Source organism: Ptychodera flava, chromosome 11 (assembly GCF_041260155.1).
Source record: "Ptychodera flava strain L36383 chromosome 11, AS_Pfla_20210202, whole genome shotgun sequence".
Taxonomy (NCBI): domain Eukaryota; kingdom Metazoa; phylum Hemichordata; class Enteropneusta; family Ptychoderidae; genus Ptychodera; species Ptychodera flava.
In genome coordinates this window covers 3,261,135-3,333,223 of record NC_091938.1, presented here as the reverse complement: position 1 = coordinate 3,333,223, position 72,089 = coordinate 3,261,135, and the positions used below count along the sequence as shown (strand labels likewise).

Below are 72,089 nucleotides of genomic sequence, written 5' to 3'. Positions count from 1 at the left end.
TTTTAAAAGAGTAATTATAACGACAATTACGGAAAAATTAGGCTTTTTAGAGATGAGAAACATCTTTATTTTCTCATATATGACGAAAAACGATCTCGATTTAACATAAGATTTTCGTGTCGTCATACAGTAACTAGTTTCTTTACATAGTTCAGATACACTTTAGGAAGATAAGAGAGTACATAGTCACAGTCATACCCTTCCATAATCTGATAACACTAGATCACATTTCGTAACACGTCGCCCATTGTTATAAACATAGACAGTTTTTACACATATATACTTTAGACATAGATATGTTTATGCCAAAAAGAGTGTATTTTCGTTCTGTAAATATACTTTCCTTAACTCTGATTGTAATTGTTAAAGAAAATTACTCTAGCATATTTTAAGTATAGCCCACATTTCCGATATCGTGATGGCTTTCCAATATATAAAATTTCAGCTACAGTACTGTAATGAGAGAGCGTAAATTGCTCTTACCTTTATAATTTTCAAAGAAAACCAGAGCAGAATTTCTTTCGCAGTCAACTTTCACTTTGACCACTTCATCGCACCCGCTCCTCTTGCTTTCAAAGTATAATTGTAGGGTATCTTCATTTACACCGACGGACAGGCCTTTGACTAGTATACAGTTTGATATTTCAACTGAAGATGCCTTCAAGTCAGTGCGCTTGAACTTCTTCTGATTAATGTTCTTTAAACACTTTGTCCATGTCTGAAAGATCATTTATATGAGGATGGTGTCATATGCTATGGTTGTAACGTTTATTGATTATTAGGTAAGAAGACGTCTGAGTGACATTTTCTAAAGATAAAGCGAGACTGTTTCGATATTTGCATTATAATTGCACAAGTGAATAATTTAGCCATTAAAATTGTTTGAATAGAAGTAACAGATGAAATGTTGCTTATTAATAACAGCATTCTATGCTATCTGAGAGCTATTGGTTCGTGTACGAGCGATATTTGCGGGTGTGGTGCGGTGTACGTCCTACTACTTGCCCTACTTTTGAGGGGCCGTAAAACACACATTAGCACTCATGCAAATTAAGCTGGTACAGCGCGCTTGAACTCCAATATCATGGTTTTTCTGTCAAATTACATCTAACCTCTCACCAGTTGCATTTGTTTACGTGTTTTTAGTAAATGTTAATCAAGCTTTTTAGAAGTTTATTCGCTCGACCACTACAGTCAATTCGTGGCAAATTTCGGCCAACCAATAAACCAATTTGCATCTCAAAAAAGAAAATCGAAATGGAGCTAGTTTTCAATTTTCGAATGGTTTTATCATCTTGATTATTAACTTTAGGCCTACTTTTAAATTTAAAATCCTTCGTCTGAGATTCACCACTACCTATTGCGACCACTACCTATCTGACTTATAGAATGATATATGGCGGGTGCCACATGTGGGGCAGGACGCGCTTACTATTTTCGAAACACCTGACATCACTTCTTGGTCTTCTGCCAGAGGTCCAATATCTTTCTTTCATATTATGACTTTGTTTGTGTACCGTCTATTTACTGTCTGTTCTGTGCTGTTTTTGTCTATGTTTACAACTATTGTCTTGCGAATTCTGACCTACTGTCATTGGATTATGGATTGGTATGATTGCGATTATTGAAATATAAGAAATAGGTAATTACTGCTGTGAGGATGGCACTTTGCGACCATTCAAATTTCCCTCTAACAAACTGTACTTCCAACAATGCATATTTCTATTTTCCCAATTTCCAATTTACCAAAGATCTCATTTTCCTATTTTATTTATGGCGTGGCAGCTGGTAGTATCTATCTTGGCCTAGGAATGCATCAAATTGTGACAGTTATTTGCCCGGGCAACTTGTTTCAATGCATCGAGTAACGAAAACAAAAAGTATCAGGATTTGTCATGCTTTTCATATGAACTGCAGATTTCATAATGATTAGTACACTTTGCATAACAGGTTTTCAATTTTCAAACATCAAGATATCTCTGACATATATCTCTGATATATTAAAGTACAGCATGCAAAGGGCGCGCTGACAAATATTAAAATCCAGATATCTCTTATGTATGTCTAATATATGAAAGTCATGCAGCCAAAGGGCGTGCTAAAATATGTCTGACATTTTAAAGTAACGCGGCCGAAGAACATGCCAAAAATATTAACCATACATACATATATATTAAAGTCATGTGAGAAAATATATCTGATCATTAAAGTTATGGCCCGAAGGGTACGCCAAAAAATGAAACTGAATGATGAAATTCGTGGTTGCATACTGCATTTGATGCATTTTAGGCAAGTATGAGCCTGTGTCGAAATTCAAAAACACACTGAACCCCCCCCCCCCCAATTTTCAAAAAAATGGTGACCCCTCCCCAATCATCAACTCAAAAACAGGGTGACCCACCATGTATCCATCGCCCCAATGCAGAAGAAACTGATCAGTCCTTTATTCCCGCTAATGTTTAAAATTATATTGTGCAATTATCATTAACGAGGCCCCCAAGTACATTTTTTACACCTTAATTCCAATATTTGATACATTTATTTCCGCCATAGTATCCAAAGATTCAAAAGATACTGCGCAACGCCCAAAATGGGAAAATTGAATATTTAGTATATTGGAAATTAAAAAAAAACGGAAATGTGCATTGTGGGATATAGAATTTGTCACACGCAACTTTGAATGGCCACAAAGTGCCATCCTCATGCAGTATACACCTGTTTCCTATATTTCAATTTCAGATCAAAGATTTTAAAGATTTTATTTTTTGAAGGTGCAAATACGATTGAACATATCTTTACTAAATCTCCAATATTCACAAGAAAATTCAGGTCTTCCAAGACTTGTGTTATAGCTTGAATCGGACCTGGGAGTGTTGTGGATAACGATCAAAGGTACAACTGACAGAGGTTCAACAAAAATTTGACTAGGGCTTGCAAGACATCCCGGCAAAAGGTACTGAGTCCAAGCAAAAGGGATCATTGATCATTAGTCATCACGATTTTACGGTAACGCCTGCTGTCTTTGGTTTTCGAATTCAGTACAAAATCGATTGGATTCGAACTGACAACGTACGGCATCCAGTCACCTAGTATGGTCACCTAGATATAGTGAGAAAACAATGGCACATAATTATGTGATGATGCAATGCATTTCATACCTTTCAATTCTTCTGGGTACCGAACGAGCACTCTTCCGAGTGTCTCACCAAAAAGGAACTCGGGTGGATCATCAATGTCGGTAAAATTTTTCCATGTACATTTCCAATTCTTCCTTGCTTACTTCATCGGGCAGTCCTGTCAAGAGAATGCTTCTTCTATCCATTGGAAGGATTTGCTTCTCTTTTACTGTTAGAGCGACGCCATCTAACGGTGTGCTTTTCTTTGTTTAGAACTCTCTGAGTAACTAAGGACACCAAAAATGCACTTCAAAAAGGAGATAACGAATGCCAGTCTTGCCGTAATTTTCAGGAAGGTTACGCGAGCAATAAAACACACAAGCTTAAACAAATCTACTAAGCCTAGAGATAGTTACATGGGTTCTATTTACAAAGTGATTGGTTCTGCAATCAAACTGCCATCGCAAATGAATCAATTGACATGGCTATTCTATACAAACTTATGAAAATTTTGTACAATACCTTCAGGATCTTCAAATATGACGAATAGCTTGCCATCTTTATGTTCAAAGTTACGAATAGTGCCTCCGCCAGATCGCTTACTTTCAAAGTACAATTCTAGGGTATCTGTACTTGTATCCCCAAAGCCAGACACTTCGATACATGTCTCCCTGGTATCTTCTAGAATAAAAATCCATTTTCGTTATTACTGTACCTTGATGAGATGTTTTCATACATACATACATACATACATACATACATACATACATACACACACACATACATACATACATACATATACATACATACATACATACATACATACATACATACATACATACATACATACATACATTACATTACATTACATTACATTACATTACATTACATTACATACATTACATTACATTACATTATATCACATACACGAGTGCGGGTATTATTTCACACCTAGCATGTACATACATGCGTTGGCCATCCTTTCACGAAAAATACGTTTATCAACCCATACATACTTTCCTTCCCACCTTTTTCTGCTCGATATACTATACATAATATATTCGTTAAAAGGTACGACGACTATATTAGATTTTGGATGACTAGGATACATACTTTGTTCAAAATTTGCAAAGACTTTATATTTGACATAATTTGAGTTAGGAATCATTACCTTTCGCTCTCTCTACGACATCTCCACTGCTCCGTCCGTGTTCCTTTTTGCCCTCTTCAAGTGCTCTTTCTTGTGTGTTTCTTCCTTTGGAAGGAGCTTGACTTCGTAAGGGTATATCTTTCTCGATTTTAGGTTTATACTCCTTTGTATAAGCTGGCTTTTCTTTTGCCATCTGCATCATACCTGGAGGACCTGACAATATTTTCTCTGATGCCGATAAGGGATGATTTTGGTGAGGATGTATACTGGGGGCTACCTTGGTCGGGTCAAAAGCGTGTGGATAGGGAGGCAAACTATGGTATGGATCATGCTGTTGAATCGTTTCCGGCTGCTGAGGAGCATATGATGGGTAAGGTGGATATGGAGCAAGGTTTGAATGAGGCACATACCACTGCTGATATCGAAAATAATGCGATTGAGCTTGATCTCTATGATAAGAAAATGATGGTTGTTGAGGAGGTCCTTGATAATATGGCCCTGCAAAGTTACCTTGACCATCTTGTGGATAGGGCGGTCTAGGTCCTGTAAAGTTCCCTTGACCATCTTGTGGATAAGGCGGTCTGGGTCCTGTAAAGTTCCCTTGACCATCTTGTCGATAGGGCTGTCTGGGTCCTACAAAGTTCCCTTGACCAGCTTGTGGATAGGGCGGTCGGGGTCTTGCCATTCGGTATAAGGTGGTTGATGTTGCTGTTGGTAAGAGATTGTTGTTGTTGATGCTGCTGTCGTTGTTGTTGATATATTGCTGAGGATGCTGCTGCTGCTGTTGTTGATGTTGCTGCTCCCATCCTTGGCTTTGATACTGATTAGCATGATCTTCTTTGAACTGGGGAGGTTGACCATAAGGCTGTTGTGGATGACGTTGGCGGTCCCAACGCTGCTCTTTTTGTGGTGGTGGTGGATGTTGATGTGATTGTGGTGGATGTTGTTGTTGTTGTTGTTTATTGTAGTGATGCACCTGACCAGGAATAGCTTGATGTTGCAATGAAGACTGCATTACAGGAGGTTCCTTCCTCAGGGAGATTTGAATCTGCTCTCCTGCCCCACGATCTTCTTCTGAGCGAACATTGTCCTGTGTGTAACCTTGAGGCAATGGCTTTGGTTTCACTTGCTCCACTGTTATAGGTAAACTTTCTCGACAATATCTTCCCTCAGTTCTTATCCTTCTTGTGTGTGCACTGTCTGTCCCACTCTCTCCTGTGGTTTTGACTGCATGAACACTCTCGTCAATTATCTAGTATTAAAATGTTAGAGTATTTCATTTTTTTAATCTCATTTCGGACCTGTTAGATGTCACTTAGGCAGACACAGTGTCAATAAAAGTTTTTTATCACATCATAAAGATTAACAATAGTTTTGTCAAAATACATGCAGTTCCACTTTACCAACATCCTCACCTTGTTAAATTGTGAAAAGGTGGGCATGGCTGTAGTGTGCTTATTCTGTAAGTAATACTGAAAGGAATTACTGTTATATCATTGGTCCATATAGTCAGTATGTAATCACTTCATGTAAATAGTTGACATCCTATAAGCGTAACCAGATCTACATCACGAGCAAATATGATAAGTCTACGATTTCAATAAAAAAAACCTAGAAATATTTATAGGCAAGCCAACGTTGGTTGTAACTGCTCTTTATCTTAAATTTGCAAATTATTCATGCTCAGATAAGTTTCCTTCATATCGCAAAATGACACTATGTCCCTCTCACTATCATAGACGCCACATGATTTTTACCCTTCTTTCTGCATGATGTCTCTCTCCTCTATACCATTTTAACTTGAAACAAAGGTGTGCTCTGAGTATCTGTCACATTTTGCATGTGTCAAATATATGATAAGCTCAGTTACTGAACCTTCTGACCTGACACAATGACATCCGTATCATGTACTGGCAAAGTACGGTGGAACCCAAAGGCAAAAGAAAACACAAATTTAACAAAAGAAAGGGTGAGAAGATTACGTAAACTCTTAATATTTATCAAGATCATGTTCAGCAATACAAAAGAACTGTGACCGCATTATTATAGCATGCACTAATCGTGAACCTGTTGATATAAGATTTACTATTAAGGTAATACGCGCCGTTGAAATTTGAAGAATGAAACTTTTGTTCACCTTTCCTGAACGAAACTTTCAAACACTCTGCAAACAAATCATGAATATGAATCAGGGGTTACCTTGAAAATTTTGATGCTAGTGAAAGAAATTACTTTACAACTGTATATTTCTAAGTCAAAATGGCACCCATCTCTGTGTTACTTCTTTTGGAAAAGTTTTAATTTTCATAAAACTAGGCCGATGAATAATTCAACTTCTCTAAGAGCTTCAAAACGGATCCCACATGCGGTAACCAGTAAAGGTTTGTAATAATTTGAGAGGCCAAATAACTTTCTGCGAGGCGCAATTCTACCTATTTCCCAAACAGAACATTGCTGACATTGCCTTGTTCTGCGAGTGGTTGCATGGTAAACTAAATTATACACAAATAAGTTCATCTGCGTAGATGGCCGAAATGTCTTCGGAACTTTCGAGCACAGAGCTTCATTGTCGTATAGCTCGGTCAAAAGCAAACTGAGCACCTTAACTTGTCCTGTATATGTCCTTGTATATTGTCTTTAGAGATGTGAAGTGTGGAAAATAGTCCAGATACAAACGTGACCGCTATGATTTCATAGTAAAATGATGGGAAGATTTTATTATTTATTTATTTATTTTTGTTTTTGTTTGTTTGTTTATTTGTTTATTTATTTCGTAAACCAAAGGGTCAGGGGCCTATCTAATGGCACAAAAATGGTTAACCTTCCGCACAGATTTGGGCCATAAGTAGTTCTCTCTCGTTAAAGTTTATTTTTACGAGACCATTCTTAATAGCCAACATTAAGCTATTTTCCGCTTATTTTATATGTTCAAAACCATTGCTCAAGTATGTCTGTGCAAATTTCACTAAAGCTTAGTACTACGAGATTATATTGTGACTAAATATATGACTCAGTTCGTTTTGTGATGACATCACACATTGGCATGAGACATTATCCTTTGCTGGAATGTTACACTTTTGTTGTCATTAACTAGTTTTGTGCCCAATTAGTATCAAACTTTGTACATGAACAATATGCCTTAAAACCTATCTTATTTTCATTTTAGTAGTAGTACTATGCATACATGAATAAGGCAATACTCAGATTGTGTGGACTGATTTTGTTCAAAGTTTGCTCAGAACATCTTCAAATATGAATTGGGATTTGCTTGTTTCAACTTATTCGTTGTTATCCGTAATATCTAGGCCACATTAGGTCGCTCGATTTTAACATCCATTATCTGATTGCTACGCCCACGAAGTAAAGTTCAAAAAGTTTGGACTTCGGACCTAACTTCCGTCACGATTCGACGATAAAATAAGATTGTCGTAAAAATTGTCTCTGTAAACTTCCTTTGTAACATTTGCCGTTTACGACTTTGCTATTCGTTGAATTTCGTGAGATTGCTACGACATTGTGACAGAATATGTACTAGTTCGTGGAGAGTATAGGAAATCCATTTCTCTTCAAATTATTGCGTAGTGTTGAGGCTATGACGAGTTATGTTTAAGGTAGAACGCCCCTCGGGACAGATATCAGGAATCGAACTTTTTCTTCCGATCTACACATGTGAGACTCATTTTAAAGCTCCAAAGGGCCTTGGGGGAATTATCACAGTCTTGGTATTTGGAAAATCGAAATTGTAATTTCCCCTTAACAAAGGGCTGGTGGCTATTTTGACTTCCAAATATCGGTAAATATTATGTAATTCTTTTCTAGTACCAAACTTTGAACAAAGACCCCTTTATTTCTATTCTTGATTTGGTAAGAGTGTGGTTGAAAGTTACATTGAGCAAAATTTGCGCAAAAGTTTAAATCTTTCACTTTCGAGGCGCGTACTAAGGTAGTACATGCCTCAAAAGTGAAAGACTTGAACGTTTGTCCAAATTTCCGTAAGAAAACATTGAACCATTCGGTTTCAAAATCAGAAAGAAAAAATGAGGGTCAATGTGAAATATTTAGTACTAGAGAAACAATTCCTCCATATTAACCGACACTTGAATTCAAAATGGCCGCCATCCCTGTGTGTCAACTCAATACTATAGGGAAAAATTACATTGTCGATATCACAAAAATAATCCGGTGATAACTTTATTCACTACATGAGCCGCAGAATGAGATCTCCATCATAAATGGTAGACCAAAATGCATACTAAAAAGTTTTATTCCAAATATCTGTCCCCGAGCGCATTGTATCTTAAATGGCTCATAAAGTTAAATACACACCATTGTTATAGTTTATGCGTGGGCGACGCTCTTGAATTGTAACAACTAACATGTGATCCAGGGTACATAACTATTGGTTCAGTGGCAGAAAGGTTAAAGTTTATCAGGTCCGAATGTTACTATGGCCTTCTACAATCTGACGTTTGTTCAAATTTCATAATTGCATCTGAATGAAATCTAACGATGACTGAAATCAAACACAACTATTAGCTAAATATTACGCACATTTTCACATTAAATCGGTCAACGCTTGCAGAGAATGGGTGCCACTCTGGTATAACTTTACGAGTAGGTCCACGTCTCTTGATATATTAACTTTTTACACGCTGCTGAACCATACTCTCGAGAAAGGCTGCGGCGAACAACTTGAAGGCATGTATCAGACCTGAGATTGTTTTACCAGGAAATTTACTTACTAGATTAAAGTTTCGATGGAAAACCAAAGGCTATGACATCTTTATAATCCTCTTATAGACTAGAACAAACTTGATCCCTGGGATCGAGTCCTCAACCTTTAACTACATAAAATGACATCGGGAATTAGGGTCATGACACATCACATATAGTAATCTGCCATGTCTACCGTTCGGTTTATACATAAGCCATCCATCAACATGTCAATATATTAGGAACATATTGGCTGATAAACAGGCAAATAGTACATTCAAATAGAGTATCATAACGCATTTTCCTGAGGAAGAAAGATAGTACTTATCTATTTCGCAAGTCCTTAGCAACAATAATAGACTGGAAATAGCAACGCCAGTGTGTTGAGTGTACACTTTCGCTCCTCGTTCTGTCTTTCAAGCTTAGCTGAACAAAAACATGTATGCTCCGTGATGTATTGAAAACAGTGTCGTCTAGCTGAAATTCATGAGTAGGTCTGATGGTCTGCAGTGACAATAATACTCGATTTTTCCGTCGGCCTCAACTTTCCAAACTCTTCAAAGTTCAACCGATCCTATATAGTACAATCTCCATGTTTTCAAAGTTCAGGAGTTCACTGTGTTCGTAATTCATACTTATAGTTATTACCAACACAATGAGATCGAAAGTCGCGTCTTATGAGTCATCGTTGATGGCAAATTTATGCTGACCGACTTCGTCGTAAACCGTTTACTTTGCATTAATTGGCTGGGGCTGCCAATCTGAACTGTTGACATAGTCAAATAAATACTTTAGCTCCAAGCCTATTTAATAGTAACGATAAATAAATCATTATAGGAGAGCTATACATGATATACAATGGAATATCAAGAGTTGCATTTTTTCTCTAGTCACAGAGAAAATAAGGTCACGCACCTGATTGCTAACGATGGCTTCAGGATCATATTCATACTTTGTTCTTCCTCTTTTCTCTTTTGTCTTCGCCTTTATTGTATTCTCCTTCTCCTTCACCGCTGTCACAAATGATCTGCCTCACTCCCCAGTCGACCCAAGTTCCCGCTCTGTTTAGATCTAGATCCATCGTCCTCTAACTCAATTTGTTCGTCAAGTTCGCCTTTTTTCTCTTGCTTCTCCTTGCTGCGCATCGTCCGGACCAAAACCAAGAGGCAACAGAAAAAGAAGCAATGGTGAGAAGATGACGTAACTTATGTTCATTAAGATCAGATTCAGAAACACAAAGATCTATAACCGCTTATTATATAGCATGCGCTAATTTTGAACCTGTTGTTGATGTAAAATAAGATTTGCTATTAAGGTAGTACGCGCCTTGACATATGAAGACTAAACTTTTGTTCTGCCATTCTTTAACGGAACTTTCAGGCATTCTCGAAACAAAATCAAGAATATGAACCAGTGATTACCGTTCAAATTTTGGTACAAGATAAACTAATCACCTTACACCAATATATTTTAAGTCAAATTGGCGGACATCCCTGCATTAACTCTTTGGAAAAAAATTACAGATTTGATCTCCACAAAACTAAGCCTGTGAAAATTTACTTACTCCAAGAGCTTCAAAACGGTCCCCACATACAAAAAAACCAGCAAAGGTTTTTGTAACAATTTTAGACGCCTGATATCGGTCTCCGGGGCGCAATTCTACCTTAATAATTTCCCAAACAAGAAGGGTCCGAACGTTCTACAGCAGAACAGTGCTGAGATTGCTTGCTCTACGATTAGTCGCGTGTAATTATACGCAAATTAAGTTCATCTGCATAGATGGCCGAAGTGTCCTCAGAACTTTCGAGCATTGACCTTCATTGTCGTATAGCTTAGTCACCAGCTCACTGAGCACCTTAAATTGTCCTGCATATTCCTGGTATTTTGTCCAAAGAGATGTGAACTAATAAAAATAGTCCAGATACTAATGTGACCTCTGTGATCTCATAGTAAAATGATTAGGAGTATTTATTCATTTTTATAACACGCCACATGCTCATTCCGTGTCGCGATTGGCCAGAATACGTCCGTGACGATAAAATAGATACGTCTAGTCCCCACCGGATCGACAAAAGTGACGTCAGAGGGTATTTTTTTCCCTAGGGAAATAGTTCTAACCAAATAGTTCTAACCAGCTTTGTAACAATGGCGGGTGACTGGAACGTGATGTGCGTCCAGGATAGGCGACGACACATTCTCTAGAACAGATTTTCCAACATTTTCCAACATTTCAAGAGCGTAGGAACTTGAACAGCTCATCGACGGAAAAGATTAAAAGTGCACTAAGGATGTGGCTAGGTATGCTTAGAATAGTTTTGGAAAGAAAGTGGTACCACGTACCAACTGAAACGGCTGTGGAAGCATCGCCCAGTAAACTTGTCACAATGGATTGTTGCGGTGCAAAATATCAAACACATTAAAAACTATATAACATAATACAACATGAGCGTGAGGTGTGTTATAAAACACCTATAGCTTGGTCTTTATACGGGCTTTAGCGCCCGTCTATTACCCCTCGTGGCCGTGTGTTACCATAAACACATCGCTATACCCGTCGGCCTCATGACCAGGCAATTGGCGTTTAATATCATGCTAGCCGTGGTAAAACGGGCCCCAATTCGCGACATATAGCACGAGCCGCTATATGTCGCGCATTGTACCGAAATCTCGTGTATACCCGACTGCGGCGTGGGTTATTGCTTAAATTTATTTATTTATTTATTTATTTATTTATTTATTTATTTATTTATTTATTTATTTATTTATTTTGGTAAACCAACGGACAGGGCCATATACAGGCTACGTAAAATAAAAAATTATAAAAAAAAAAGATAAAAGCGAGCAAACTACAAAGGACAAAGTAAAACAAAACAAGAACAAAATAAGCAACGATATTCAAAAAAACAGCCAAATAACAAAAATGAAGAAAAAGTATGTTATACCCCATCAACATCGCTTAGAGCTCTTAACCCACGTTTTTCTGTGCATTTCTGTGTGTGTGATAAGACTGAAATAAAATAAAAGCCAACTTCCACACATAATTGGGCCATCAGTATAGTTATCCCTCGTTCATATTTATTTCTACGATACCATCTTTAAGAGCCAACATATGGCTATTTTCCTCTTCTTTTATATGTTCAAAGCCATTGCTCAAGTATGTCTGTGCAAATTGCACTTAAAGTTAGTACTACGAGATTATAGTATGATAAAAGAAGCGACTCAATTCGCTTTGTGATGAAATTACACATCGCTGTCATTACATAGTTTTATATCTAATTCGTATCAAACTTTGCACAAGAAGCAATGCCTTAAAACCCATCTCATTTTCATTTTAGTAGTAGTACTATGCATTCATGAATGAGGCAATACTCAGATTGTGTGGCATTGATTTTGTTCAAGTATGTTCAGAACATCTTGAAATATGAAATTCGGATTTGCTCGTTTCAACTTATTCGTTTTTATCCGTAATATCTAGGCCACATTAGATCGTTCGATTTTAACATCCATTATCTGATTGCTACGCCCTCGAAGTAAAGGTCATTAAGTTTGGACTTCGGACCTAACTTTCATCACATCACCCCATTTCGACGAAGAAAATTTAAATCGATCGTAAAATTTGTTAAATTGCCTCTGTAAATTTTGCCGTTTAACGAATCGCTATTCGTTGACTTTCGTGTTATTGCTGCGACATTGTGACAGTACGTGTACTGGTTCGTGAATATCATAGAGAATCCGTTCTTTTCAAATTATCGCGTAGTGTTGAGGCTATGACGAGGTTTGTTTTAGGTAGAACGCGCCTCGGGGACAGATATTAGGACTCGAATTTTTGCTTCCGATCTATCACATGGGAGGCTCTTTTTAAAGCTCCTTGGGGGATTTTCATCGTCTTGGTATTTTGAAAATCGAAATTTCAATTTTCCTTTATAGAAATAGCATAGGGGTGGTAGCAATTTTGACTTCAAAATATCGGTAAATGTTAGGTAATTTGTTTTTCTAGTAGCAAACTTTGCTCAGTGACCCCTATATTTCTATTCTTGTTTTTGTAAGGGTGTGGTTGAAAGTTACATTGAGCAAAATTTGCGCAAAAGTTTAAATCTTTCACTTTCGAGGCGCGTACTAAGGTAGTACATGCCTCAAAAGTGAAAGACTTGAACATTTGTCCAAATTTTCCGTAAGCAAATATTGAACCATTCGGTTTCAAAATCAGAAAGAAAAAATGAGGGTCAATAGAGAAACATTTCTCCATATTAACGGACACTGGAATTCAAAAATCGCCGCCATCCCTGTGTCAACTCTATACTATAGGGAAAAATTAAATTGTCGATTATCACAAAAATAATCCGGTGATAACTTTATCTACTACATGAGCCTCAGAATGAGGCCTCCATCCATAAATGGTAGGCCAAAATGCATAATAAAATTTTTTAGTCCAAATATCTGTCCCCGAGGCGCATTCTACCTTAAATGACTCATAAAGTAAACACACACTATTGTTATAGTTCACGCGTTGGCGACGCGCTTGAATTGTAACTAACATGTGATCCGGGGGGTACATAACATTGGTTCAGTGGCAGAAAGGTTAACGTCTATCAAGTCCAAATGTTAGAATTGCCTTCTACAATCTGACGTTTGATCAAATTTCATAATTGCATCTAAATGAAATCTAACGATGACTGAAATCAAACACAACTAATAGCTAAATGTTACGCACATTTTCACATTCACTCTGCACGATCGCGGAAAGGGTCAACGCTTGCGGAGAATGAGTGCCACTCTGCTGTAACTTTACGAGTCAGGCCACGTGTCTTGATACATCAACTTTTTACACGCTGCTGAACAATAGACCCTCGACAAAGGCTGCGGCTGAAAAATTTTGAAGGCATGTATCAGGCCTCAGATTGTTTTACCAGGAAATTTACTTACTAGATTACAGTTTTAATGGAAAACCAAAGGCTATGACACCTTTATAATCCTTTTATAGACTAGAACAAACTTGATCCCTGGGGTCGAGTCCTCAACCTTTAATTACATGAAAATAACATCGGGGAATTAGGGTCATGACACATCACATATAGTAATCTGTCATGTCTACCGTTCGGTTTATACATAAGCCATCGATCAACATGTCAATATATTAGGAACATATTGGCTGATAAACAGGCCAAATAGGTACATTCAAATAGAGGTATCATAGGCATTTTTTCTGAGGAAGAAAGATAGTTTAGCAAGTCCTTAGCAACAATATTAAGACTGGGAATGACAACGCCAGTGTGCTGAGTTTACACTTTCGTTTCCTCGTTCTGTCTTTCATGCTTAGCTGAACAAAAACATGTATACTCCGTGATGCATTTTGAATTGTGAAAAGCAGTGTCGTCTGCTGGAAATTCAGTAAGTAGGTCTGATGTCTGCAGTGACAATAATACTCGATTTTTCCGTCGGCCTCAACTTTCCAAACTCTTCAAAGTCAATTGATCCCATATGTAGTACAATCTCCATGTTTTCAAAGGTTAAGAGTTCACTGTGTTCGCAATTCATACTTTATCATCAACACAATGAGATCGAAAGTCGCGTCTGGTGAGTCATCGTTGATGGCAAATTTATGCTGACTGACTCCTTTGTAAAATTTTCGTGCTCTTAGAGGGATAGCTCTTGCCAAATCCAAGGACAATCTATAAAAATCGACCTTCGAACTTGCAGAATAGTTATGTGGCTGCTGTATGTCCTACACACGTACCAAAATCAGGACCTAGAGTACGAGATCTGAATTGTCTGGCATCGGATTTTTTGTGACGCTTAACGTGAAACGTCACAGATTGCTGTTCAAAAAGAGAGGTTATTGAAACTTGTGTATAAAATCTTACTTTCGTTTTCGTTTTGAAATTCTAAGACGATATTTCCTTTGCATATATGAAACAGTTGAAGGGGCCAACTGTCATCCCCAGCTTGTGTACAAAGACGTATCATAAACGTTCAGGAGAGTCTTTTAGAAATAGCCAATTGTCGTGTTCTTGAACTTGTCATCCAAAAATGTTTTATATTCATTCTGTAGTTCTACTATATTAGGTATGACATCCATATTCGATACGGTAACGACAAAAAACGAAGGTGCGTTTTTTCTTCTTAGAGACAGTCGTTGCATACATGATGTCCCTAATATCCACAAGGACTCCCTAACATGTGTGAACTGTAAATGTAATCAAAACTAGGACAGAGATTGACTTATTATCAAACAGAACTGATTGTGTTTTGATTAGCTTGGTAACATACATTATAGGAAACGCAATGAAAACTGAAGAATTCTTCATGTTCTCAACATTCAGGAACAAGCCAATGGGCAAAATTGCAATATTGTATACCTTTGTGTCTGTTTGAATTTAATACCGCAACAAATAAAGGCACCCCTCAAATATCTCCGTACAGATGTCGCTAGTCACAACTTATCAAAAGAAGAGTTTCAAATGACCAGTAAAGTAACTCCTACAGTTTAAAGTTACAATCTGACGCGTCTATAATAGCATTTTGAGACAAAACACACCAAACGTCTTTCCATTATGTTTGCCAAAATAGACAAAATAACCCAAACATATAAGACTTAGAAGTGTTACTGGACCGGGATATATTGCTCAATCATGTCAGAAACACAGAAACAGGTGTACCATGTAATTTGCAATCATTAGCCGGGACAACCAGTCTGGACTGTTGACATAGTCAAACAAATACCTTAGTTACCAAGTCTACCAAACAGTAACGATAAATAAATCATTATAAGAGTGCTATACAGGACAAAACAATGGAATATCAAAGTCGTATTTATCTCTAGTCACAGAGAAAATAAGGTCACGCACCTGATTGCTAACAATAGCTTCAGGAACATATTCACTAGTTTGTTCTTCCTGCTTCCCTCTTTTTGCCTTTATTGAATTCTTCTTCTCCTTCACCGCTGTCAGGAATGATCTGCTTCACTCCCCCAGTCGACCCAAGTTCCCCGCTCTGTTTAGATTTGGATCCATCGTCCTCTGACTCATTTTGTTCGTCAAGTTCACCTTTCTCTATTGCTTCCCCTTGCTGCCCGTCGTCCGGACAGAGTCGTAGAGTAACTAATCTAGTGAAGCCGCCAAAATTTATCTTCCTCTCACTTCTCTCAAATTCTTCGCCTGTGGACACAAACAAATCGGACTTGTTAGTGTACCAGGAAGTTCAACATCTCTAAGTTCTAACAATGAAAACCATTGGTTTCAATAGGCTTTCACAAGGATTGCAGTCACTACACCAGTGCGCTCTACTAAAAATATATTTTCAGAAACGCTAAAGGATCAGTGCTTTCGAGTTTTTGGACAGTAGATTTACAATTTCAATGAGATTTCTGACAGATGTGGACAAATATGTGATCATAGGATTGAAATACGCTCTATCAATTTATCATGTTGAAATCGTTTGATATCTGTACGACCGGCATGGCAGTTCAACTTCACTATGACGGATCTTATAAATAAGACCGATTTTTTCCAACTGCATTATTGTTATGTATTTTCATTTTTAATCAAAACCAAACACTGTGTGAAGTTGCTTTGGCTGCTTCATAACAAGATGTAAACCAATAAGTACCCTGTCAAACTCGATAACCGAACATAAAACCACCTTAAATGAATGATAAGAGATACTACTAGAAACGTCAACATGTTGTGTGCGTGTGTAATCCTTCGGTCTCTCTCTCTCTCTCTCTCTCTCTCTCCTCTCTCTCTCTCTCTCTCTCTCTCTCTCTCTCTCATATGAAGATATACATGAGAAGGTTGCAGCATTTATTAAGGCTTCACTGTTGACGTGATGTCTTGTGCTAAGGCTGCATTCACAAATAACGGTTAGGGAGCTGGAGGAATCGGAGATTACATTTTTTTCAGATCCCACTCAGTACCCTCAAAAATTTTCAAGTCCCCGTCTATATGATCAAAAGTTTTCAAGTCCCCCCCCCCTCCGATTATTATATAGCTGTATACTTATTGGGATGCACGCAAAGAAAAAATAAACATGTCTTTGGCATTTCTACTCGAAGATGTGCGACACTACCTGTTACTAGCCATTTCTAGAGCCATATTTCTATAAGGCAAATTCTTAACTTAATTCATTTGAATGCATCAGTGGATTTTTAAATTTATCAGTCTAAGTCGAGTTGAACTCTGGTCAGGCCAATGGCATCAGCTGAAGAGCACACAAAAGACAATCATGAGAGCGCATGCAAATTGTGAATTCCTAGCTACATTTTGTCAAATTGTGAAAAACTGATCTCAGTGACCTACTAAACAAATATTTTTTTCAAAAGAACAAGACATAAACGACTTAGGTGGTAGTTCAAATAGTTTTACAAAAATTGACAATAGTAGAAGGTTAAAATATTCCATCACGTTTTAATCTCTAAATTTTAGGGTGTAATAATGGCAAATTTGGTACAAAATAAATAATTCCCTTAAGTCACACATTTTTTGTTAAATTAGAGTCTTTACTATTCAAAGTTTTACTTTTGTGTTATTTTACGATGAGAATGTGAAAATGTAGCAAAATCAAGGACGGTGACCCGTCTTTGTATCTTTAATATTTGATTATTCTCATATGTCTGAATTTAAAAATTCCTTATAACTTTCAAGTTTCGTGGTCTTCCATATCATGTGTTGTCTCTGCATCTTATGTACAAGTATATTTCACTGTCATGATCATCATTTTATCCAAAACTCTTCTTCAACTACATCAGAGCTATCTCTGTCACTGCCGATGTCATGGGAGTGACACTGCAGTAGAAAGCAGTAGCTTTACTAACTTTGATTGCTTCGACAATATTTTTGTTCAGTTTATACAACTGTGTTCTTGTTCTACTCCTTACAGCATGTTGAACTTTCTAGTATTCAGCTTGCAAACACAGCTGTGTATGTGTACTGTGCATTTGTATCACTGACAAATGACTTTCAGTCTGGACTCTAATTCAATTATCATCCAATACATATTTATATGTACAGGCTTTGTCGACAAACTGAATATTGTGTGTTTCAGCATACTGTAGGGAGACAGCAAGAAACTGTATTTGATATATTGCATAGAAATATTGAAAAAATATCAACAGTTGCAGCTTCTGCCCCGTTACTAGGCCAACTTGTTTGGTTTACTTTACGAAAAATCATACATGTTTAGATTTTTTCAATATAAAAGTCATGAAATGTGACAAAATGCTTCTGGATTTTCTTTAATAAGTAACATCAGAACAATCGGATAACATTAACATGTTATTCTTTTTTCATCGAATTACCTGACAAACCTTGGAATTGGAAAATGTTAATGTAAAAGGGAACCAAAAATTTCAGGTCCCCCTATGGGCAGTGCAAAACTTTCAAGTCCCCCATCCACTACCCTCAAAATTTTCGAATCCCCCTGAATTTCTCGACCCATCGTTTTTGTGAACGAAGCCTAAGCGTCACAGTTTTCATTTGTCATAGAATTGATGGTATGGTATTGGTGATTTTCGTGGACTGTAAAAACCTTAATGGCCATGAATAGTAGATTTAAAAGAAGGTTTTACTTCCGCAAAATTGCAGAGGCGAATACAGCACAATATTAGGAATTTGCTGTCGACTGGACTAGACACAATTGGAGACTACGCATGCGCATCTATTTGACATCAGTTTTGCTCAGATATGATAGAGAACGTATATGTGAATATTCCTGATATGTATGGAAAACGCAGCCTGCTATGCAGTACCATTTGAGCGTTCTTGGAGGCAAAATGCAACCAGTTTGATATGGAAAGGTGTATAAAGGGAAGTTCCTCCTTAAAAATTTGTCTCGTCGCCATTTTGCTTATAACAACACAAAGTATCTTTCACTTTCGTTTCTGTCTGTCTCGTGGGCGATCTCAATATCAACAGAAAAAACTCTCTGACTGCTAATGGTACATTCCCGGGAGTTGATTTGGTACGACTATATGAACATAATACAGTACAAACTAACATTAAACTAGTATTTTAAGAGCAACTAACATTTTTCGGAAAATCGAGAAATTCAAACGCCTCAAACCATTATTCAAAACAATTGGAATGATCAACTAGGATTAATACTATCCCTCCAATTAATGCTTTACGTGTACACCACGCCAAAATTTTAGACTTCCAGTATGCATATTCCAACGTTGCGACGTTCGGAAAATGAGACAACTTACCTATTGGATAGGAAAACTTCGCAATATACGCCCTTGTCGTTCCATCTTGGTCGTTGCCTTCCCCATGGTAATCTGTGACGCTTATAGACTCCACACTGTTGTTTTGGAATAATTCGTCTTTCTTGAAGTAACCTTTGAGCGTCTTGACGACGCCATTATCGTCTAAGTAATCTGGAATGTCGCCTAATACAAGTATTGACCGTGACATGGCTGCCGCTCGGCGTCAATCAGCCTTGCTGCTATGCAATGGCGCAGGTGGTATATCCTGTACCGTCAGGAGCACAGTACAGTTCGGCTGGTCTCCTACAACACTGAACTAGGCTTTAATTGCTGGGTTGGGTAACACTCAGACGTACTTCGTAGAATCGGCAACTACTTTATTTTTGATTGGCCGGTTTAGTCATGGGTTCAGCCGTACTGAAGTAGTTCTCGTGGTCACACGACATCATTTCCGCCTTCATTGTGAGTGCCAAAGGTTGCGTGATAGAGGGAGTCTGTTTACGTGATTGCGCATACATGATATGACCTGTGTACTGAGTATATAGGTCAACATTCCAAATCATAAAGGGCTGTGAATAACGAAATGAAAATAACCGCACTGTACAGCAAACGCAGCTCATTCCGTTTAGGGGAGAGGTTTAGCTTTATTTTGGTGGAAGTTTAATTCTATTTGGCACTAAAATTTGATTTGTAACATGTGGTACGGTACAGCTATCAATTCAAGCCGAACGTAATACTTTTTCACCGTGATGAATTTAGTAAGCAAAACTCTAAAGGAAAATATGCTTTAATTGATTTCCCTTTCATTCAGCCTTCTATTGCCTATAGCTCATTTTAGTTCATTCATCGATTGATATAGACGAAATATGTCGTTTTTGGCGTACGAGGAGATAGAAAAGTGATAGGAAATGGCATAAAAACGCTAAAAATAGTTATCTTAGAAATCATATTACTTAAAAGTTTACATGTGTTGCCATGGATTAATTGCGCTGAGTGTCTCTTGCATGCATCTTGCAATATTTTTTGCGCAATTTGAACGCGGGGAGAAGTGATTAACTATCTGTGTGCCTTTAGGTATGTCAAATCTTCTTGGTCACAAACTTGCCAAAAAATAAATGCCAAGTTCATAACAGTTGTGACTTATAGTTCTAAAAATTTCACGATGTTAGATAATGTCATTTAAAATTCAATTTAATATATAATACACTTTATTATTGTAGATATATTCTATTATATTCATGTTCGATTCAACTGTTATATTATTCTGTCGCGAAGCCAATGAAATGTCAATACACCAGTATTTAAATAAAAAATGTTCATATCGCTTTGTCTCTTAATTGGCATCGATGAAGATCTATCTACTCAGAAATAATGGAGCTAGCGGACATCAAATAAGGTTGAGATACACCATAAATACCTGAGGATGTATTGTCACTGTCTTGATAGTCGGTATAATCACACAAAAGGCAACCGTTGCTGCCAAGATGTATCTTTGTCTTCAAACTCGTACATGGTTATTGTGCAGGCAAAATAGCAGGACATTCACACCAACAGTGTTTCATTTGACTTTTATTTGATTGGATAGGAAGACACATTCAAAGAAATACAAGTACATCACTTTCTCACTATATGAGGCTATTTCTCCAGTGAATGTTACGTATTTGTGCAGACCTTCCTTTCCTTTCGCAATTGAATAATCACGCCCATACCAATCTAGCACCAAAAAATGAACGGGTCAAAAATGAGTTTTACACAGCCATGAAGACAAATAAAATAGCACAATAAAAACAAGTCCACATTCAAAACCAGATTCTTGAGGAATGTTACACAATTTGAGGGGGGCACCGAGGACCAGTGGTTAGGGTAACGGACTTACTCTGCTTACTATCGGAGGATAGTGACTTGGAGAACCCGGTACTGAGGCCCAGAGTAACGGGGACTCACTGCTGGAGAACGGTGAGTTCGAGACTCTAGCACGGTGCTGTGCCCCTGAGCAAGGCACTTTACTCCTCATTGTTCCATTGGGGTTAGTGGGTTATGTGTACCCCATCCTGTAATTTGGCCAACGCCAGTTGGATGATGGATTGACTAAAAAAATATACTCCAAGAAAGCTTTTTAGCAGACATACGCAAGCATCGGAGTTGACTGTCGAGTGTTATGTTGTTAACAATATCGTTGCAATATTAATCGCGCAAAAAAAGTGTATGGCTTCAGGACTTGATCAATTTTAACAAGTATTTATTTGCATCGCTATGCATTTTTAAGGATGCAAAGGACAAAATTGCTCAATTAGAGTAAAAAAGTTACATGGTTATCAAGGTGAAGTGAGACAAATTCACACCAAAATTAAAAGTCATGTCAATTTCATGAAAATTGCACAAATATTCTTTATCATATCATACCAGTATATTGATGGTACAAATACAGTGATCTGATTGGTCGAGGCGCGAAAAGAACCGTGGTATATTGGCGATATACCACGGCTGGCATACGCGCGTGCTGTCCGTTTGAGGAAAAATCCGTTTTTGATGTTCCACGCAAAAATTTCAATATACTGTTATGATATAATAGCAATAAATCACACCCAGCAACGGCATACCACTCGATTTTGACCATTGCACTTCATATATGCACTCGCTATCGCTCTTGCATAAATGTCGTGAACTGGTCAAAATCTCGTGGTATACCGTCGCTGGGTGTGCTTTATTGCTTAATTAACGTATCCCTTTCAAAATTAAATGAGATGTGGGCGTCACCATATCCGTTTCCATGTAAATTGTATCTGAATATGGCTTCCACAACACAAAAAATGTCAATTTCAAAATACAGTTGATTTCAATATCTAAAGTATGGGCAATCTTTTCTGACTTTTGAATATTTCGATTAATTCCATTTCACATCTGGATGTCAATTGCACGGGAAGCAAAAGTTTAATTCTTACCACCCCGTATCTTCTACTAATTTCAATTTTTTGAAAACTCATACATTGAAACATAACTGTGCACTTATTATTAAGCACAACTGAACACAGGGTGTCACCATGCTACATCCTGATTGGTCACTTGGAGTGGTTGAAAAACATTATGCGCAGCTATGATTAAACGCTGTATTAAATAAAATGAGTAACCAAGGGTCATGTCAGTGAGTGGGTGAAAGGTCAATGAGACCTCGTCAAATACATACTGAACTGATATGCCCACATGATACTGACTACCAACAAATGAGGCTTGCCTCTACATTACTGTCAGTCTAGGGAGTTTGCATGTACGTAAGCACAGGGTGCAAGTGTCTTTCAAACACACATGCCTAACAAGGCTTTCTTGTTTCAAACATTTTCAATAGCAAAATACTTACCTTCTCAGAGATTGAAACAGATTTGTCACTTTATAGAAATATTTTCTTTTCGTTGAACACTTGGGAGTAGACCAGTCGAAAGCTTCAGAACTATAGTGAAGGGTTAAGAAATGCGTTTCTTTATAACCGAAATTGGTTGACAACGTTTGGTGCGGAAAAATTATTGAACAAAAATGTCATGGCTTTACGGAAGTCTATCCAGGCTGAATAATAAAACCTAACACTAACTATCTTTTGCGCAAAAAAATTCAACGGCTTAAAATGGTAATAATGTCATCCCAGTCGAATTCTTTAATAATGCGTTTCTCTAGTTACTATCATGATTGTTCCATTTTACTGAGTAAACGTGATGAGATATTCAGGATATGCCATAGCATCGTTAAAAACTACGAACATGGAAGGATTTGTTTCGTTGTCTACAACGCTATCATAGCAGTCGGTTGGATCACTCCCCTTCGCAGGAGGAACGAGAAATCCGGACTTTCCAACAGCGAATTCACCGGTCAAAACCATGGCCAAGTACATGTGCTTGTTTCCTTTCGAATCAGTACTGGAGTATGTGCCGCTGGCTGAATACTTTGCATTCACTGCGAAGTATGTACCATTTCCATAATACGCGGCTAAAAAAAAAAAAACAAAAAAACAAAAATACTGTTATTTTAAGACATTTTATCATGTTGATGCTAATAAACAATCTTAAACAAACTCTGCTGTAAGCAAATTACAACACCGACATATAGAAAAGAGAGTTAATTCAAACATGTGGGAATGACTCTGTGCCATAACGGCTAGGGGCGAAAGACAAAATGGGGGAGGGGGTCACGAAAACATATCTTGGTGTTCAAAGGGGTCTTGAAATTTTTAGAGTACCACAGCATGCCAAAAGGGCTCTAACTTTTCACTCAATGCAAATGATAACGATAAATCATTCCGAATGGGGCAGAAGGCAATAGCAGCTAATTTCATATGCGTATGTAATCTCTTTGCTTTGTGTTTGTGTGTTACATATATACTATCTAAATATAATGAAATATAATACAATCAGAAAGATAGAAACATATAAACGCACCATGACAGTAGTAGCTATTGGATAGGTTGGCTCAACATTTTTATATTGGCGGTGGGGCCTTCAAAATGTTTCTTATCTACAGAGAGGGGCTCTGAAACTGTTGGTAACATTGTGGGGAGGGGGCTTCCAAAAATGCAAATATTTTATCTCCCGCTAATTGTGCTCGTTTTCTCATCGGTGACACTGTGTTGATGAATTCAATAATTTCTCTCTTTCCTTGCATTACGAAGTAGCACACATTGAGAGAGCACTATGTGCTTTATTAAAACACTGTGACACTACCTTCTGTCATGCAGTCAAATGACCACAGACTCTACTTTTATGATTTCATAATAAACTACGAAGGGCATGCTAACCATGTTTCCCTGCAAAGCTCCTGTTGAATCCATTTTTGTTTATCTTCTCGATAGAATCTTCAGCTGTTCCATGGAAAAGTTTTCTTTCATTTTGTATTTCTGGCTTGTTCTTTGCAACCATTGTTTGCCTTTCAACGAAATACTGTCTGTAGAGCTTTGGGTTTTGAATTCGCTCGATCTTCAACGAAAGTACAAAATAACAAATATTGTTACCGTTCCTACTACAATTAATGTTTCTCGAATATAACCGGAATATTAGTCGTAATATTTTCTCCGTATATCGAAAGGGAAGGAGCTTGTATGAGTGAACTTTCCCAATTCAGTCAACTCAAAGCATTCCCGTCACACAACTGTCACAAAGTCACTGATTAACGCAGAAATGGTGAAAGACCTTGAGTATTTTTCAGGCCCTGTTTACACTTACGTTTGTTTATTCTCGTTCGCTGTCATCAAAAATACTGAACTATATCATACCAGTATGTTGATGGCGCAAATACAGCGATCTGATTGGTCGAGATGGTTGGCACGCGCGCGAGCTCTCTACAAGAACAAAAATCCCTTTTTGGCGTTCCGTGCCAGAATTTCAATATACTTTTATGATATAATAGCAATAAATGGCACCCAGCGACTGTATAATTAAGCAATAAAGCACACCAAGCGACGGTATACCACGAGATTTTGACCAGTTCACGACATATATGCACGAGCGATAGCGACTGCATATATGAAGTGAACTGGTCAAAATCGAGTGGTATACCGTCGCTGGGTGTGATTTATTGCTATTATATCATAACAGTATATTGAAATTCTGGCGTGGAACGTCAAAAACGGATTTTTGCTCAAGCTGAGAGCTCGTGCGTATGCCAGCCTTGGTATATCGCCAATATACCACGGTTCTTTTCGCGTCTCGACCAATCAGATCGCTGTATTTGCGCCATCAATATACTGGTATGATATAATTCTCGGTTTTGACCAGTTCACTTCATATATACCCTCGATATCACTCATGCATATATGTCGTGTACTGGTCAAAATCTCGTGGTATACCATCGCTTGGTGTAGTTTATTGCTTTAATAATGCACTTTGATTAACCATAATGCAGTTGTATTGTTTGCGCTCCTACGTCTTATCATCGAATAGTCGTTTGATATATCTAAAAACATTTGCTAATACGAAACATAGGGCCAAAGTCCCTGAAGCTACTATAGACATGGATACAAATTAAGTATTTCCTGACTGTATGAAATTATCTCACTAAGGTCATCCTAGAGACTTGTAAACCAAATATTAAAGCTGTCTGACCAGCGGTTTGAAAAAAACAAGCGACTCAACAGTTGACAGAGCTCTGCTGTGTTATGTAGAGAATAACCTTTTGTAACACATGTATTGATGAAAAAGGTGGATATCTTTAATAGCTCATTTCAGGATGGCCTTACCCAAAATGGAAAAAAATTCCGTAAAAATACAGATTTGCATATTTCATCTCAATTTTAATTAATCTAAGTGGGTTATCCCTGGGGACCTGTATACCAAATAACAAAGCTGTCTGACCAGTGGTTATGAAGAAGAAGATTTTTTACCAAAAACGCCTTTTATGGTGCTAATTTGCCTATTTTCAACAATATCAAAAAATTTAAAAAAGTAGTTTCTCAAAATCATATTTTTCATCTACACAACAAATATCAAATCCGTAAGTAATGCGGTTCTCAAGATATTTGAGTGGACGGACGCCTCACATACGGACATACATACATACATACATACATACATACATACATACATACATACATACATACATACATACATACATACATACATACATACATACATACATACATACGTACGTACGTACGTACGTAGGTACGTAGGTACGTACGTACGTACGTACGTACGTACGTACGTAGGTACGTAGGTACGTACGTACGTACATACATACATACATACATACATACATACAGACAGACAGACAGACAGACAGACAGACAGACAGACAGACAGACTGATGGTGGACGCTGGACGGCACACAGTCCATGTAGCCGACAATGACATGCAAATGATATGCGGTAAAGGTCTCCTCGACTAACTTTCAGCTGGTTGCTCACTTTTTACTATTTTTATAGTATTTTATACAAAGGCACAGACTTATTCTACCTTCAACTTAAAACTGATAGTGATTTTGTAGCTCATTCTTTACTATTTTTCATAGTTTTTGGTAGCCGGTAACAGACACTTCGTGTTCGTGTCGGCTACATGGACGATCTGCCCGCCGGACGGATACCCATCCCAATAGTTTCTATAGACTATATTAGTCTATAGTAGCTAATAAACGAGAGTTAATTACATTCTAATGAAAGTAAACAAGACTTGCTTAAATCAAGATTTACGTCATAAAAAAAGCATATCTGTCAGGTTATAAAGAATCTTGAGCTGGTTATCTTTTAATATCAGTATTTTCATCCTATTAACCAAGCACATTTTAACTTTCAAATAAACATTGTAAGTAAGTTCTGTTGAATAAGTTGAGACTGTACGTACTCAGAGAAAGCACACTGAAGAGACAAATGTTTGAAACTTAAGAAGTTCAAGGTCATCAAAAGCATTATAAGGAATCATGTCACACTTTCATTGCACTGTTTACACAGATTGCATGATTGCTATAAATAGCACATGAGGAATCTTACAGCCCAGCTTTACCATAAAAACCCTATCACTTTGACCACTCTTTTAATTGACCACTCTATTTTTTTCCTCAAAAAGTAATTTTATTTTATCCTTACCAAGTCAACCATAAATGAAACTTAGAATTTTCTCTATCTCTATTTATTTGACCACCCTATCATGACAAACTATTATGAGCAATTTCTTTTAGATAACATGCAGGGCACAATAAATGACGGTTCAGAATATATCAAAGTTGGGATTCAGGAAAGTTGCCTTTACATGTTTTAATCCTCCAAGATGGTAAGCATTTCACTTTGAACTGTCAAAAAAAGTTGAACTTTCTGATAATTCCACACTAAAATTATTTTGGCTTTGATGATTTCCTAATTAATTCAATTATTTAAAATCATATTAATTATTTTTTTCTGGGTGAATTGATAGGGTTTATACAGTACAAGAATTACATACAATGTAAGTCAAATTTTGACCAAAAATGACAAAAAAATTCCTTAAAAATACGCGTTTGCATATTTCATCACAATTTGAACAAATCTAAGTTGGTTATCCCTAGGGACCTGTATACCAAATAACAAAGCTGTCTGACCAGCGGTTATGAAGAAGAAGATTTTTTACCAAAAACGCCTTTTTTGGCATTAATTTGCCTATTTTCAACAATATCAAAAAATTAAAAAAAAAGTTTCTCAAAATCATATTTTTCATCTACACAACAAATATCAGATCAGTAAGTACTGCGGTTCTCAAGATATTTGAGTGGACGGACGCCTCACAAACGTACGTTCGTACGTACGTACGTACGTACGTACGTATGTACGTACATTACATACATACATACATACATACATACATACATACATACATACATACATACATACATACACACACACACACGCACGCACGCACGCACGCACGCACGCACGCACGCACGCACGCACGCACGCACGCACGCACGCACGCACGCACGCACGCACGCATGCATGCATGCATGCATGCATGCATACATACATACATACATACATACATACATACATACATACATACTGACATACTGACATACTGACATACTGACGACGGACGCCCGACGGATACCCATCCCAATAGCTTCTATGACTATAGTCTATAGTAGCTAAAAATGTTTAAATGGAAAAAATCCTAAATTTTCCAATCTGTGAATTTCATACATGCTAACCTGAACGATGCTGTTCGGTTTGTACGATTCCTGCATGCGTTTTTCAACTTTAGAGTATTCGTCCGAATTCGATCCTAGAAGAACTCGCTTAACTTGTTCCTTATCTGCCATCTTTACCCAATTCTCTGGAAGAGGAATTCCACCTGAAAAGTAAAAAAAAAATCACACAAGTTAATCTATGTAGTTTGCTACATTTGTAATCTCTATAGCCGTGTTGGCAGCTTTGATCTCGACTGTCACGGTCACATTTATCAAAAATATTATGCATCCGTCTTCCCTACTAAAATCCTCACTTCGCTCCTGCACCCACTACCACAAAAAAATAAACGAATTATACCCTCTGCGTGCCTACTTGGCTGAGCAAGAAATTAATTTGTTCACTCGCTGATGACAAGATGACAACAATTTTCCTCCCTGCCCGTTTGTAAAACAAATTAATTGCCTGCCCACCTTCCATGAATCGCTAGCGAACACCATTTTAACGATCAGGGTTTTGTTGAAAGTCCCTGTATATATCGTCCATGGCGCAGCTTGTTAGTTTTGTTGACCAACGTAATTAATCGCAGGTCAGAACCTACTGAATTGTAGACCAGCACTGCGAGAAGCAGCCATAAATCACTTCTATAGCTTACCTGCCTTTAGCTCTCTCCTTACTTTAGCAATCGAAGCATCAGGGTCATCTAAGTTCATCTCTGTCATCTGGCCAAAGTCTATCCTAAATCTCTGCTCATTAATGACGAAGTCTACAGGCTGTTTATCACCTTGATACGCTATCTCTATCAGCCCAGTGATGTGTTCGTCGTACACGTCATACTGACCGTCGGTATCTTCAAACTTCCACACGACATTTTGAGCCAGAGTTTTCATTTTCTTTTCATTTTCGATGTCTATTTTGATGTTTTGAATGATGCCCCTGATTTGTGCGCCGGCATCCATGACATCATGCACCAACCCTCGAATTTTTAAACAAGCGCCTGTTCCTTTCATGCATTCTTCCACTTCGATCTGAAATTGCAGAATGGAAACCTTTAAATTCAGTGGATAATGACAACATTTTATTTTCACAAGTCGCGGCGGTCACCCAATACAGACAGTGACACAGAAACAGCGAAATTACATCGTTGACGTGTAATGGTTGAAGTTGACTGAATTGTAATAGCCGAACTGATTCGAGCATCCCCCTCAAAGAGGGCTTAAAATAGAAAGTTGTCAGTTTTTCGACGAGGTCAAGGCTTTAGGCGTACACATTACATAGTACACATTACTATGACGGAACATTATCCTCTTTTATCATGAAACAAATTTCACCGTCGCTCAGTCCTGCTGGACTCGCTAGCAAAAAAGCCACCTTAAAACGAGCAAATGTTACCCTTCCCTCGTGCAATAAAAGACAAATAGATATGAATTGTAACTATTTGCATTTTTCATTTTGATATACCAATAAGGTAAATTGTTCCACGGATTTCATAAATGTATACATTACTTGCAGTAATGCTCCAAGGTGCTGTCAATCAAAATGTCTTATTTGTGAGACCAGTGTTATATAGAGGAGAGGAACATTTCAAGCATTGCATCGCTTGCTAATTCCACTTTCAAAATAGAGTATGGTAATAGTGCAAAGTCCTTCAACGACATCGACAATATGTACTGTGATAGTACCGAGTAGGTCAATGTGTTTAGATCAAAATCCAAGCAAAATCAGTCCAACTGAAGTTGGTCGATTCCAGTTTTTCTTACAAATCTAAGCGATTTTATCTTTGTTAAATGAAAGATTATTAAAAAAAATAAATGCTGGCAAATCAAAAAAGTTTGATGAACATTATAAATTAATCTCTAAACGATCAAACAAAAGTGATATGCTTACTGCCAAAAATGGTACAACTCAATAGAGGATACAAGATATATTTATCGCCAGTATTCAATTTAATATCGAACCATCCGAACACTGCTTGTACATAATGTTGTTCATTTTAATAACTACGTACTATAAATCACTTGTTACATTAGTTTTTCATACTAGTCATGACATTGTTTTCCTGAAGCAGCTTCAACCTTTTCACATAATCGTTGTATAAACAATATGATTACCCGATTATAGTGCCGCGAACAAAACTTCCCCAAGAGAAAGATCAAACAACTGCAAATCAAATCAAGATATACTCACATCGTAGGTCTCTGCACAGTCCAGTATTTTTCGCTTATCCTCATATTTTTTTATTACATCAAGTGGCATTTCCTGTACAGAAGGGCAGAACAGAAATTACACTGAACGTGAAAATTTCCGATAATAAATTATTTAGATACCACTAGCACTGACACTCTTTCTGTCATCAGATCCTATATATAGGAACAGAAAATAAAAACAATATGAGACATATCAGCTATTTTAGAGAAACATTTGCGGGGGGAGATATATCTTCCACGTAATGAAGGCATGTATATAGCTTACCGATTCTGCCAGCTCTGCTTTAATTAGTTCCTCTATGTGTTTTATCGCATTGTCGACTGCTGTTGGCGTCTCGCCAAAAATGTCAAAGACAAGAGTATTGAAACCTTTAGTTTTCTTGCGACCAGTCAATGTCTTTACCTCAAGCGCTTTCTTCTTGACTGAAAATCCTGCATAAAAACAATATTAGTAAACCAGAGATGGAAAAATAGCTTTGAAAATCGTGCGAGTTTATGTGTAATGGACATAAAAACACGTTTTCGGTAGGCGGGTGACTCTATTAAAATAATGGTCCAACCTTAGACCCCTTTTCACTATATACACGCCTCTCATGACAACGCACTTTACTGTTGTTTTCGTACCAGAATGTCAATGAATGTTTGCACAAACGTTGTCACTAATCATCTGCAGCGTTGTAACAAAAATATATAGTTGGGGTGTTTGTTGGATGGTTTATTTTGTTTATTGAGTTGTACTTGAACCAAGTTTGATAAACATATTCTTACTTAATGTGTGTCCACTGTATTTTTAACATTTAGGCAAGTCATTGACAATGACATAGTCCCCGCCTGTAATTGGGAATTAGTCAGTGGAAGTAACTTAACTGAAGTCAATATGATTACATGAAAAAAAGAAATTAGGGTACAAAAGACCTCTCTGTGACTGATGCTAATACTTGATTGTACTGTAAACAAAGAGATATTAGTATGAATGGCATATTTACGAAGTTGGTCAGAATTAGGTATACCATTAAATGTCAGAATTAACTTGTCCAGGTATGTCTGAGTAATGGCTCTTGACATAAAACGTTCAGAACGCCAGATATTAACCAAAAATGCCCTTATGATCACTACAGAAGAGACTTACTATAAATAGCTATTGATACTGCTAAATGCCTTTCTTGACCGTTAAATCTTTGTATGATCAACAGCTGCAGCAAGTGTCATCAGCTTTAGTGCAGTCATTCAGGATATATATCACTAATTACTCATTACAAACATTCTTTCCCTGTTAAGAGACCCAACTTTACTACAGAAAACAATGGGTTGTTCCATACATGGTGGTGAAATTGAAAAGCCAATCTAGACTACCACCCTAATTATGGAGTAAGTAAGTTAGTATTTAATGGATGTTGCTAAATGCCATTGCATTCAATTAAAACACGGGCAGATCATCATCTACACCAAGTTGCATCGAGTTTGTTGCAGTATTTCTAGACGTATCACTCTAATTACGAAAGCTTACTGCATATGCAAATTAGCAACTAACTGGCATGATACTTCTACATATGTTTTGCACGTTATTGCAGCACTGAGAGTTAAACATCTGTAAACATCTGTAAACATAAGTTTGATAAAATTTGATGTACTATTTGTGAACATATCACACTAATTAGGAACGTTCACTAATTATACAAATCAGCAATTAAGTGACATAACGGTCCTTATATTTTTGCAGGCTATCACAACAATGTAAGATCAACATCTGTGTACTACATTTTCATCAAAGTTGACGCAGTATTTCTAGACATATCACACTAATTGAGAAGTTCATCAAATGTGCAAATGAGCATTTAATTGATACGGTTCTGCTAAAATTCTTTGTACACAACTAAAGTACTGAGAGTTCAATATCTATACCAGATTTCATTAAATTTTATGCAGTATTTCTGGACATAGCATACTAAATAGATAACATAATTAAATATGTAAATTCGCATTTAATTGACATGAGACTGCTTAATGTCTTTGCACATTTTTAAAGTACTGTGTGTTTTACATTTGTACGAAATTTCATTGAATTTGCTGCAGTATTTTTAGACATGTCACCTAAATTATGAAAAGTCATTGAATATGCAAATCAGCAATTAATTGACATTGTTCTGCTTAATATCTTTGCATTCTATTACAACACTTTAAGATCAACATCTGTACCACTTTCATCAAATTTGATGCAGTATTTCTAGACATATCACGTTAATCATCGAAAGTTCATCAAATATGGAAATTGGCATTTAATTGATATAGTTCTGCTAAATGTCTTTGCATTTTATTACAGTACTGAGATTTCAACATCTTGATCAGGTTTCACCACATTTGCTGCCGTATTTCGAGACACATCACACTAATTAGATAAGGTCATCAAATATGCAAATTAGGAATTACTTGACATAATACTGCTAAAACATCTTTGTACACTGTTACAGTACTGAAAGTTTCACATCTGTACCACGTTTCATTAACTTCAACGCAGTATTTCTGCACATGGTACACTAATTAGGAAAGTTCATCAAATTGCAAATTAGCGATCAATTGACATGATACCTCTAACTATCCTTGCACACTATTAAAGCCCTGGTATATCAACATCTGTATCAAGTTTCATCAAATTCGAGTAGGTAATTCTTGAAATATCACGAATGGTTCGAGTGTCTTTACACATACACGTTGGAACAAATTTCGGATTCAGCAGGTTCAGAGAATACAAGGCTTAGCCTGAATACCGACTCCAAGGGTAATTTTAGATTCAGATTCACACAATGTAGCTCTGAGTATCCAAACAAAGTGAATCCTTGGTGGTAAAATTTGATTGTTTTGTGAAAGCAAATGGCGTACATTGGGAGGCCATAGGGTACTGCTTGCATAATTAAACAAGGTGTAGAGCTTTGAAAATGCCAACACCATTTTCCCTGTCTTATAACATTTGCACAAACATTAAGCCAGGCCAAATCTGCATGGATATGCATCAGTGGCGTACACTCTCACACCTCTCGTTCTTACTGCATATATGATGCGCAACTGGATGTCTATCAGTGTTTTCAAATACAATATTGAATTTCTTGTGGAATGTACATACCCAGACGCTTCTTTATGCTGCCGAACCATGATGACGTCACTGGCTTCTCGGACATATTCTTCATCGCAACCTGAAATTCGCCTACCATTTTGGTTCGTAGATAATTATTCGGATCAAACGTAAAGAACGTGGTTTGCTCTGATCGCAGAACTTTCCGATCGTTTTAAGGATTGTATTGGAGGCATCTTTTGGATTTATTTTATGTACACCTGTGGAGCAATGTTTGTTTTCAAATGTCATTGAAAAAACATGGCTAAACTCTATCTTTTATTTTGAAAGGACGTTGTGGGGAAGTGTGCTACAAAAGGTCGCACTGACCAATGTTAACATCGTACCCAAGGTATGTTGGCGATTCATGAAAATTAAAACATGCTTGTTAAAATGTACATCATATAACTTAAATATCGCAGCTATGCTGACGTGATGCATCTAGATATCGTGCATGAGATACATGATTTGTAACAAGAAAGACGCCCAAGGGCAGTTCAAACGACCCTTTCCCTCTGAGAACTGTTGTGTTTACTACACGGAAGTAAAGTAATTGTATGTGCACTTCCGTCATGCAACATAAAAGTTACACAATGGAAATAGGTATATAAGATTTGTTTATTCAATTTTTACCTGTGCCCAGCAGTGGCATGGAAATAGACTTCATTTGGTGCCTGTCTACCGTTGTCAACATTTCTAGTAGAGTACTCTCAAAGTCATTAGGTGTCATGACGACATGGACGATACTCTTACAATGAAGTCTTCCAGCGTCCGTAATTGCAACACTACCTGTAGGCTGTTGTCCGTGTCGTTTTACTGCGATATGAAAAATATTATAAAATATGAAAATAATTCGAATACAATAAAAATACCACATGCGTGGCACATACTCATTCTACGGCTTCATATCAAACATTTGCGATATTCTTGTATTAAAACAAATGTCATTTTGTTCTGGCTATACAACCAAATTATTTTACTTCACTCGTTCCCTGTAAGGAATTATTGCACATCTTCATAAAATTTGTAGGTACAAAGCAATCGATACGTTAAACACCATGGACCTCGAGAGATATGTCAATCCAAACCACGTAAAAGAATTTGCGATTTTTTTTCCATTTAAACAATGACAAAGTGATATTTTCACGTAATGTATGAATCTCTAGATAAGATGTGTAATCAAGAAAGTACAAAAAAATATACAAATACACTTATAACTACAAACGTTTCTTGTTCAACCACTTCATAGTGACCGCACGATACATAACATCCCTTAAACCATGCTTACCGTAGTCTAAGCAGGCGTCAGAGATTTCTTTTCCTCCAGCTTTCAAAATAGCCGTTTGTACGCCTCCACCTGTTGATGTTAAAGCAATGTATTCATAGAATAACAGGACAACGTCCGTGCTGTTTAGCAAATATTCTTGATGTTGTACATTTTCAATAACTTTATTGAAGCACGATTGCCAGAGGACATGGAAAGCGCTGTATCTTAACGCTCGAATTAGAATAGCAATTAACCAATTAATGCCATCAATGATTTGCCTAAAGCCGGTCCGATCAAAATGAGATATAAAAATGGCGAAGTTCCTGTTTTGTTGATTCTTTGCTGGCACATACTCACTCTACAGCTGCATATCAAACATTTGCGATATCATTTTATCAGATTTGGCCAAAGTTTGCAACCTAGCAAGCCTACTTTGACAACCAAGGTATGAGTGTGCTGAGCGTTACTATATTAACAGGACTGAAAAATACTTCAATATGTCATTCAAAATAATACTTCTTTCCTGTAAAAATTGCGCCGCAGATAATTGTACGCTATGTCAAACAACTCTTCTGTGTTCTCACAAGCCTATGAGAAACAGAAAAATACCCTGGGAGGTTTGATTAAAGGTATACTGACACCTGTTTGCCTATATGTGGCCAAGGGGCGTTCCTTGGTATTCAAAATGCCCATGCGAGGGCGTTTTTTTTTTTTAAAGCGACCCACCCGCTTAAATCTGTGATTGCTTAGATTTTCTCTTTCCATGGTAACTGTCGCAAAATTGGAACAGGTGACAATATACCTTAAAGCACCCGTGTAGCAATACAAATATTAACAATTAACAAACACTTTCGACACCTTGACAACAAAAGTCGTAGGAAGAATACGGTCCTCATCTTTTGTTTGTATCAGGACATGAATAAGCAGTAACATACCTGAATGAAGATTAAGGTCAGCATTGCTGCTATTGATAATTGCATCTGTTGTCTCGAATGTAATATCCCTTGTTTAACCTGTACGCATATTTCCCCAATCATCATCTGGCTCTTATCGTCTTGCAAATTTGTAAAGTGCGACATTCTGGTATCTGAAAAACAAATTCAGAGGTCTTTCATCATCTATTCGAGAGAAAATAGATCAAATGAAGTTTTGGAGAAACCTAAGTCTGTAATTGATTGAGTTACATAGACAGATCCAAATGCAATTCTATTTATAACCATTGTTAGTAACTAATCGGCAGTAAGCCAAAATGGCACGTATGCGTCTTCCTGCAAGGTCGTCCACAATCTGCTAGCGACATATTAGATTGTAACGACCTTTCATGAAGACTCTCATTCGTTTCAATTTGTTTTCTGTCATTACTTAGAGAGCCGGCACCTCCGATAGCGAGCTCTACGGTCTTCATGCGACAATCAACTCCAGGAGGACATCAAATTAAGCATTACTGAGAATTAAAATCTTGGAGACTGCACATTATATAACCACAACATTAATTAAGCTATTTCAACAACTTTCCTTCCCCAGCTTAATATGCTGGTTTATTTTTCCAATATATACTAAATTAAAAGATTTGATGTTCTTCTTACCGTGCCTTTTCTTCGATCTCTTCGATGACTCATAGCTTTTCTCACTTTTACCTGAGCCACCCAACGACGGAGGTAAAGGCAACCTTTTCATTTCCTCTTCAAACGCCTGTAAAATAAAGTAATTGATCTATATTTGCGACAGATTTAACACAATTACCACCTACTGGAATAAAGACAAGCTAGAGACATGTTGTCGTGAATGGATTAAAGTACTACCTACAATAAATGATATTTGAGAACTGTACTGTTACACCTCCCTGACAAACACTGTAACCTTTCTTCACTGTTACAGATAGAAAATATTTAAACACAAAGAAGTAAAGTTGGCCATTAAGGTCATCCTATTTTTATGCATGTAAATCTTCATTTCTCGATAAACAATCACATTCCTGACTCGTCGAGGCGATGTTGTGAAATGTTAGTCTTGCGATTCCAGAACTGATTGGTCATAAGGTTAAGATGAAAAGGGAAACAGCACAAGGTGGGAAAAGTAGGAAAAAATTACTTACTTTACAGACAACGACATTTTGGTCATATACCACAATGGAAATGTCGGTGAGTGTACTGTTTGGTTTGCTAGCACTAAATTTTATTGCTTCTTCATACATGATTTTAGCGGTCACATCACTTGGATAATTCAGTTGACCAGTACCAATGGCAGGGATGGCTATTGATGTCAATCTGTCCTGATCTGCAGCATCCAAGCATTTCTTGATCACACCTCGCAGTAACTGCTCGAGAAACGACAGGGAAACTTTGTATCGTTTTGTGGCAATCACAGGGTTTGCTATATCTCACAGCAAGCAAACTATTTTTATAGACCAAACTATTTTTATGGACCGTAAATGACCTTACAATGCTCGATCAAATCAGGACCAACGCATACACCAGGATGTATGGTCATAAAAGAGTCATGATGATGAAATGAACCACAGCTTTTGTCAATTTAAATCGTGACTCTGTACAGCATTGTGTACCGAACTATAAATAACAAATATCATTCTCTTCTTCGGAAATGCTTTATGAATTATGTACGTACTTTCTGTAAAATTCTGTCATGCTCATTGGACTTTCAAAAACAAAAGGTTCACAACAATGAAAGGACACTTACTGGGACACACACACTTCCTCCATCCCATTTAGTTCCCAAAACACAAACGTGATACACCTTTTTAAAGTGTAGTTTAGCACCTCCAGTAATAATCAAGTCTCCCTCTTTCACAGTTGCAGGTTTCTTCTGGTTTATCTCAGTCTGAAGTTGCTGTCCTGCAGCCTTAAGAATGGTTTGTGATATCACTCCATTGTTCAAAGCACACGACACTTGAATTGTGTTTACCACTGCATCAGCTATAAAGGGACGAATGGTGAAAGGAAGCACTGGATTGATATATTTAAGCTTTTACAGGAGTGTATGTAACCCTATCAGAATAATTCAACAGAGTTTGTATCAACAAAGATGTGAAAGTAATACTACAAAGGATCAGATCTAAGAATGGTAAGCTGTATGTCAGGAAATTGACAGTGAATAGTCATACCTTTCGGTCTATGAGGTTCCCCTTCACCAATTTTACAACTTTTCTCTCAGCTGTCCTGTATACATTCCCAGAGCCTGTCACTAGAAAGTTGATTAAATGAAGACAATGATTGTGGGGTGTTAATGGTTTCCACTGTACAAAAGTACCACTAAAGGCATTTGTACTGAAGTGTCCTATTATTGATCAGATCATCCGATAAATCAACCAGCAACTGATCATGTCAATGTGTTAGTGTACACATCCATCAGGCCACTTATATACAATGCATGACGCATCTTACAAGGTACATAAAGCACAAAACAAATCCTTCCCTTACATTGACTTAAATACACTTCTCATATGTGCAGTTCGGGAAAGTTGTATTTTATTTTCAAAAGTAAAAGTTGTGCTTGCACTCTAGGAACCCTCTCTTTCAATAGATTATTAATTTTTAAAATTAAATAATGACAGTAGATTTAAATTCAAACATTTCTAAATGCTGTAAATATATTCACTGTGGTAAACTCACCTTGCTTTTCCTGTAACACGGCAGGGTTGTACAAACTATACATTTTGTCTTCAAAGGCCTGAAAGATACGATGAACATGAGCAATCATCATCTGAATAAATCACATGACAAACGTGTATGTTAATTCAATGACCATTCTCAAAATTGCTTACCTTACATGTCTCCATGTCTTTGTCATATACAACGACTTGAATTTCAGACAGGGAGCTCTTTGGTTCTCTTTTACTGAAGGAATTGGCTTCATCGTAGAAAATTGTGGCCGTGGTTTCTCTTGGATATCCAAGCTTTCCAGTACCAATTGCAGGGATAGCTATAGACGTCATTCTCCCTCGGTGAGCCTCGTCCAGACAACGTCGGAGAACGTGACGTAAGCGCTATTAAAACATTGTTAAATAACATAAAATATAGCATATCTGATCGGGGATGATAAATATGCTACAGGTTAAAGGGATTTCACATATTTTTTTATCTCTAGTGATTACCGTTTGAGTCTACATATATGTATGTATTTCAGACATCAATATTAGTCTATAATTCTACACAATCAATATATTTTTTCTGATTTTATTTTTCTGATATATGTGGCCCTTTTCCCCCAAATGCCATAAAATAATCAAACATTAATCAAATATTATCATCATTGGAAGTTATGGAAAGTAACGTAGAACTCTTACTGGTTCCGCCTCGAACCCTCCTTTCCATGGTGTACCGAGGATACAAGCATGATAAATGGCATGGCAACCTATATTACCACTTCCGGTAACTAGCACATCTCCTTCCTGTACTGATTTCTTCTTTTTGTTGATTTCGTCCTGGAGTGTCTGTCCTGCTGCTCGAAGGATCGCCTGAGAGATCACCCCGTTGTTTAAATCACATGATTTCTGTATGGTGTTGACTATGACGTCAGCCTGTTTTGTGAGAATAAATTCACGTTATACCATAGCAACTTTTGGGCGGCATACAAATCATCGAAATCACGATAGAGATCTTTCTGTACGGGTAGAATGTACCACAATGAGGATGCAAGTTCCTGTTATGAAAGTCCTGGGGTGTGGCAGCCAATGATTTGAAAAGCTGTTACTTACAGAATCATAACAATATTTGCTCTTGTAAAGTATTGTGCAATAATTTCTGTGGCCATTTTCCATTGACACAATTAACACGTCAGTTTGCGGCATAATCGTAAACAGTAGTAGAGTTGACTTTGCTAGCCTTGCGAACATTGTTTTTCTTTAGGTATTACATTTTAGTATGCCCCCTTAGCAATGTATAGTGATTGCCAAAATTTAACATTATGGTTTACAAAAGGGTTTACGGAAAGGTTAAAGAGGAAGAAAGATCACTATCTGCTCTACCGAGTACAAGATCTCTCACACATTTTCGCGCTCTCAATCACGTAAACATGTATAACTCACAGTTTGACTAGCTATGTCTCCCTTTATCAATCGTATAGTTTTCCCTTCAGGTGTAAAGAAATGTGATCTTGATGGTTGTCGTCCTTTATTGACCATCTGTGAAACAAATGACTCTTCAGGTGCGATAAAATCCGACTTCGATAGCATCCATGAAGAAACTGGATATTCGCGTTCGTCATCTCCACCAGATATATCGAACTCCTCGGCCCGTGCTGATAATGAGAGATCAGATCGAAACATATCACAATTGTTTACCATGAAAGCAAACATACGCTTTATGGAAAACCAGAACAGTAACAGCACTGAAGACGAAGCATATCGACGTGTCACTTTACATAAGTAAAGTGATGACTAAAATGATGGACGATAAAACAAGACTAACCTTCATCTCTCTCGCTAGACAATGTTTCTTCAGTCTCGCCGCTTTTTATGTCTTCAGCTGGATCGTTCACTTCTATGCAGCAATTATATTGATATTCAGTTGAAGTAATGTAGCTTTTGCCCTTTTCCATGTTGAACAACTTCGGCACGCCTGGTTTGTCTATCGTATGTTGACGACAGAGGACATCATCAAGTATCTTCTTGAAGTTGAAGATGGCCTCCTTGACGTCATCTTCTGTACCTTCCATTTCAACCACACCTACCCTTCCGGCTTCCTTGGTCGTCACCTTCACAGGCTGTAGCTTTCCATTTTCCAACAGCTCCAAACAAGACTTTTTGTGTCTGGTAACAAATTTGAGCTTTCCTCTGTCTGTGGTCACAGACTCCGATATTATGGTGTGCAATCTGATGAAATCCTGAAGTTCGTTCTTTATACCTAGCACTGTTTCTTTGAATGCTATTATATTCACCTTTGGCCCAGCATCGTCCATGGTAACCTCTATACTGGCAATGTTTTCTGTCTGCAGTCTCTCCACCAAGGCTGACCATTCATTCTGTTTCAATGCACCTTCTGACTGGGGTGGAATAATGATATTGTGCTCGAAAATGCTATTTTGCATGATCTGTACACCCATCTTAGCGTTCTCCTTTGTAAGAGCAGAACAGAATATCTCTCCATCTTCAGAAGATAATGCAATACCAAGACGTTCTTTATCGAAACGTTCGTAAATTTCACCTTGAACTGCCTCGGATTGCAAAAACATGTAGAGTGACTTCGTTGGTTTCATCCTTTCGCTTTGAAATTTGTCAAGAGTTTCGTACATGGAACATTTTGCCGCCATTAACTCGTTTCGGTGACCGTGGAAAGTAACTTTGTAGTTTCTTTTTTCTACTTCAACCCGTAAATTTTGATGATCGTGTTTGATCGTCTCCAAAACGCTACATGTAAAGAGCTGCTTCATTTTCATTTCCTTCAACGTTACGGTGTCTGTTATTGTTTGTCGTTCAAATTCTAATTCTTCCTGAAGACCTTTGATTATCTTCTGTACTGTAGACTCAAATTGACAAACCTCTTCTGCCCGTCCAGTCAGACTAATTCTTGAAGACTCGTCATCGAAATCGGGATCCAGTCCTTCAATCTGGAACACTTTGTTTTTGACTTTGGGCCAGATTTCCTCGGTGACGTCTATTACCGCTGTCTTGTATAGCTTCAGGTATTCCTTGAATGTTTCGTCAACAACCTTTGCCCAGGTTTTCACCAATTCATGATATTGATGAGTTGTTGCTGAAAATGTTGGTTTCACAACAACAGTACCAGGACTGCCATCGTGACTCATGTCCAGTGTCCCATGAACCTGCGAAAGTTTATCTTGTAGCTGTTTCAGGTCATTTGATTTCACGAAGTCCATCAGTCTTTCATCCAGAGATAAGGAGATTTGACCAGGCATGGCTGGAATCGCCTCTTCTTTACTGACAACGTACCCAATGCTTTCATAGAATGGTTGGACATCTATCCGTACGCCATGAATCTCTTGTTGCCGTTGCAATATGGTATAAACGACTTAAAAATGTAGAAAAAAATATATTTTGTTACTTTCACCTGTAATCTCTGAATCACTTCGAGTACTTTTACGACGATCTCCTTCGTTAGAAAATATTGTTTAATGATAACTGAAATATACGAAGGAGCACGACTGCTCTTATTGGGGAAGACACTTATTACACCAATCACACAGTATAACGGTTATTGTCTGAAACTTTTTATTCTTTCGATTTGGAAGATCTTGTTCTCTATTAAATTTTGGTCGGATTCTTACCTCTATAATCTTGGAAGCACACAAAAGCAGATGATCCATCTGTTTCCATCTTCACGTCAATGACATCACCACCTCCGCTCCTTTTGGTACTCTCAAAATAAAGTTGAATGTAATGGTCCTTGGTGCCTGCCGGGAGACCAGTCACTAGTATGCAGTTGGTGACGTTGACAGGTGTCATAGTCAGCTTAGATTTCATGAACTTCTTGCTTCCTACTTTTTCAGCTATCTTGGTGAAATCTATTTCATATCGAAAAAATCATGAACTCTAGGTTAATGCATTTGTGCCTGGACAAGTACACTGTATAATCCGCATGTAGATTGCAGCAGTCATAACCGTAAAGTTTAGACTCCTGCGTATTTAAAAGTTAATAGAAAAGGATGACCAATTACGATTCGGAACTGTTACAGTACCAAAATGCATTCGAATCTTGAAGAATGTTTCAACACAGAATTACACACTGTTGCATATTTTTAGGTTTTATTGTAACATCTAGAGAGTATATACACCAAGTAAGGGTCATCGCTGAATGTCCCACTCTTAAGCAATGTGTCTGAAGGTAGAAGTGCAACTGTCAGGGATAACAAAGTAGTACTTAAATGATGTCATAAAAATAAGTAGCCTACTTTCTGTACGCAAAGAGTACTCATGCCATAACAAACGGAAAGGAACTTGCTATAATCGCACCTTTAATTTCGTCTGGGTATCTCACTAACACCTTGCCATGCTTGTCTCCGAAGTAAAATTCCGGTTCGACGTCCAGTTTAGTACAATATTCAAGATACAGTTGCAAGTCTTCCTTAGTCGAACCTTCTGGTACACCATTCAAGATAAGACTGTGTTTGTCTTTCGGAAGAACAATTACTTCCTGTAATGACAACTTGGCTCCTTCGACAGTGTGTTCTCTTTGAAGCACTCTTCCAGCAACTGCGGATTCAAGATTAGAGCAACATTAATGTTAAAACGTCTGTTTATCTAAAGAAAATATTTATCATTTACTTTAAAGAATTTGACACTTTGCTTTTTGCCTTCCTCTTTGAAAATACAGCAGTGTGTAGATTTTAAAGTCCAACGACCTGATTACCGAAATAACGATTGAACTTTCAAAATCATTTATAGAATAATTGTAATTTTGAGTTCAAACTGCAAACTGCATCATGAGTGTGACATATAGTCCCCAATTAACCCAGGGCTAGGTCCAAGAACTCCAAAAGAGGTCTGTAGAAAAAAAACACAGGTATACATTACCTTCTTTATCTTCGAAATGTATTTCTACTGTCTTTTCATCCTTTTCTTCAATCATGATTATGGACCCTCCACCGGATCGTTTTTTATTTTCAAAATACAGTTCCAATTTTTCTGTAGTTGTGCTGCTTAAAAATCCTGTAACTTGTATGGCACTATTTTTTACTTCTTCTTGATCTGTTGATAAAATAGATACTTAATTCGTGACATCATGGCTCTTATCAAACCACCCATTGTCAATTGAACCAGTCATTGGCGATGCAATGGTAAGACTGTTTTCAGTTCATAGAAGAAATGCACGTATACTCTGAAATAATATTTCTGTCTGTTACGATCGCTGCTAAAACTAACGTTTCCCGTTGGAGACGAGTTTTACAGTGCGTTTCACCTAGGTACCGCAACTCAGCGTATGAGACGGACACAATCCACGTACAAAACAAACGATTAGCTTGGTTATCACGACACATTTAAAAGTCCCCGTCTCATTATGGGGCAGCCGCTCTGTCTAGACTGAGAGTTACACTTTATCTACAATGTGTGTGTTTTTAGTTAGTTTCTGTTGAGAATAACTTCACCTCTTGAACTCTTAGCTGAAATTGTAAAAAAAAAACCAGTTACAATGTAGATCAAGTGTATCTCTGAGTCTAGACTGCGGCGGTCCTATGCTGGTTTACTGTAATCAATCGATGAGTCGGTAGCTTTGAAATGTGTCGTGATACCCAAGCTAATCGTGTATTTTGTTCATGAAATTTGTTCGTCTCATACGCTGAGTTGCGGTACCTATGTGAAACGCAATCTGTATTGCTCTTTTCAAGACATAATGCGCTCTGGAACGGATATTTGCACTCTCAATATTTACAATATCTCTTCAGTCTGCTGCTTGTATGGACTCTTTTCGTAGCTGATGTCGCATGCTGAAGGTTTTACCATCTTCGTTTTGGGGAAGGGGGGAAATCGTGAAAATCGAAAAAAATTTTCAGTGAAAAGAATCAAGCATAATAGCATAATAGAAAATTTGTTTCTCTAGTTTCAACTTTTCCAATGTTGCCTTCAATTATAATTCTTGGTTATGAAAGAGAATTGTTTAAAGTTTCTATGAGAAGTTTTGAGCAAACGTTTAAACCTTCAGTTTCGAGGTGCTGCGTCCTACCTTAAGTTTAGCATGTTAATCTATTCTTCTCCATGGCAAAGTTAATACTAGAGCTTGACTATAAACCTCATCGCATGATATTGTGATCTATGGTTTGTTTATACCTGACACTTGTTCTACATCTATTTCCTCTGTATCTTTAACATCGTCCTTAGTTTGTGTTTTCTTCTCTCGCTGTTGACTTGTTTTCACCTGCTGTCTCTCTTCGCCAGGACTATGGGCTGTCATACTGTGAAAAACTCCAGCGGTTGACGGGTTTTGCTGATAGTATGATTCTGTTTGTGTAGGAGGCCCGCAAAATTGCATGTGTTGCTGATATTGTTGATGGAATTGTGCTTGGTTTTGTCCGAATGCCCACGACATATGGTGGGGTTGACCCTGTGGGAAATGGGCATGTTGCTGATGTGAATGTCGATATGATGACCACTGGTTCGGTAACTGCTGTCCTTGCTGATGTTGGTACATAAACTGTGAGTCCATCCTTTGTCCTTGATCCGGATGACCGTCTCCGTATTGTCCATACATCCATTCAGTATTTGTTGGTTGATACTGGCCATGAAGAGTTTCCCATTGTCGGCTGCTTCCACCTTCGTGTTCCTTGCTAAACTCTTCCTGTTCCATTTGTTGTTGCTGTTGCTCCAAGGGAGATTCACGCAGAATGTTGGATGTTTCTGACTTCGGTTGTCCAATCGGGCTTTGTTCCTTGTGATACGGTGAAAGAATGTCTGGTGTGATATACGGTTGATCCTGTACCGTGTCTTCTTGAACAGCACACGATGGTTCCTGTTTGCCACTAACTTCATCATGTGAAGTTTGCTCATCATTCCCGACATTACTTTGATCTCCATCAGCTTCATCATCATCATCACCATCATCATCATCATCACCATCATCATCACCATCATCATCATCATCACTACCATCCCCATCACCAACAACATTTACACGGTGCTCAGTATTAGCACCATCGTCTTCTGCGTCATCATCAAACTGACTGGTAAGATCTCCAACAACTTTAGCATCATACCCACCATGGAAATCAACACCATGACCACTGACCACATCGATAGCACCACTACTATCATCAACATCAGTGGGATGACCATAGTTAAAATCACTGCTCTGATCACCACCCTCACCATAACTAAACTGCTCTCTATTTATACGCACTGCATCAGTTCGAACATCGGAATCACTGTGAGGAGCATCATCATCATCATCATCATGGTCGTCGTCGAGATGGTCGTCGTCAATTTCGTGAGCATCGCGGCCTGTGACTGAGCTATCAGAATCATTGGCAGCAGCACGAACAATATCACCATGATATTGATCACTGTCAGTTTTGTTATCGTCGTCTGTATCAAATTGATCGCAATGAACAACAGCCAGAGGTTTAGCATTACTATCTTTATCAAAGTCATCATACAGACATTCACCATCACCATCATCGTCATCATCATCATCATCGTCGCCGCCGCCAATGTCAGCACTGTCAATGTTACGGTCATTGTCACCGCTGAGTCCGGGGTACCTGTCATTGGGCCCATGTGACTCGCCATCCTCTCCATCATCATTTTGTGATTTTCCAGTGTTTCCGTCAACGTCTTCCGTTTCGTCACCAGAGTCCCTGTCGCTTGCAGTGAAAAATTCTTCGTCGGACATTTCAGAGTCTTGTACATCGTCACCTTCATCAGACTTGGACACACATCTGTCCTGATTCTCAGTTACTTTTTCTTGGGCGGCGTGATCCCTTCTTAGACCAAACGATGAGTCCTAAAAATTAGTAAAAATGAAAAGTTAGTCTATTGCGACATGTATCGCTTGTATACGAGGCAAAGGTGGAATTATGATCACATAATTAAGTGTTAAGAGTAAAGGAGTTCGCTCTAAAAATTTGACCTAAATAAAGACTGCAACAGTCGGTTTGAACGCGTTTGACGAAAAATGATGTTCCAAGTATAACAAAGTTGATTTCAACACCATGTCTAAAACTCTGAATAGTCCAAGTAAGGCAACATACTATCTATGTATGAGAGACAAACAATATATCACCAAAAGATAAAATTTCCTCTAGAGCAAAATATATCAAGGATGTTGTCACAATTTGAAACAAATACATGAATTAGGACAACTAAAAACAGAAAAAAAAGAAAAAAAGAAAGAGCATAAAGAAACAAAATATTAATAAAATCAAGAACTTTCAAAGCAATTGGACAAACAACTTTAAAGCCGGGCATTTTGGGGAAAAAACTAAAAGCCATCCCACAACAATGATTGATATCTGGTCAAAATTTAATCATTCTTTATGACCTACTAGAAAAGCAAGTATGTCGACCAAAATGAAGTGAATTAGCAGGGGTCGATGAGTGACTGCCGCCAACTTGTTCAATAAAGTCAGCGTTGTCAAGAGCATCAATAAATGTTCATGTTGTTAGCTCTAGAGTTCAAAGGTCATAAAATCAGGCAGTTTGCCAAGTACTTGTATGGAACAATGCTGTCGTGTTCTGTATCGGATTGACATGTGTATTAAATTCACGAGTCAAAGTACACTTCCCATATCATCTGTGCAACTGTGCTTGACTACAGTTCTATTAATAGAGGTAAAGAAGTATGACATTTTATTTGTGAGGTGTCAAAGTTCGATCCCTGAAATGCTCAAATATTGAGGTAGACAAAGCTGATTTTACAGGCATTGCAAAGCTGGAGTATTGTTTCAGGGAAATATGTGAATACATTTTGCTCATATACTCTCAAAGGGATCAAAATGACAGAACAAGGTTCCAAAATTAAGCTACTTTAAAATCTGCATTATAGACGGTTGGATACCTTCTCTGTAACTTTGGTGAGAGCTGACTCAGTAATTTCTGCACATATAGCTCCACTTAGGCTTCGCCCTGATTCTGCCCCAACTGTAACGTCGTCACCAGCTTCCATCCCCTTTTCACGAATTTCCTCTTCTGGATGGTATTTCACTGTGACACGCACCTCTGAGTCACCGACAATTATATTCCAGTCACTTTCGCTTTCTTCTTCCGAGGGAAATTCTGCGAATAAGAAAACAATTCTCTATTAAAAGCCAAACATTAAACAAATCAGCCGACGTTTTCTCTTGTTTCGGTAGGACAGTGAATATCTGCATATCTTCAACAATGCATGAATGTCAGAGAAATATATTTTTTATTTTACTTTTCTAGTTTAGGAAAATTTTGACTTATTCTGTAGCTCCCCCCCCCCCGCCCGAAATTAATGCCCATGTTTACTGATTGTTATGATATGCTGTCAGTTAACATATCCGTCAACTTGAAGCTCTTTGTTTCTTTTCCAGATAAAGAAAGAGTATCACGATCGCTATTTGCAAATCTGCAGAGAATGATTTCTGTTCATAAGATGGTTCCATAGAACAAGTTTGCCGCTAATTTTAAAAAATCTATTATTTACTATCGTTCTTCCTTTTTAATTTAAAGTTAATACAATAAACAAAAATGTAAAACGAATGAGGTTCGTGAGAAGGTCCGATAATCAAGTCCAAGAAAAAATCTGCGTAAGCAGAATTTCATTGCAATTTGTAAGGAAAGGGATATAAAGTTTTCATCTTAGTCCGGTCTCCATATAGGTGTATGCCTGTACAGGGTACGATTATACTAACTATGAAATCGGACGCACTACTGACGTAGTTACATGGTTAATGAATAAGAGGCATGTTCTGATGATGACAAACAGAAGCATATTGTTTCAAAAGATGTATTTCTAAATTAAACTGGAAAGAAAGACTTGCGTAGGGGCGGAGTTGACGTAACTACTCACATAGTACAATCAAGAAGAAGATAATTACAATCTCTGAAACATGACGCATGGATGAAACAAACGTAAAATCCAGCGTAACTGGTAATAATGATGAGTAGATTTCGAGTGATTATAGAAGGTCGAAAAACTCCCATATACAAAATCACACTCTCAAGACAAGTGTATGAGGTCGTTTTTGTAATCAGCGTCAAATCGGAGGTGTGATTATCTGGAACATGACGTTTGGTAATTGGAGACGTAGCGAAGAACAATATGTGTCCCGCGTCATTAAAAGGCTTTTTTTATTTGTTATTTGATATTTAAAAAAATGTGAAAAAATTGATATTTAAAAAATGTAAATGCCTCGTAATGTGTGAATATTATGCAAAATAAGTGACTCTCAAGTTCATTCGAACTTTCGACTAACGTCCACGTTCGCGATATTTCACGTCTCGAGTAACATGCACAGGGAGACGGCAATTTTGAGCGGAGTTATACTATACACTAGATATTAGTATTTGGAACGGCTGTCATATCTGAGTGAAGTGCACAAGCATAGGTGTGCGTAAGGGGGTGCTTATTGTAACTGACATCGTGATGAAATGATCGGTTCCAGAAGGAGAAAATGAAAGAAAAGACAAACAGAAAAGTTTTGTGTGGTATCCCATACTATGGTGTCATCAGCCATCATTGACAGTGAGGACAGACTGTCGGCATTTTCCACGTTTGATCTTTGTATTATCCACCCTTTTAACAATTACAGTGAGTTTTTATTCGGAAAGCATCTTCTAACTTCCAGCTGTAATTGTTACTAAAACAGTGCGATCAACTCTTCAGCTGTCGCTCCATACAGAGCTGTCCCATGCTCGTTAAATGTAACTAATCAATGAGTCGGTGACTTTGAAATGTGTGGTGACACCTGTAACCTCCATAAAATGTAACAATCTCCATAAATGTAACATCAACCATAATTGTAATAAAGTGCACCCATAAATGTAATATCACCCATAAATGTAACAAAAATCAACCATAAATGTAATAAAAACACCAACCACAATTGTAATAAATGGTAACCATAAATGTAATAAAAAATCACCCATAAATGTAATACTTGTCAACCATAAATGTAATAAATCTATTTTGTCATCGCAATTGGAGAATTAGCCCATAAATATTTATCTATGTAATAAGGAAAGCAACTCCACACATTATTCATATCTTAATTATTTGTGTTTAGTGTGTTTTGTATATTTGAAAGTGTATTTTGCGTTTCCCTATTTTGTGTACAGAACTGATCGGCCATGGCGAGACACAGCTGTAATCTGAATGTCAGTGCAGTCTCTTACTCCAGAGTTGAGGAGACTGTATAACACTACGATCCTTTAACGCCGTTACTTTCTTAATCAGTCGCCTCAAATTCGTCTTCAGTGGATAAATTGTGTGGAATAATCGATAGATTGGCTGTATTCCTATGTTGTCCCACTTGAAGTTTGTTCCTTCACTGGGGATGCTAGGATGTCTAATTTTGTTCTACTGTGTTCAAGGTAGTGTTCGTATTGTTTTTACTAGATTGAAATGAAGATATATGTTCTCGTCAACATGTTTTGTGTCGTAATATTTCTCTGTTGTTTGTTCTGAGTCATCTGTCATAAACTTTGTGTGGTATAACTGGTTGACGAGTTATTTTGACGCTTCCTTATTATGTTATTATCAGTGTCTAGAACTGCTATCCCACGTCCATTATCTAACGGTTTGATCTGTACCTCGCCATTTTCTGATAGTGTTCTCAAATTATTCTATTCTGTGCTTCGGAAAGGAAACCTAGTTTCAGGAAAGTATGCAATAACATTACAAAAGTCTTATTAACGTTATTATTTACTCGGGGCATTGATAAATAAATGATCACATATGCTAGTTCAAGTTTATTACATTTATGGTTGAGTTTTATTACATTTATGGTGAATGTGTTTATTACTATTGTGGTTGCGGGTTGTTACATTAATGGTTGGCCGTTTTTATCATATTTGTGGTTGATTTTATTACATTTGTGGTTGATTTGTGGAGATTATTACATTTATGGAGATTACAACACCCAAGCTAATCGTTTCTATTGTACATACAATGTGTCTGTCTCATACACAGAGTTTAGGCACTGAATTGATACTCAGTGTATTTCTGAATCCGTGTGCAGGGCCACAGGTGCCTGGGGTTGCCGGTGTAATGCTTCTCTCTATGCATGTACACCGGCAACCCCAGGCACCTGTGTGCAGGGCTACCTCTAAAAACTTACGAAAGAACAGCTAGCTATACCTTGACACGTCAACCAAGGCAGTGTATGCAACATATATTGTCTGAAACCCCACCATATTAAATTACCATAATTTCAATGGTCTGTTTAAATGGTGTGGACTTTAGCACAGGTACGATATCAATGCCGTGGTTTTATTGCAATCGTATCGTCCATAATACGACTATTATTTTTGTATGTTCGAAACCAAAATACTAATTTATTGAATAGTTTAGTTTCATACATATTCATTGTCACTCACCGAACTGCGAAGCAAAGTCCACGATAAATAGTCTTTCGGTTTCGCCGTGAGGTTTGTTTTCACCATGAACAGCAGCAGCTGCACTCACTCGCTTTACTGGGTTGTTTTTTGATATTTCCTTCTCGATGAATAGTCTCAGTGCATCGGCTACAGCGTCGTCGTCGAAGCGTTCAGGGATATTACCTGAAACTAATATTGACCGTGACATGATGATTTACTTAATTCATGCATATACACCCTATGTAGTGTTCTGTTTGATGTACACATGTGCACATTTAAGACGGTATGGCTTCGTACACAGTATACGAACAGATGCACTATGGGTAGGGGATTCCCCTTTCCAGTTGGCCGGAAATAACACCAACAATCTAGTTCTTTCAACGGTGAGGTATGATTGGAGTATGTAACACACATCTAGAGGCGATGTAAGGCCCGGGCTCTTTAAAATTGAAGGATAAGTTACTGACAAAAGAAACATGAAAAATAATTAATAACGTTTGTAGATTTCATATACTTGAAATGTTCAAAATGAAATGTTTCATATTCTTGAAATGTTGTTGAATAATAGCGAATTGAACTTACTCAGGGATATCAGAGAAAGAAAGGAGTTGATATGTTTTTTCCTTGGTGATTCTACAAAGAGTTACAAGAAAGATCTGTACAAAGAAATTGACAACTTTTTCAGACGTTTCTCTACAGATATATTCGGAAGCAATTTTAATTTAACTAACAGTTCCTTTCCAGCTGTAGTCACTAACAATATGGTTTGGTTGATAATAATGGCTTGTTTTCTTTGTTAGACTTTTTCAGCTAGCTCTTCTGTAACTTTTTATTTGCATTTCCAGTGCCCAGTGTAATTTGCTGCTCCTATTGTTTTTAGTGAGCCTCTGCTTTAAAAGGGTTGCAACAAATAAATAAATAAATAAATAAATAAATAAATAAATAAATAAATAAATAAATATTTGATGATGTATGTTTAAATTAATTTGTATTAATGTAGAATACCCTAAATCAAACGTAGCTCGAGGTTTTGCCTGGATCACACAGCACGATGGACAACTCTGTTTTAAAGTGATCACTGGGCCACATCAAACTTGGCCAGTTAAGTAAAACATAACTCAGCTGAAGTATTCGATTCGTTGTAGTTGTGGAATGTTGCTGTGGTAAATGGCTGAAGAATGTTCAAATATTACAGGTAGCTTTTTTACATGATGAAATTCCTCCCAGTCCACATTCAGTAAAGAAGTCATCATCGCCTACAGAGTATCTTCCAGTAAATGAAAATATATGATTTGAAACTGTAAGGAAAGTATGTAAACGAGGCAGAGCAAAAATACCGTTTTGGGCAGATAAAGAGAAACGGTGTTTTTACTGAATCATGTCCGATAATCCGATGACAATGCATGCTGGGTAAATAGACGTCACCAGAGAGAAATAGGCAAGAACATTTATTTCCAGTGGATTTATTCATTTAGTAGTGAAACAAGAACACAGTTGCTGATGAAGTGTTTGTAAGAAAGGGATAATCAACCACGACTTTCGATGTTTTCGTAAGTATCTTTTGTTTTAATTCTGGTTTTATGGTCTACTCCCTGAAGCCCTTTCACCGCCATAGATTGAATCCAACTCAGAGTCTGTTGTTTCGATGGTAAAGTCGGACCTGTGCAAGGGGAAATGGACGGAAAAGTCGATCAGTATTCAGCTTGTTATCACTCTTTGTACATTCCGCTACATTGACATTGGTCACTTGTCATAAATAATAACGCATATCACATGTCCAGGTAATGTTTACAAATTGAATGCTGAGCCGTTTAAATATGCTATTCAGAGAAGAACAAGGAAGAGTAACAAACATGCAGAATACAAGTGCTGAGAAAGTACACGTATACAACTGCTGTCCACTTCAACTTCCTGAAGGCGGGACCAAATGTTTGTTTCGATTTGACTTCGAGTTTTAGCTACTATTCCCGTCCCTTGACACATTTGGATCAACCGTCTGATAAAACTCTCTTCTGTGATCTGAGTTCTTTTAATTATAGTAAACATCAAGTAGACAGTCTTCCAGTCCATAATTGCTATCAGCATGTCTCTGGTGATACAGTTGTTGCTCTACAGTGTCTCCATTTGACTGATGCACGTTAAATTGTCATGCAACAACGCTATTTCAATTCGCTGGAATGCATGGATGATCGGAATAAGTTGTATAAGTTTCGTTTACGAGAATCAAAAACAACCGAATCGGCAAAAAAGAAGCAAACAACAATCGTCCCGCCTTACCGGATCATAATATTGTCTGTACGATATGTTGTTGCTCTGTATTCTACTATAAGCTTTGAAGAACGTTGGGAATAAATATGTAGCTTTCTTTGGACATTAGTACATTCACAGGCCGACTGGAAATGAATAGTCTTAATATGATATTTTTTCATGGGCCGGCCGCCCATGTCATACATAATTCATACACATACAGCAATTTTATCGAGTGCTGCTCTGCAGAAAGGAAGCTCAATCCTGATGAAATATGAACTAGGTTAAGTGATATCAATATTTCATAATTACAATTTATTATTTTAATAATCATGAAAAAATATCATATTTTAGACTATTCATTTCCAGTTGGCCTGTGGTACATTGCGTGGTGCTGATCAATTGATTGATTGAATCCTCTGGTAAGGTATAACACGCTAGGCCATTAGACAATCGTGACTGTTAATGACTGTGTGTGACTATCTGATGAAGGATTGGAATTAGAAGAAGAGGGGACCGTTGGTAGCTTATACATGTTTTATTGCAGACATCCCATATTAAAACGGAAGACTTGTGCATATCTATTTCCCGTGGTCCTTTGCTTTGAAAGCAGGCTCCGAACAATGGGGATAAAATAATGTCATTTGCATCATTCCGTATATACTGCTCTTTAACAGAGTTGATGAATCATTGATTACTTTTTCTCTCTGGCTACTTTGTCTGGTTTAGGTCTCCCTGACGCACCAAATGAAAGAAATACGCTGTAAAAATTAAAGTTTCATTGATCAATACAGACAAAGAACAACCCGAGTTCTCCAGAATGACCGTTGATAAAAACAGGATTGGAACTAATTTGGGATAATTGGATCTTTAGGGACGGTCTCAGATTGTCGCATGTTCAAAAAGCGAAATTCGTTCGTTAAAATGGGGGTTTGACCTCCAGTCAATTAGTGAACTTCACTTTCGCACTTTTATTTTGTGATCACAAGTTCTCTTTACATTGTGTGTAAAAATAAACAAAAACTGCACACTCATACCAACAAATTTTGCTGTAACTGTTTCCAACTCGTTCGTGTCATGCTATGATTAATAGTACTCATTTTTGATGAATTGCTTTATGATGTACATGTATTGTGGTCAGGGGATACTTATTCTAGAAGCTATAAAAATGCTACATTGTACTCTCAGGCAGACGTCAACATTTCGCACATATTAAAGAAGTTTCGTTTAGGGGAGGGGTTTTGATGTAAATGAAGGAATTTCGTTTCTTGAACTTATGCGACAATCTGAGACGGTCCCTTATATTTTTAAAATTTCTCGAAAGTGTTAGGTGCCCTACATAGCAGGAAAACTACAGAAAGATTTCAGTACAAGGCTGTAACAGGGTCTGATCAGTATGTAACAGTCCCTGAGAAATAATCTCTGTTACAAGACCTGTAAAATTGATAAGATATCAAAGGTGTATGAGCAGGGCTGTATCAGGCCTGGTATTATTAGGAATGTATAAGCTTACAGTGATGTAATTTCTGAGCGTATCCAGTGCTGTGACCACATGACTGAAGTACTGGTGTACAAACAGTGGTGAGTCAGTGTTGAATTTACAGGGCCTGTTACAGGTCTGAAAATTTGTCACATTACAGGAGTGTATATTATCAGAAAAATGGGCCAAGTTTGATGACAGAAATGAATACAGGCATAATTGTGTACTTTAAAATAGTGACAACATCACTGTTCGCTCCCATATAGTTATCAAAACAAGTCAACAATTGTATGAAACATGGACATACATAGAGACAGACTGACATACACAGACTGGCACAGAGTGATGACATTGACCCCAAGTGTGCCTTGGCCCATGAAGAGTGATAAAGATATAACAAACAGCTGAATGTAATGATAAAATAGTTAAGTATAGGCCTCTACAGACACTGAGAGTGAATATGTTACAGCAATTTGATTAGTTTCTTTTCCTTTTCTACTCCTGTGATAATCTTTAAGACAATCAATCTGCAACTTGCAAGGCAGTTTATGTATTGACAAATATGTTATCTTTTACAAGCACATAGCAAACTGTTCTTGATTTTTCATTTACAATATTTGACATAGACTGAAATACATAACATGCAACCAATGTTTACTTTGCCCATACACCAGATACATGGAGGAATTTCAACATACAATCATCAACTCAGAAACCCTACAGGGAAAAGTAAACATTGTTTTCTTCCAGAACAGCTGGTGCATCCACATCTGGAACAACTTACAAACTTAACCAATTACACAAGGATGATGACACAAGAGATAAAGTTAAACTGTGGTGAACTTGACTATTCCTTTCAAATCCTTACCTAATTTGACATCTTAAACTAAAATACACTGCATGGTTAATTGGCGCAAAAATGGCGCAAAAATACATTGGGGTGGACCATTTGATAAGAGACGGTGTCTGGAAGATCAATGAGGTACATTATCTTTTTTATCCGATCCATTGTACATTCTTTTTCCCCCACTCTCCCACCTTTTCTTTCTGTGAAACCTTCTCTGGCTGAATTTTTAATTGGCATTTGTTTGGAATTTTTTCAAAATCTGCCAGGATTTTTTACCGCATTTCAACACCAAATACAGTTTACCATATCAAATGCTTACTAAATCACCACATTATATACTCTTAGTTCCAGTAGGTATAAAATTACCAAAAAAATCTTAAAAACACAAAATGAAAGATATCCCAGTAACACTGACAGTTTTGCAAAGTTGCCCCAAAAATTAAAAATTCCAGATTTCAACTTAATTTCAATATATCTTATTAACAAAAACCCTAAGAACCGGTTTACTGAATATCAAAGCAATCAGACAGGTAAATTTTGAGAAACAAATTTTTTGACCAAAAATGAGAAAAATTGCCCCCAAAAATACAAAATTGCAGATTTCATCCTAATTTTAAATATATCTAATTAACATAAACCCTAGGAACCTGTACACTAGATATCAAAGCTACCAGATCAGAAGTTTAGGTGAAAAATTTTTTGACCAAAAAAGGCAAAAATTGCCCCCAAAATAAAAAAAAATTGCCAGTTTCAACATACCTTCAATACATTATATTGAGATTAATCTTAGATACCTGTATACCAAATATCAAATCAGTAGTTTTTGGATAAAAAAAATTATCAAAAATTGGGAAAATTGCCCAAAAATTACAAATATGACAATATCAATACAATTTGTACAGGCATGACTGAGGTCATCCTGAGGAACATGAATATTAAGTTTCATAGCAATCAGATGAGCGATTTCAGAGAACAAGATTTTTTGACTAAAAACAGAAAAAATACCCTAAAAATACAAACATGCAAATTTCATCCCAATTTTTGCACATATAATTTAGAATACCTAAAGAAATCTGCATACCAAGTTTCAACCAAATCTGACCAATGCTTACTGAGTTTTAGCCATTTGCAGGATTTTTCCTTTTTTTCCCCTCATTTGCATATTTTTGGCAATGACATGTTCATTTGAACAAATTCACATCTCCACCCCTAGGTGCACCTGTACACCAAATACTAAGACAGTAGGTGCTACGGTTTAGGAGTGTTTGATGTGGACGGACATACATACATACATACATACATACAGTACATACATACATACGTACATACATACATACATACATACAGACGACTTTTTTCCACCTTATAAGAATACCTCCCATTTGCATATATACATATGCATATATGGGAGCTTTAAAAATTATTGACCCTGTTACAAGTCTGTATTCACATTGCTGTGTATAGTCCTTTAAATACAATGATGGGTCAGGCAAATTTCAGACCCTGTCATATCACTGTGTCTACAGCACTGTATATAGCCATGTCATCACAGCACTGGCCACAGACCTGTACATCAGCCCCTGTCACAGCAATGTAACATCTTTGCTGACACAGTCCTGTACCACAGGTCTATGTCAGGGTCTGTACAGGGCCTGTCACAGGGTCAAATGTTTTCTTGCTTTGTATAGCTGGAAGTTGCAATATTACAAATAACTCATAAAAACAAAAGTATAACTTAAAAAGAACAGCAGATGAGCTTACATTTGCAGATTAAACAGACATTACTTCACCATCCAATCATCCCAAATCAGTTCCAATCATGTTTAAAACGAGTCATCGTTGATGACACAGTCCCCGCTTGTCCATTTGTTGTAATCTTTGGTGTCTAGGTAGCTGTGCTCTAGGTAGCTGTGGAATGACATTGATGCAATGGGTGTATCAGGCCTGTGACTTGCATAATAAAGTAATCTGAGGAACGTTCAATAAATGACTCATCTCTGCCGGTAATGACCAGTGAAGGAACTTTTGATTACATCACACATAACGATGCCCTCACTGCCTCTAGTGTAATGACGGCACATACTATACACATGGTTTGGTGGAATTTTCAAAATGGTATGGGATCGGTTATGTTGTTGTAATCAGCCGTTTCGGATCATATAATGAAACAAATTAATGTGCACAAGAATGGAGCCATAGTATTTTATCTTCACATCACGTTTGAACAAAATCAGTCCATCGAGGGACAGTGACCTATGTTTATGTTTCAAAGACATAAAAAAATCACACCAAAATTGAAATCAAATGGCTGTCTATTGACCATATGGATCATAGCACAAAATTAGTAGACATGCATATGTGTGCCATAGTACTTTATCTTTGTACCAAGTCTCAACAACATTGGTTAAGGAATATTTGCATATGATTAAGCCTCAAAGACATGAAAAAATCCAAAAATGACCATCTGGCAGCAATATCGGAAAAAAATGACAATCTGGCAGCCATATTGGAACATGTCACGAAGTAAATTGACATGTATATGTATGCCATAGCGCTTGATCTTTGTGCCAAGTTTTGACAAAATGGGTGTAATGACCTTTGAATTACGCTTCAGACATGCAAAATTCCAACAAAATGGCAGTTCTGCAGCCATATTGGATCCCATCACAAGGTTAATTGATACATGCATATGTATGCCATAGTGTTTTGCCTTTGTGCCAAGTTTGAACAAAATCGGTTCAAGGATGTTTGAGTTATTGGTTCAAAGACATGAAAAAATCGCAACAAAATGGCCGCCTCACGCCCATATTGGATCGTATTGCAATATAATTCAACATGCATATGTAGGCCATAGTGTTATGCCTTTGTGCCAAGTTTGAACAGAATCGGTTCAAGGATGTTTGAGTTATGGTTCAAAGACACGAAAAATCACAAACAAAATGGCCGCCTCGCGGCCATATTGGATCGTATCGCAAAATAATTTGACATGCACATGTAGGCCATAGTGTTATGCCTTTGTGCGAAGTTTGAACAGAATCTGTTCAAGGATGTCTGAGTTATGGTCCAAAGACATGAAAAATCGCAACAAAATGGCCGCCTCGCGCCCATATTGGATCGTATCACAAAATAAATCAATGTGCATCTATAGGTCATAGTGCTATGCCTTTGTGCCAAGTTTGAACAAAATTGGTTAAGCAGTGTCTGAGAAACTGTTGATGACGGACGGACGGACGGCAGACGGACGGACGGACGGACGCACAGACGGGACCCAATCTATAAGTCCCCGCCGGACTTCTTCCGCGGGGACTAATAAAAGAAGGCTATGCGAGGTAACAAGTCATGGAGATGACGTCAAAGGATACAACAAGACAAGTAAAAATCATAAAATACACTTTATGAGTTCGTATTACACTTTCGCAAACATGTGGAGGACTATGCGTAGATCTGCTGTCTTGTTAGGATATGGAGGATTGACGAAATCCTGATGAAAATTGACCATTATTTGATACTTGATATCAATGTACCTATATATGCCACAAATGAATCCACTATTGTGATCAAATAGGAGTGCGGTGTCATTGAAGCAGTCTTCCATTTATACTACTGCCACAGTAATTTCAATATTTGATGTCATATGCTATCCATATAACATTCTGATGTCTTGATATCACCTGGCTTTGACCTCAACTCCGGTCAAACTCAAATACAAGAAACATGTGAATTGTAAGTCTCATTTTGATAAATCAAACGTAGACACTGACATTTGACTGCTAAGAAATGTCTGGTGTTCACAAGGGTGTCACATTAAAATGAATGGAAATTGTAGCTGGTAATGTGGTATGGTACTGAGGTACACTGAGTGTTCTGGCTAATTTTTAACGTACATCTATTTCGCAAGGTATGAACTGTTAACCCTTTGGAGGAGCTATGGACTAATCACTCTACTGCGTCTGACTTCACAATTGACATACAAAAGAATCAAATCATTGTGCAGTATAACAAGTGAAAACCTGGTCAAAGCCAGTTGACTGTCAGATATGTTTACATATCTATCATGTTCAAGCATTTTGCATGATCATGAAGACCAGACATTTCTGTCCTATAATTGCAAGTCTAAACTGACTCCTATGCAACGCACAGAAGAAAACAGACAGAAAATTTCTAAAGAAAGCGTGTTTTATTGATGATTATCAGCTAAAAACACAAGATACTGATGACATCTTGTCTCATGCAAAGGAGAAGTATTTCAATATTTACAGGTGAAAATGTACATTGTGACATGCTATGTCAAAAGTTTAGCTTAAAGTTTCATATTAAGTGGAGTGCTGCTCATCTATTGGTCAATTCTTATCCCTAGGATAAATTTAAACTATTTGCAAAAGTGAAGTTTATGATTTAATTGGCATTCATGTTAATTAAAATTGATTTATACTGGAGAACTTGAATGAGGCAAGTATTTGGCCATGATTTTATCGTGATTTGACAACTGTTGAGAACAAATTGCAGTTCTCAGATGTAAATTGAGTCAATGATCAAGCTGGTTGACTTTATAAAATGTAAACACCACAATAGACATGGTATTATTTATCAAAATGCACTCTAATATACAACAGAACGATGCTTGTCATGACAATATATCAATAATGTTCTGAAGATCAATACTGGCTCTACGTCAACCATTCCTACTCCTCCTTTCATTGTAGCAACAGTCAATCATGCAATATCAATCTCTTTTCTACCCTCTGTACTCATGTTACTAGACAAGGATTTCATTAAATTAACATAATCTGATTAAAATGTGCAGGATTACCCAGTTAGCAGGTATCATTTGCTCAACTCTTTGGCCAAGGTGACATAAACATAGTATTGCATATTGCTACAAAAGCTAATACAGTGCTGAAATAGTCTGCTGATAATTTTAGTTGGAAAACACTTTACTTGTGAGAATTACAAAAGGAGCATCAAATGAAACATTAGTGTCCCTTCTACTTAGTATCAAAAGAAGTATGTGACGGGCAAAAATCTATTTCCTGAATATTGGCTAAGTTCATACTGTATGCCATACATATTTGAGATCATAGGAGTCACTTTTTAGCCAGGTAAAGTCAGGGACAACTAACCCTGATGTGAAATTGCCAATATGTGACAGATTGTCACAGTATTTCTCCTCACTTTGACTGGTTACTGCAGTAGAATCTGGGCACCATGGTAATATTGTTAGTCTTAAGGTAGAACACGCCTCAGGGACAGATAGTCGGACTCTCAAATTTCTACAATTTTTTTCTGATCTACCACTTAGGGGGGGCTCATTTTAAAGCTCTTGGAGAAAGAAAAACTTTTACTGGCTTAGTTTTTCGAAAATCCAAAATTTTCACTCCCCCCCCCCCCCCCCCCCCCCCCCCATAGAGTTAACACAGGAAATGGCGGCCATGTAATTTGTTTTACTAGTTCCAAACTTTACATGGTGAACCCTGAATTTTTTTGTTGATTTGTTAAGAGGATGGTTGACAGTTTCATTAGGGAAAGTTTCACTTTCGAGGGGCATACTACCTTAAGTTAACACCTTCAGCCACTAAAATAACACATCATCTCTCCAATATTTATGTTGTAAAATTGAAACCATTTAAGGGTTTAGGGTTAGCTACTGTTATAGTCAAGTTTAAATATAAAGCATACAATATTTTGTTGAAATGGGTCATAAAAAAATTTCACTTTAATCTAAATGGAAATCACCTTTACTGTGTATGAACTCTTCCTAGTCTCAGGGAAACTTTGTACCTTGGATTCTAGCCTGTCTCCCTGCCGTGGATTTCAGAGGCATGACCGAGTGTTAGAACAACATTCTATGGAAGTAATTGTAAAACCTGGTAAATCTAGTCTGCACAAATGTACCAGCAAAAGTGTACCGGGAAAATTTATGCAAATGAGCAGAACACATAGCTGATATGACTGTGGCAAAGCATCAACCTATGTACACTCCACAATGACCAATGTAGATCCCATGATGAGACATATGAGTAAATTCAATACATGAAAGAAATACCACAAGAAATGTGTAATTGATCTGAAGAACTGTCATGGTAAAATACAATGAAACACTTTCATGGAGCTCAGGCCAACTTTCGATATAAACATACCACATCTATGTAATATCAACAGAATTCATGACCATAAGACCAGGCTGTCATATTTCGCCAAAAAGCAATTTACATGCGTTGCAGACATTAAAGGGACAAAGTCGGCCATTTTTCATGAATTTTGTTTGATGCAAGATACTACTTATATTATTTGTCATGTTGAAAGATACTGAATAAATGGGTGACCATGCATATATTCGACCTCGGTTTTAGACAAATTAAATGAAACCATCGCGAAAATGAATTAATGGTCATGACCATTAATTCATTTTAGCGATAGTTTCATGTATCTATAATATTCACCAGCATGAGCTTACACAATTCATTTCAGTTTTATGGCGATTTATACAATGGCATGATTGTTACTTTTCATGCATTTTCCAGTATTTCTGTTCTCTTTGTAAAAATACAGCTTTTTGTTCTGTTACAACAGCAGTCAAAATGCTGAGTGTTCTGCTTGTCAACACAGCATGATTGTATGTGTTTACCATCCAATGTTATTGTTGACAGCATAATTCCAATCCAAACTACAATTCATTTTTTTAACAATAACACTGCACACTGTACAAAGTAGGCAATATTGGCTTACAATCCCTGTTCAAGATATTTTAGTGAGAAAGAAACTGTACTTGTTTCACCTCACAATGTCTAAGAAAATTACAGCTATTTGTAAGGAGTCTTATAATGGATGGATGAGCCTACAGGATTTTTGGAGTCATTTATGTTTTCTTAAGTACATTGTTGACTACAAATATTCTAAGACCAATCAAAGACATGATCAAAGTAATAACTTAAAGAAAATTCACCTATGGCTACAATCAAAAGTATTGAAAATCACAATAATGGTGAGTGAACTTCTGTACACATTCTGGCAGCTTCAAATTTTATGGAAATAACTACATGTACATCATAAAGTGTAAATATTGCTGGAAGTATTCCTTTAAAATTGTCTACATTTAGACTTAAGATGTTTTAACATGATATAAACACTTTCTCCCTCAAAGGGCGGTGGTCGTCGGAACAGCACTCAAAGGTCGCTAGGGACCCCTGCGACCAATATAAACACGGTATCAAAGCTACGTTGGCGATTGATGAAAGTTAAAACATGTTTGTCTTCATGTACATCGTAAAATTTAAATGTTGCAGCTATTTTGACATGAGGCATCTATATATAATGCATGAAAAACATTGTTTGTAAACAAGAAAGTTGCAAATGGGCAGTTCCGATGACCACTTCCCTTTAAGTTGAATACATTCATAATCATAGTTTGGTGTTATTTATTGTTTAGCATGTTGATGTTGGACCTATTCACATAGAATAGGCAATGTCATATGAATGTCATGTATGGTTAGACTTTGCATCAAGGAACAGTTTGTGAAAGTTTCATGGTCTTTTCATTTTGTATCTTCATGGAGGGGTTGCAGGAGGGGCCGAAGGTTGCATTTCTGGTCTGGAGGAGGCATCCATGTCGGGAGGAGGCAGCATTTGTTTCTCGTTAGTGACCTGTGTCGTTCCAGCTCCTTCTGAGGAAGTGTGTCCATCTGTTGGGTGTTCACTGTATGGAGGGGGTACTTCTCCATATCCTGGCTGTGGAGGGGGTACTTCTCCATATCCTGGCTGTGGAGGTGCCATTTGGGGTTGTTGGGGTACACCAGGATAATAGGCTCCAGCCTGGGGTTGTGCTGTGTATCCCGATGCCATGCTGCCATAGTTACCATGTTGTTGTTGATACACAGGTTGTTGCGGTGGATACTGGCCAGCTTGAGGATATGAAGGTTGTTGCTGGGGAAACTGACCAGTATGTTGAGGAGGGTCAAAATGTTGCCGTGGATACTGCGGTTGTTCAGGATATGAGAGGTGTGGTGGATACTGATAATTCTGTCCAGAATATCCAGTTGCTTGAGAACTGCCATCAGTAGAGACATAGTATGTTGTCTCAGCCATTTTCTTGTTAGCTCTCTTCACTAGGAATGGCATGCGACAGAAATCAATGAGCCATCCTATACCAAATATACCTAGTGTAAAGAGATACAAAGTTCCCCAGCATGGGCGATTGAGATAGTAGTGATGAAAACCAATGATGCCAAAAGGAAACCATAACACATAGGCATCGCACAGACTCTTGCTTGGATCCGGCTTCTGTATCCTGCGATTCACATCTCGCACCAGGCACGGCATGCGTAGAATATCAATAATCCAGCCAACTCCAAGTAGACCCAAAGTGAAGATATAGAGCAGTCCGAAACCAATACGATCCAGGTAAAAGTGATGCAAACCTAAGAATCCAAGCGGTATTCCAAGTACATACGCATCACAGGTAGACTTAAGTGGCTTTTTGTATTCGACATCCTGGTAACGTCGCTGTATATCATCATTCACCATTGACACAAGGCATGGCATACGAAAGAGATCAATGACCCAACCAATACCAAGGAACCCAAGGGTGAATGTGTAGGCCAGGCCCCAGGCATATCTATCAAGGTAATAGTGGTGGAAACCTATGGGAAAAAAAATAGAGAAATTATGAATCAATTCTTTTCTAAAAATTGTCATGTATTTATGATTATTATAAACTTTCACCTGAATAGCCATTACTTGTCAGTTCACATCACAGCAAAGCTAAAAAGCTGGGCTGTACGCCACAGGGGTTTCAGTTGCGGGAATATTCGATTTTCCTTTGTGATTCGGTAATGTAGGTCAAATGTCCAATTCTTTCTTTAATTTTTAGCACTCATGCAAACACTGGATGCTTTGTCTCTCTGCTAAAAAGTGACGTCATGGCAACCAGTGTTATCCGAGTGGCCCCATTAAATGTACATGTAGTCTTTAGCATCTCTTCTCAGAGACACATCATTAAATCACGGAAGGGGAAAACCATAGTTCTGAATGGGTTTTTCCCCCTTCTGAGGTTGTATTCCTTCCTGCAAAGTGAGCACAGCATAGTTTTCAGTCTCATTTTAATATTTGTACATATTGTCTTTCCATTTTGAACATTGAATCTCCTCGATACACAAAAATGTTCAAAACATTACAGAAGTATACACTAAGAAGCTATGTTTACAAGCCAAACTGGCACTCATCCTATTAGTGAAAAGGGGTGTGAAACAATAATAGACATGCTGATTGTTTAAATATTGAGCATCAACTTCTGTTGCGTCATGATATATACCAAATGTACACTCAAAGCACAAAACATACACTCGATTCATGGATGACCTTCAGCTGACCTCACAACCACGGCGCATGCGTGTTTTCATCTCAGGCCATAACAAATAACATACTCACCCAGTATACCAAATGGTAAGGCCAAAATGTAGGCATCATCCACTCGTTTCTTCCAAATCACGGGGAAAAAGCTTGGATTATGCTCGTGCTGTATTTTCAGGTTTGCAGCTTTGACAAGGCAAGGAATTCGAAACCAGTCGAATATCCAACCAATACCCAAAAGCCCAAACGTGCACAAATACAGAATCCCGAATCCGGGTCGCTTCAGATAAAAATGGTGTAACCCACTCCAGCCCAATGGCACCGCCAAGATATACGCCTCAAGAACTCCAAGCTTTTCTCTAGGAATCGAATGCAATACCGAGCTGTGCATCACTGGTTGGTTGTGTCGGATAGCATCGGGCACCGAGGTAGCAGCCATTTTGCTGCCGCTATTTGTGAATGCAGACTACACTGAGGTCACGTATTTGTCATGAGACTACTTTCAATGTATGATTACGCATGATCACAAGACCTCTCTGGTGCAACCATTAGAAAAAGGGATGTCAGGCGTGTTTGAGTTTGTGGGCCGTTGAACTTGTAACTCTAACTGTGATGACAACACCCTGCGTGCATGTAAATAATTTCCAAGTTACAGAATAAAAAAGCAACAACCCCTTGAACAATCGTGAGGATCTCAATATTAGTAAAGACAGCGCTGACGAACTCTGAGGTGCACACGCAGACTTAGATCAACCCGCAGCTTAAATAAGACGTTGAGAGAAATACCTCGGCTCAAACACTGATTCAGAAGATTGTTCGAGATCGTGTGATAAGAAATATCCATGTGACATGAAATGATTTCTTTGGTCATCATGTGATCTGAGGAAAGCGCGACATTGAACATATCCGATATGGTTAGGATGTGCAATGTCGCGCCTTCATGATAATACGGCAGCCTGTTGGTTTTACTTTTAGAGGACAACACTCAGGTTTTACAAAGGCTTCAAGTTGACCAGTAATATTTTTGTTTTGTTTGTTTTGTTGAAACAGGGAAAGTGGAGGCTCACATTGTCAATATAGTAACACTCGTAGCCCTATGAGCTATGGCGAGAGTGTCCGGCGTGGCTACGCCGAGGCGGCGCAGCCAAAGCCGGACTCTCTCGCCATACTCATAGCGCTATAACACACCCAGCTCATGTGACCCACACTGCACTGTGGCTATTCACTGGACAAACCATAAATTGCACATGGCCCATAATGCAAAACCATTACAATGCCATTTGTTATACTGACCAGAAATCCTGTAAAATTCTTACCAAAATCTGAGGAAGTAATCAGCGCGTTTTTTCCTCAAGTTACTTTATATCTCTTTTCATATGGGTAACATGTTGTCATGTTTCTGTGGTCCAAAATCAACAAATTCTCATTCAGATCGCATTCACAATATTTTAGAGATATCCCTATCATTGATCCATTTGAAACTATGCATTGATAAATCAAAACCGAACCAAGATGTATACGTAAATAATGATATTTCAATCGTGGTCACATGTCATGATGAATCGCGTAGCATTAAAAATATGCGGCACATATCCGTCCTCTTCCAAAATAGAAATTAAAGGGGCACTCCAACTTGGTAACATTTTTCAAAACACATGTTTTAATGTCAACGGTCGATATTTGACGTGGCGACTGCTCGTGGATCACGAGATATCGATAAAAACATGTCATTTCCCAAGCGTATTTTTAACACCCCTAAGTTTTACTATCGTTTCTGGTTATGACCCGAAATTCCCCGAAGGTTTGTTGTAGTGCTGATTGACGATATTCCACAGTACTGGAGATTTCCCATAATTCATCATGATTTGTACACACGAAAATTCCTCAGTGAAGTCTACTGTGTCCCCCATGTGCACACAAATTCACAGACTAGTTTTTTTTGTTTGTTTTTTTTTTTAAATCTGAAATCGTACTTTTAAGGACACTATTCTTCTCAATACCCATTTTAAATGATTTAGAAAAGTATGTTGGATCATGGAGGTAGTCTCTACTACCTCCATGGTTGGATTGAGAGGAGATAGCATTTTTGAAAAAATTGCCACCGATTGTGTCTTCAGCCATACAGAATAATGTAATGAAAAGTACGGAGACTAGTTGCACCTATTTTATGAAACAAAAGGATATTGATTTTTCCCCCCAAACAGAAAAACAAAAGAAATTTGCATGCTAATTTTGCTCAGAGAATGACCCAATCAGTTTGTCATAACAATAGGGCATTTGTAGTACCTGCAGAATGTGACTTTTATGGTTATTTAATGGTTTCTTTGAAATTTAAATTTAAATATCTAAACGTACTTTCAATAGATACAATTAATCAATTATCTAGAGGTTTTATATTATTGCTTTCAGGCAGTACTGAAAAGGCTATAAAAATTCTAACGTCGTGTGTACAAATATCATACTGAGTTGTGGGTAATTTATTGTACTGTGTATTCCTGGGAGTCCATAATAAGTTCGAACGACGCAATTAATTTACCTCCCACTGCGAAGACTTTATATAAGCTTACAGCATTATGCCTTTACCTCAGGTAAGTTTTTTTTAAAACATCTCCTTAGTTATTGTCATTTTCATTATTCTCAATCATATTTTTAACCAATACCACATGGATATCAGTTTTTTACGTGTAAAATATTAGCCGCCTCTGATGACTACATTTTGTCGTCTGCCAGTGCAGAGACAGCCTGTCAACCGAAACTAAGTTCCGTTTCGTCAAAATGTTTCCAATTTGAATATGCAAGAAAATGTACAGTTCAGATTTATATCACTGATATCATCTCCTACCGCGTCAAGGTAGTTTTTGCCATATTCAGTTTCAAAATGTTGAAATCCTGTCAATGTCCATTGCCACTGTATTGTATTGCATTGTCGACTCGAGTCGGCTATCCGTGCAGTGCACTCGAAAGGCAAAGATGTGTTATACTTAGGTGTGCTGACCGCGATTTACCAGGGTGTTTCCGTGATGAAAGTATTGGTTTTTTTTTCAAGTCAAATGTACAGAATTGAGTCACAGACCATCGATGCATCGATTATCAATGGGTAAGAATGCCGAGGCGCTCCCGATAGTTTTCTCAGCGGCTATACTAGTCACCTATGCGAATTCTGGTGGAATCAGCAAACTTTCTTTTCCGTTTCATTTTTGCGAGTCAGTGAGACTCGGCTTTCTCCCACGGGGCATGACCGATCACCGACGCGAGTGGTACTATATGGCGTACAGCAGCGTCAGCGTAGACTCGTACCCCCCCCCCCCCCCCCCCCCCAACAGCTTAGTTGACAATGGCCCCAGTGCCGAACGTTCGCGTTCGGAAGCTGAATTTAGATGGGACACCGGAATTCAAACTTTTACTTTTTTGAGGACATGTTTTTATCGATATCTCGCGATCCGCGCGCAGTCGCCACGTCAAATATCGACCGTTGGCATTAAAAAAATGTGTTTTAAAAATGTTACCAAGTGGGAGTGCCACTTTAACAAGTTTACCATTCCACACAAGGCTGATCGATACAACATTAAGCTTATTTATGTGCTCTGTCACACGCATTAGGGCCTACTGCATTGCTTTTCAGCGACGCAACATAAACAAATGCATAAACATAAACATGTACCAAATCAAGTAAAATATACTGATATATTTTATTGTGAAAGAAACGTCACAGTGACAAAAGAAATTCATAGAAGGCAAGTGAATACTTTTTGGTCGTCACCATGGCGAAATGGCCAACTCTACTTTCACAACATTTTGGAAAATTTATAAAATGTAAAGAATAAACGTACATAACATAACACCGTACCGTCACGTGTGATAGGACATGAAAGCTGATAACGGTGGTTAGTCTTCGTTATGGGATAATTCACTGTCAAAGTACTTTAAATTGCAAGTTAAGTTTGGCAAGACAATCGTGACGTCCACTCTGTGCCTCCACGCTGCAGCATTTGGACGACAGTGTTCTGATGAAAATATCTGTAGATCATATCCAGCATATTTTGTCTGGTTTTGACAATACAAAAACCTTTCTTTTCTTACAGAGCATTTTTATTCTGCTTTAAAATGGATTGTGACAAAAAGAGTTCAAAAAATCGTAATGCCGTTCATGTCAGCCGATTTCATCTCTCTATCACGAAGATATTGAATCTTCCGTCAATCCACAATCATCTTGATGCAATGCTCCATTCTGTAAAACCACCCTGGTACGATTATTCGCCATCTTTTTTATTGCCCTCGCCTTCTTTTATCTCGTTTTTCTCGCCTTCGCCTCCTTGCTGCTCGTTTTTGTCGTCGCCTTCTTTGTTCTCGATTTTCTCCTCCTCGCCTTCTTTTTTCTCGTTTTTGTCGACCTCGCCTTCTTTTTTCTCGATTTTCTCCTCCTCGCCTTCTTTTTTCTCGTCGTCGCCTTCTTTTTTCTCGATTTTCTCCTCCTCGCCTTCTTTTTTCTCGTCGTCGCCTTCTTTTGTCTCGATTTTCTCGTCATGGCTTTCTTTTTTCTCATCTCTCTCAGAGTCGGAACACTTACCAGGACAGGCACACGGTGATTTCAAAGCAAAGTACTGTGGAAAATAGGATTCAGATAAGTTAAACTCTGAGCTTCGCAGCATTATAGAAGTGAATCTTATTAGGTTTTTGTTTTAACAGCATTTATCATCAACCAGGACTGCACTGCAGGTTCCAAACCATTCCTGTTTTCCCCGCGTATTGTTGGACGGGATCTCGGAAGACCGTTCTTTTGTCGAAAACCGTGGAACACATCACTGCAGGCAAATCGAGAGCTGATCAATAGCCGGTACTGAACCACTGACTTTAAATGTGTTACTTTACATGATCTATTCCCACAAATATACCTATGGTGTCACATAGTTCAGACCAATAAACAGTGAAAGTGAAGACCAGAGTGATTTCATCTGAACCATTCTTTACTGTTCACACAAATCATATACCCCCGTTTTCTCTAGGTCCACACAAATCATACATACACAACTGCACTCCCTCCTTAACTCACTCATTTCATCTTCCTATCATTAGCATGACATGATGACTTGCTACTTTTTTAGGGACAAAAATATGATTTTCCTTACGTAATGCATAGGTTTGACGTATGGATCTTCACCGATAGGAATGAATAATGTATCGTCATTTTCCTCGTTGCATATAAGAGTAATCCACGATGTTCTGGAAGGAAAATGTTCAATAAAATATAGCTCTATAGTTTGTGCCTGAGATCGTTTCTGTCGCTCGATTTCAAATACAACTACTTTTCCTCAAAGACGGTTGTTAACTATTTGTTTTTTTCTTTTACGTAACCCTAACTTTCCTGAACGAATCAACAAAACAACTACAATTTACTAATAATGGTTTTCAAAACTTCTCGACAAGCACTAGTACTGAACGGAGGCCACTTGCTTATATAATTCGACTTTTGCTGTCATTGACTGCTCGATAGCAATCGAAAAGAGCAAAATTCTTGGGCTCGGAAATGTAAAAGAAAGACTTCCTTGGTCTAAAATCCAATAGATTGTTAATTCAAGTATAGACAATGTATTCAGTTGTGACATTTTCGTAACCATGCCCATTTTCTGAAAATGGTACTGAAGTTGCGAGGGTTCATGTACAATGCAATTACCTAATAGCATGACCAGTGCCACTTTTTCCTTCATATTTCAAGATAACGTGTGTACCATTGTGAAGAAATTGCGCTGTCTCGTGCGTACCGAGGGTGAAATAAACTGCTGCTCTACGGTCTGGAACTCGTTGACATATCTGTAGAGATGAATTCAGAGTAGTTTCAGTTATAAAGGTTAAAATCATGAGGGATTAATGAAATAATTAACTGACTAATTTTTAATTGATTAATTTATTGGCTGATGAACTTATCGATCAGTTTAATGATTAGTTGATTGATTGATTGATTGATTGATTGATTGATTGATTGACTGACCAATAGATTTATTCATTGATTGACCGATTGTACCTGATTTGTTGCAACTGGCGACCACTGTTACTCAGCACAGACAGCATCTATCTATTTTTCCAAAAGAGAGTCTTTGAATTCTCCATTGAACGAGAAAAATGACTCACCGCTACACCATGACAGCCAACTTCCTCGAAAGGCCAGCACGGATTGAAGGAATAGGAAGAGGCATCTTTCGATTTGACGTCTTTGTATCTGTGATGTTCGAGAAAAAGAATGTATCAAACAGAGGTCGATTTCATATTTCGCATACTCTAAAGTTAGGGACAACCAGATTCATTGAGGTACTGAACGTTGTAACGACTGATGAGGGGTTTAAAAGCCCTGGATCGAGAATATTGTTGTTGTCCTGTGTTTTTCACAGGCCCACGGAACGTTTCGTAGATCGTCGTCGGATGGGAAGTGACTGACACTGTGAGGCCGAAGGCCGAACCTCGGTACTGTATAAAATTCTTATACAGTACCGAGGTTCGGCCTTCGGCCTCACAGTGTCAGTCACTTCCCATCCGACGACGATCTACGAAACGTTCCGTGGGCCTGTGGTGTTTTTGATAGTTGGAAAACAGGAAATGTTGATTCCGCTGTGTCTTATGACAGAATGGAGACTTTTACGTTGAAAACTTGAAAAAGTCACAATCACTCAAAACTTTTGAAGAGCTCCAAACCAATCCGCACCCCTCAGCAGACAATGGTTAGTCCCTTCCAACGGCACTTATATTATCTGTATCGAACACACCGCATGATCATATTGTAATCAGGTCCCAGAGTCATAGACCCTATTAGTGCCTGTACTGGAGTACATTTAATTTTACCGGCTAGACAACAGAAGTACACCACACTACTTTTACTGAGTATACCCGTGTGTTGACGGCATGTTATCAGTGGCCGACTACACTCACCTTGCATCGATGGCTGGAAAACCTGAATTCGACACTCTTGACAGGTCAATAGCCCCTGAGTTGTCAGACATCTGACAAGAACACGCCCCTGTCTTCTTGCATTCAAGAGTCTTCGCCAGCGAGACTCCCAGAAATGAAAATATCACGACAAGTGTTGTTACAGTAATTGTTCTGAGAGACGCCATTTTGGAATCGCCTCTACCGATGAAGTGGCGGACTATCTTTCAAGGTTTAATATTAACTATATCCATTGTAAACAAATTAGGTACAACGCAGCTAGGTCACAGTCAGGACATTTCACAATTCCCATGAATGGCTACGAACAGCGCCACCAGCGTCGGCACAAGACCGATAGTTTATTGCAAACACCGAGCACCAAAACCCTTCAAAAACAAGTGATGGCTATACAGGTCTCTGATCAGTTGTGCTAGACAATTTTTTTTCATCAGTTCTAAAATTTTGGATTTTCTTTTGCAAGTGTTGTTAAAAATAGGCAAGCATGGTACATGAAACAATCGGGAATTACTTTTTTTTGTTGAGAGGCCAACATGTTTTCAAAAAGTTCATTTGAAAGAAGTAAAGTTCGATAAATGGTGAAACAGAGTTTTTCTTCAGTCATTGAATTTAATTAAAAAATTTGTGACCCCTATCTTATGGAAAACATTCATGGACGCAAAATATTATCACAAGGTTTTCCCAGTAAACCCCTTGGCCCAGAGTACAAGTCCTTTGGTACAAGCCTCATTTGAGTCTCATTGCACATACACCTTAAAAACGTTTTGACAAAAGCCATGCCAATATTTTGGAAATTTGTGAATGATATTTCAAACGGAACTACTGCAGGTTCATTTTCTACTGTGCAATTTATTACAAATGCATGCATATGCCTATTTTTTACACAG

The 72,089-nt window shown here is 37.7% G+C and overlaps 5 protein-coding genes across 6 annotated transcripts; all 5 read right to left on the bottom strand.

Annotated features, from left to right (window-relative positions):
• Positions 1-15,830: 15,830 nt before the first annotated feature.
• LOC139144597 (uncharacterized) lies at positions 15,831-19,638 on the bottom strand. Its single transcript, XM_070715313.1, has 2 exons — positions 19,178-19,638; positions 15,831-16,133 (listed from the first exon to the last, which is right to left on the bottom strand). The coding sequence occupies exons 1-2, from the start codon at positions 19,383-19,385 to the stop codon at positions 15,859-15,861; spliced, it is 483 nt and encodes a 160-aa protein (XP_070571414.1). The 5' UTR covers positions 19,386-19,638; the 3' UTR covers positions 15,831-15,858.
• Positions 19,639-21,399: 1,761 nt separating this feature from the next.
• On the bottom strand, positions 21,400-36,075 carry LOC139143279 (protein mono-ADP-ribosyltransferase PARP14-like). Of its 2 annotated transcripts, XM_070713477.1 has the most exons (11): positions 35,970-36,075; positions 35,319-35,470; positions 34,405-34,473; positions 33,750-33,932; positions 33,129-33,337; positions 30,276-30,442; positions 29,991-30,062; positions 28,459-28,831; positions 27,827-27,969; positions 23,958-24,135; positions 21,400-23,152 (listed from the first exon to the last, which is right to left on the bottom strand). In XM_070713477.1, exons 5-11 carry the CDS (start codon positions 33,214-33,216, stop codon positions 22,866-22,868), a joined length of 1,308 nt encoding a protein of 435 aa, XP_070569578.1. In that variant the 5' UTR covers positions 33,217-33,337; positions 33,750-33,932; positions 34,405-34,473; positions 35,319-35,470; positions 35,970-36,075; the 3' UTR covers positions 21,400-22,865. The 2 variants fall into 2 exon arrangements, with proteins under 2 accessions (XP_070569578.1, XP_070569579.1); XM_070713478.1 differs by lacking the exon at positions 30,276-30,442.
• A 1,423-nt stretch (positions 36,076-37,498) lies between these two features.
• Positions 37,499-50,656, bottom strand: LOC139143165 (protein mono-ADP-ribosyltransferase PARP14-like). Its single transcript, XM_070713300.1, has 12 exons — positions 50,351-50,656; positions 46,845-47,062; positions 44,123-45,791; positions 42,872-43,045; positions 42,311-42,550; positions 41,626-41,862; positions 39,810-41,369; positions 39,428-39,639; positions 38,687-38,920; positions 38,165-38,386; positions 38,013-38,070; positions 37,499-37,584 (listed from the first exon to the last, which is right to left on the bottom strand). Exons 1-12 carry the CDS (start codon positions 50,556-50,558, stop codon positions 37,499-37,501), a joined length of 5,118 nt encoding a protein of 1,705 aa, XP_070569401.1. The 5' UTR covers positions 50,559-50,656.
• Positions 50,657-59,082: 8,426 nt separating this feature from the next.
• On the bottom strand, positions 59,083-64,781 carry LOC139143278 (uncharacterized). The gene is made up of 2 exons (XM_070713475.1): positions 64,348-64,781; positions 59,083-63,560 (listed from the first exon to the last, which is right to left on the bottom strand). The coding sequence occupies exons 1-2, from the start codon at positions 64,706-64,708 to the stop codon at positions 62,470-62,472; spliced, it is 1,452 nt and encodes a 483-aa protein (XP_070569576.1). The 5' UTR covers positions 64,709-64,781; the 3' UTR covers positions 59,083-62,469.
• Positions 64,782-67,939: 3,158 nt separating this feature from the next.
• On the bottom strand, positions 67,940-71,419 carry LOC139143272 (uncharacterized). The gene is made up of 5 exons (XM_070713469.1): positions 71,188-71,419; positions 70,396-70,483; positions 69,941-70,077; positions 69,396-69,489; positions 67,940-68,870 (listed from the first exon to the last, which is right to left on the bottom strand). Exons 1-5 carry the CDS (start codon positions 71,370-71,372, stop codon positions 68,520-68,522), a joined length of 855 nt encoding a protein of 284 aa, XP_070569570.1. The 5' UTR covers positions 71,373-71,419; the 3' UTR covers positions 67,940-68,519.
• Between the last annotated feature and the right edge of the window lie 670 nt (positions 71,420-72,089).

What these genes read in the sequence shown, in the direction of transcription:
- LOC139143272 (XM_070713469.1), bottom strand. Translation starts at nt 71,372, where the DNA reads ATGGCGTCTCTCAGAACAATTACTGTAACAACACTTGTCGTGATATTT. An exon ending in TTGGCTGTCATGGTGTAGCG is followed by an intron (nt 70,078 to 70,395) that starts GTGAGTCATTTT and finishes TCATCTCTACAG; the next exon opens with ATATGTCAACGAGTTCCAGA. An exon ending in GGCACTGGTCATGCTATTAG is followed by an intron (nt 69,490 to 69,940) that starts GTAATTGCATTG and finishes TTTTCCTTCCAG; the next exon opens with AACATCGTGGATTACTCTTA.
- LOC139143278 (XM_070713475.1), bottom strand. Translation starts at nt 64,708, where the DNA reads ATGGCTGCTACCTCGGTGCCCGATGCTATCCGACACAACCAACCAGTG. An exon ending in CTTACCATTTGGTATACTGG is followed by an intron (nt 63,561 to 64,347) that starts GTGAGTATGTTA and finishes TTTTTCCCATAG; the next exon opens with GTTTCCACCACTATTACCTT.
- LOC139144597 (XM_070715313.1), bottom strand. Translation starts at nt 19,385, where the DNA reads ATGTCACGGTCAATACTTGTATTAGGCGACATTCCAGATTACTTAGAC. An exon ending in GAAGTTTTCCTATCCAATAG is followed by an intron (nt 16,134 to 19,177) that starts GTAAGTTGTCTC and finishes TTGTGTCCACAG; the next exon opens with GCGAAGAATTTGAGAGAAGT.
- LOC139143279 (XM_070713477.1), bottom strand. Translation starts at nt 33,216, where the DNA reads ATGGTAGGCGAATTTCAGGTTGCGATGAAGAATATGTCCGAGAAGCCA. An exon ending in CAGCATAAAGAAGCGTCTGG is followed by an intron (nt 30,443 to 33,128) that starts GTATGTACATTC and finishes GTTTTTATGCAG; the next exon opens with GATTTTCAGTCAAGAAGAAA. An exon ending in ACTGTGCAGAGACCTACGAT is followed by an intron (nt 28,832 to 29,990) that starts GTGAGTATATCT and finishes CTGCAATTTCAG; the next exon opens with ATCGAAGTGGAAGAATGCAT.
- LOC139143165 (XM_070713300.1), bottom strand. Translation starts at nt 50,558, where the DNA reads ATGTCACGGTCAATATTAGTTTCAGGTAATATCCCTGAACGCTTCGAC. An exon ending in ATACCCAGACGAAATTAAAG is followed by an intron (nt 41,863 to 42,310) that starts GTGCGATTATAG and finishes GATATGAAATAG; the next exon opens with ATTTCACCAAGATAGCTGAA. An exon ending in CGTGTTACAGGAAAAGCAAG is followed by an intron (nt 37,585 to 38,012) that starts GTGAGTTTACCA and finishes TCAACTTTCTAG; the next exon opens with TGACAGGCTCTGGGAATGTA.